The sequence below is a fragment of the Dipodomys merriami genome, unplaced genomic scaffold, assembly GCF_024711535.1.
Source record: "Dipodomys merriami isolate MVZ:Mamm:240054 unplaced genomic scaffold, mDipMer1.0.p SCAF_16, whole genome shotgun sequence".
In the NCBI taxonomy this organism is placed as follows: Eukaryota; Metazoa; Chordata; class Mammalia; order Rodentia; family Heteromyidae; genus Dipodomys; species Dipodomys merriami.
The window spans coordinates 25,760,972-25,833,060 of NW_027202937.1; the positions used below are offsets into that span (position 1 = coordinate 25,760,972).

A 72,089-nucleotide genomic window follows, 5' to 3' on the forward strand; every position below is an offset into this window, starting at 1 on the left:
TCCTTCCCCTCCCCAAATTAGAAAAATGTATATACAAGATGCAGGACACTGAAAAATACAGTGAAAACAGGGGTTATACCATGGGGGAAGAACATACAAAAGAAACAAAAAAATCACATAGTATATTATAACTACATTAAAAACAATAGCAACAAAGATAAAACCTCTTGTGTCCCCATCTTGGCGTTCATTTTGTTTAGCATCATCTTATATAGCCATATGTACATAGCTTTTGACCTTTTCTGCTTGTCCTAGATATATACTAGTTATTGCAGATAAGGGAAACCATGAGACCTATGTTTCTTTGAGCCTGGCTTACTTCACTTAATATAATTTTTTCCAAGTCTTTCCATATCCTAACAAATGGGGTAGTGTCATTCTTTCTGATGGAAGCATAGAATTCCATTATATATATATATATATATATATATATATATATATATATATATATATATATATCACATTTGCTTGATCCATTCATCTACTGAGGGGCATCTGGGTTGGTTCTACATCTTAGCTATGGTGAATAATGCTACGATAAACATAGTTGTGCTGGTAGTGCTAGTATGGCCTTGTTGTGATCATTTGGATAAATGCCTAAAAGTGGGATTGTTGGGTCATAGGGGAGCTCAATGTGGAGTCTTTTAAGGAATCTCCATACTGCTTTCCTGGGTGGTTAAACAAGTTTACCTTCCCACCAAGAATACCGTAGGGTTCCCTTTTGGCCACATCCCCTCCAGCATCTGTTGTTGTTAGAGTTCTTGATTATAGCCATTCTAACTGGGGTGAGGTAGAATCTCAATGTTGTTTTGATTTGCATTTCTTTTATGGCTAGGGAGGTTGAGCATTTCTTCATGTGTCTATTGGCCATCCTCCTTTCCTCTTCAGAGAAGTTTCTCTGTAAGTCTTTAGCCCACTTATTTATCGGGCAGTTGTTTCTTTGAGGATTTGTTGTTGGGGATTTAATTTTTTGAGTTCTAAGTATATTTTAGATATGAGACCCTTGTCCATGTGGCTAGTGAAGATCTTCTCCCAATCCGTGGGCTTTCTTTTGATGTTGTTTGCTATGTTGGGGAAGAAATCTTTAGCATAGGGGCCTTTAGGAGACATTCTGATCACAGTATCACCCAAAGCTTACCTTCTCAGAATCAGTTGTTCTGTCTTCTAGATTCTCATCAGGGCCAATTCCAGCCACTGTTTCAGAACTTAACATGTCATATTTGAACATATATATATATATATATATATATATATATATATATATATATATATATATATATATATTCTAGAGCATTGCAGGAAGAAAACCAAAAGTTCATAGTCAACTAGAAGAGAGAAGGACCATGAACGGGAGATGACTGAGAAAGAAAACATCAGGGTAGGAAATTCTTGCTAAACTGTCTTAGAGGATCTTTTGCTAAGATTGGGCTAGGTAGGTCAAGGATAGGGACAATGTTGAAGACTATTAAAGGAGGGCTTAGAGGAGCCAGAGTAAAGTTGGGTTGAGTTTGGTATGTCAGTACAAGTGTTAATGAATAAGTCATGAAAACAGTCCATACAAAAAGCTAGCAAGACCTCATGTCAAGTGACAGGCCAAATGTGGTAGCATGTATCTGTCATTCCAGGGGCCAAAGAAAGGTAGGAGGATCATGATCCGAGACCAACCATAGCAAAAACAACAGAGCCCTTTTGGAAGAAATGAAACAAAGCAAAAAAGAGCAGAGGGCTTGTCTCCAGTGGTAGCCACCCTCCTAGGAAAAAGGTAAACTCCAGTACTGCCAAAGAAAAAGTATGTCTAGTGACAATCTAAGTGACCTCTGACAGACAAATGCATGCCATGTGGTAGCTGTATGCAAGGAAATACTATGCAGCCTTAAAAAGGAAAGAAACCCTGTTGTGTGCAACAACAGGATTGAACTTGGAGGATGTCCTGTGAAGTAAAATAAACCAGTACAGATGTGAATTCCTCTGTGATCTCATTCCTATGAAGTTTAGGAAATAATGAACAGAAGGAAAGAATGGTGATCACCAACGCCTCAAGGGTTAAAGCTAGGGGAGATTGGGAAGGCACTGGTCAAAATCCATAAAGCCTCAGTCCTACAGAAGGAGTAAGTTAATGCTCTACCATGCCATGTGGTGGCTATGCTTCATATCCATGGCTCATGTACTGGAAGCGTCATTTTTTTTGGGGGGGGGGGTCAGTCCAGTCGTGGGGCCTGAACTCTGGGCCTGGGCGCTGTCCCTCAGCTCTTCAGCTCAAGGCTAGCACTCTACCACTTGAGGCACAGCACCACTTCTGGCTTTTTTTTCTGCTTATGTGATGCTGAGGAATCGAACCCAGGGCCTCATGCATGCAAGGCAAGTGCTCTACCATTGAGCCACCTTCCCAGCCCAAGGGAAGAGTCATTTGTAAGTGTTCTCATCACAATATTGGTTGTCCTGATCCAGTTACAGCAAGTGCATGCACACACCAGCATTAGAGACACAGCCCAGCTGTGGATGTATGGATAAAGTATTCTGACAGAATATATCATCTGCAGGAAAAATGGATGGAACCAAAATCATCATGCTTAGTGAAATAAGCCAGACTCAGAAAGAAAAATATCACAGGCAGCATGTGCTCTTTTTCAAAATGAATGGCAGGAAGGTAAAACAGGTTTTGTGTGAGGGTGGGTACCAGTGGGAGGGTGAAAGGAACTTACATGGCAGGGTGGACACACACGTAGGCAAGTAAAACAAAACTGTTGAAGTTGTTCTGAGAAGGGGGAAAGGGGAAGGGAGGATGGAGGAGATGGAGGAGATGGATGGGCTTGGTCAGGTTCTATTGTGTACAAGCATGGAAACAGCACAATGAGAGCCCTTGTACAACTAATATACATGCTGCTAAAATTGGAAACTATGTTAACAATCATGCTAGACAGTGTTAATATGCAAACATTATTTTCATTTGAAATAAGTGATTGATTCGTTTAAATTAAAATCCCCATGTAGTAAGCCGGCCCTCTACTGAGCATTCTGACTTCCCAGGAGGCTTACCATTTTTGTATAGATACATGGACATCAGATAGATAGACAGATGGACAGAGAGACAGACGGATAAATTATAGACCAACAACAGACACAGATACATAGATTATAGATAAACATAGATAAATGATACATTAGATAGATAGACAGATAGATAGATATACAAATAACAGACACACACAGAGACAGATACCTTGATAGCCAGATGGATTGCAGAAAGATAATAGATGTGGATAGATACCTAGACAAAAATAGATAGATAGATAGATAGATAGATAGATAGATAGATAGATAGATAGATAGTTGGATGGATGATAGAGCTTTTTATCTTCCTAGACTATGGAGAGCAAGTTACATACATGATTCCTTTGTGTGCTGAACCGGGCCTGTGAATAAGGACATCCTCATATACAACTATATTGCCATCTCCAGGAATTTACCCTTGATCCAACCCTATGAACGAATCTACATTACCTAACTGAGGGCTAGCACGTATCCCCTCAAATCTAGTGTAGCTCCCAGCTATTTAATGTTTCTAATCAAACAAAGAATTATATTTTATTTGCTAGAAGTAATTCGTGGAGAACCTTCTCACCAATGTAAACTAAGAACACATTATTTCTCCATTAACCACTCACTGACTTAGAAATTGCTAGGTTATTGTTTAGAGCTTAAAGCCTGTCCAGGCTTTGGCAAATCCAGGAGACATTCTTTTTTTTTTTTTTTTTTTTTTTTTTTTTTTTTTTTTTTGTCGGTCGTGGGGCTTGAACTCTGGGCCTGGGCGTTGTCCCTTAGCTCTTCAGCTCAAGGCGAGCGCTCTACCACTTGAGCTACTGCGCCACTTCCGGTTTTCTGGTGGTTTTATTGGAGATAGGAGTCTCACGGTCTCTCCTGCCCGGGCTGGCTTTGAACCGCGATCCTCAGATCTCAGCCTCCTGAGTAGCTAGGATTACAGGCGTGAGCCACCAGCGCCCGGCATCCAGGAGACATTCTGATGGCCCTGTCTCAGCCACTTGGTGAGGAAGAGCTGAGCCAGGGAAACTGTGGCTCTTCAGGAGGGCAGCACCAGCAGTAACCACGGCCTTCGAAGATGTCCGCAGGGGTTGAGCTTCTGACAGCACAGGAGTGAAAATGTGTCTCTGGATGTATGTGGGAATGCACACTCACCAGGCTTGTGGAAGCCAATAGTTTCTTCAACCAAACATTCACAGCTCTTGTTTGGGCCAGGGCAGGGAAAACGGTACTCTTTGCACAGTCATGTTCTAGGAATGCCATGCCGCTAGGCAGGTAGATGTCACCCGCTTGTCCTGGGCCACCCTGGGCCGGCCTCCTTTTGATCCATGTCATTGGAAGAGATATCCTATCAGAGTGACACCTCCCCTTCTTTTCTCCTTTCCTCTGAGACTTTACCCAACATTCTGTCTCCCCTCCAATGGGTTCTGTCCCCCACCACCTCCCTTCCCTGCCTCAACTTCTCCCAGGTGCAGGCCCCTCTCTTCATCCAGGTGGTGGCAGGAATGTGAGTGTTGACAGTTCAGAGGTCAGAAATCCAAGGTGACACAGGATAAAGGAACAGTCACACGAGAAGGGGCCCCGTGGCACCTGACGTCCATCCAGAGTGAGCAAGACTTTATTCCATAAGGGATGGGATAAGGAAAAAAGCCATAGAACCAGGCACATAAACACATTTTTGACTTGTAATTATTACTTGTGTCTGAGAGTTCCAAGAAACTGTCAGGTTTTATGAATTTACTTTTACTGATTTGTAACACCTATGGCCCCAAGTAATGTCCAAATGAAAGACATGGTAGAGAATTCCCACCAGGGATTCCCTCCCCCCATTAACTAACTTTAAAAAGAAGAAAAAAAAAAAACGGCTACAAAGGGGGATTTTCATGTCAGAGCTCTAGGCCAGAAATAACAGGCAGAAGTCAATTGGTTTCACCTCCTTCTGACCTGCTTTTTTTGTAGAGTTAGTAAATGGGCAGATTGAGTTTCAGTGTCATAAATCCAGGGCCAGCCCAGGTGGCTGCTTCTGCCCAGGGAGGGTTTGGTCTCCACAGCAACCAAAGCAACGGGGCAACAGAAGTTACAATCCTGTAAGAGCATCCCTCTCCACACTCACAGCTCCATTAAGAACAGCAGTGCCGCTGCTGTGTTCCTGTATCCCGGTTCCTTTCCAAGCTTGTGATTGGTTAGCTCACGACAACTGGCTGAGGTAGCTTTTGAGACCATCTCATCCCGAGGAAGTTTGGTGCAAAGAGTGCAAGTACTATGATCAAGAGGTGCTAACTTACACCTGTATCCCAGCTGCTCTAGAGGGAGAGGGCGGAGGAGGCCCATCTCAATGAAAGGCAGCCAGACCCTGCCTCGAACACAAAATGGAAAGAAAAGGCTGGAATTGTAGTTTCACAGGTAGAGTGTGCGTAGCATTCACAAGGCCCTGGGTTTAGTTCCAAGAAACACACACACACACACACACACACACACACACACACACACACACACACACGAGTCATCTATAGTAAGCAGCAAAGGGTAAAGGTGCACTTAGATTAAGGATTCTTAATCTTGCCTGGTGATGCCTACAAAGCAGATATTAAAATAATGTTATAGCCACAGAACACAGACTAAGACAGCCCCCCCCCTCCCTTACCTCCTCTCGTATGTCCAATGGAGATACACTTTTCTTCTAGATGCAAGAGAAAATTCAAATTCATTCTCCTGGCACTCTGGGCTCTTGCTATACAGTGCCTGTTCACCTCTCAGACCCACCCTCCTCCATTTCTCCAGCCATGCCTTCCTCGTCTGCAGCTCAATCCACACATGCACACCCACGCTCGGTGTCTGTGGCTCTCCCACCCACAGCATCTGTCCCCTTGTGTGCTGTTTTCGCCACTGGCTGTCGCTTCTGCCTTAGGAAACTCATCCCTGTCCTACTATGTTGTCACAAATGAAGAAGTGGCATCTTCTCTGCACCTCACATCTGCAGGGGCCACTTTGGGTCTTATGAGGGTGCTTTATTCACAGGCAATCAAGTGCCTGCATGAATAGAGTACCAGCCACAGGATTTGGCTCGGACATGCAAGTGAGCACAGTCTAGCAGAGGTTTGCCGCAAACAACATCCTGAAAGGTCCTGGAGTCTGGGGGCGGGGGGATGATAATGCAGAAACTGAAGGGCCAGAAAACACAGGCTGGGCAGAAGGGGCTAGAAACACAGGCCGCTGTTTAGGACCTCAAAGCCCTGGGTTAGCTTTAGGATTTTGATTTAGGTTTAGGGCTGTGGGCTGGGGACGTCAGCTGAACCTTAAAAACACACTTGCAAGGGCTTAGTGGTAGAGGTTTCGCCTAGCATAGCTGAAGCCCCGTGTTCGACTCCTCAGTACCACATACACAGAAAAAGCCAAAAATGGCACTATGACTCAAGTGGCAGAGTGCTAGCCTTGAGCAGAAGAAGCTCAGAGATAAGAGCTCAAGCCCTGAGTTCAAGCCCCAGGATGGGCAAAAAAAAAAAAAAATACACTTGCAAATGACATTGTGCCATCCATAAGGAAATGGAAAGACCTGGAAAAATTATATTAAGCAAAACAAGCCAGGCCCATAGAAAAGTAGTTTGCATGATTTCCCTCATTTGTAAGAACTAGAATATGTCTATGATATTCTTAACTATAGCCCAAATGCTAGGGGCATAGGACCATATATAATGAAGTGTATCAAAATAAACTCCAAGAATTGGAAACAAGAGGTTCTTATATCCTGTATGCAGTTATTGTTTTCTGTTTTAAGTTTTCTGCAGCCTTTGTCTTGTATGTAAGTTTATCTGATCCATGGTAGGGAAAGGGAATCACAGAAACAGCAGGACAAAGGATGAACTAATGCAATAATGACACTCATTAGACACTATGTTGGGAATGAATTTTACAACTTGCAGGGGAGGGGTAAGCAGGAGAGAATGGAGGGGGTGATAGTGTTTAAAAATAAACGTACTCATTACCTTACTTATGTAACTCTACCCCTGTTCATCACCTTTACAATAAAGATACATATGTATATATGCATATATATATATATATATATATATACATACTTGCAAATGCTTTCCCATATAATTACAGAATGAACTAACGGAAATTCTTATGGCTGTGGAGATTTTTTTTCAGAGATTTCATAGAAATTTAAACAAAACCACATCAGTCCTTAACTCAGAGCTTTCCAAAGCTTTAATATGTATGTTCTTAGTGAGACTAAGACAGGAATATAGAGGCCAGTTTTATCAAAGTGTGGTGGTTGGAGAATACTTTCCTTCAAGAGCCTTTTCCTAGAAAGCCTGCAGAACGCCCTTGGCAAGCGTTATTTACTCTGACCCGTGTCTCCTGCGGCTTACAAACTGGGAGTCTTGGGGAATGGTAGCAAGAAAAAGAAATAGTCCCTTACCTCACCAAATTATAAGTGTTGAAAGCAAGAGTATTTTGGATTAAAATAACCAAAATATTCCTTGAGGTATATATGATAGACCTGCAGTCCCATCAAAATGATTTGATACTTTCCTCAAATTAATATTTGGTACTTTCAGAATTAAAGATATTGAACAAATATATCCTAGGAAGCCAATTCTTACTGGCCTTCAGCTTAGGAAAGAGCCCTGATTTCACAACAGAACTGATTTCAGGTATTTCTTGTGTTCACTTTGGGGACAGTTCCTTTAAAAAAAAAGTTTATCTGCTTTATCATCTTGCTTTTCCATGTACATTACAAATAAAGAAGTCTCTGACCACCTCTGTCCCCTTCTAGAAATGCAGATTGTAGTCAAAGTTTATGGGCACATACTTGAGACAAACATTTCAAAACAGAAGGCAATATAATTAAAGTGCTAGCAATTTCAAAGTCAAGCAAGAATTCTTGGGGATGATGAGTTACCTCAACCTGTTGTATCTTTGCTGTGGGCCTGACATGCTATTCAGCTGGTCTTGACCCATGGACACCATTGTCATCTAAAGTTCAATTCAGCCTTTTAATCATTTTTCAGTAAAGTCTGGACACCACAAAGACATGGCCAACATCATGTGTAGATGTGTTTTCACTTGGTCCTGATTCTGGAGTTGGACAGTGTCATGTTCACTTTTTCTATCACAGCCATCAAACCTGCAGCCCCCATCCCTCAAGCCCCTCATTCTACTTGTGAGGTGCCAGAAAGATGCCTTTACTTTCACACACACACAAAAAAAAGACCCTTTTCTTCCCGCACCCATTTTGGACTCCAAATCTTCAGGAAGACTTTCAGGTCTAGCTTTGATTTCCCACCCAATGTTTGTTAGTGTGCACAGAACAGACGATGAGCCAGGAGACTGAAAATCATACTGTTTTTATTTAGGAAAGAAACAATCTGCTTAGCTCATCTTGACCACTTTAATTCAACATGGAGCATGGTTATCAATAGGAGCAGTTAGCCACTGGCATATCATTCTTATGATGGAGAAGGCAGGTGAGCCCACCCCAACTGTGTCCTGTAGATAAACATTGGGACCCTCTGGCCTGAAGCCAATGCCTTTGTGGCATGTCCCCAATTATTCTGAAAGTGATCTGTGTTCAGAGGGAGGAGCCCACTAGGCTGCCAGGGGTCACCTGAGCTCAGGCAACACCAGGTTGTCGTGGCCACGGAAGATCTGCTCTCAGAATTGACATTGGTTCAAACAACCGACCAGCTCTTGTGAAAGACCTTTGTTTAAACAAGTAAGTGACTTGCAGACAGAAAAAGGGGGGAAGAAACATTTGGGCTGGAGATGAAGCTCAGTGATATACTGCTTTTGCCTAACCGTGTATAACACCCTGGGTTCCCTCCTCACCACCCCCAAAAAGCAAATGTGTTCCTTTCTCCCCAAACAAGAAGATGATAAAATAAGATGGCAGATGTAAAAGTGGCTTCAGAGTAAAAACTGGGTGTGAACATCCAAACAATGGTACTCTACTGATTGAACAGATTTTATATTTCCTACACACACACACACACACACACACACACACACACACACACACACACACACACACACACACACACACACACACACAATTGCTTACATTGGAAATTTTCATCCTTCTTCATTCTCTTTGCCAACTCCCTCTGCCCCTCCCCCCTCCATCCCTGCCAGGTTTAACAAGTTTAACTGAAAAACAGATGGGTCTAAAGTTTAAGGCACGAAGGAGGTGGTGTCAAACTCCTGTTACCAGACTGGTCCCCGCCTTGGGAAGTCCAAGAGTAACAGACCCATTGCAGATACTGGCCCTTGGGAAGTGCCAAAGTGTACTCTGGAGAAGATGTGAGGAAATAATCTACTTCCATGTTTATTAGAGAAGAAATTGGCCGAGATACTAAGTGTAACCTGGGCCTGACCCCTTGGCACACCTCCCCATGCAGGTTGTAGACATTGGGCCTTCAAAATAGGAGTGTCAAAATTATACTTGTCTCCATCCCACAAAGACCCTGCTATCTATCTCTACATCAAAGGTGACCCTAACACTTTTTGTCTTGCATTCTGGGCTCACTCACAGACCCCAACTCGCACCAACAGTAATCAACAGAATCAGGGTAGTTTGATGAAGATGTAGTTGGTCCTCCACTCTCAAGTTCAGTCCCTCTTTTGAAGGCCATGAGAGATTGGCTGCTATGGAGCACACTGTGGAACATCACTGGCGTGTCTGACATCGGCTCTGGACCTGAAAAGACCAGCCCTTCCTCTCTGAGTGGGAGCTGCAGCTTTCTTCTGGGAAACAATAAAGCAAGCAGAGTGTTCAGGTTTAACAGGATGCAAGCAGGCTGAGGACAGTAGGGTGAGTCCTAGCACCTCTCAGGAAGAACTCACTATGGCAGCCGCTTTGACTTCATTGGGATATATTTGGTGGTTTAGAGAATGCAAGGAATTTGCTAGCTGTGCAAGTTTATGCATTGCACTTTCGAACCAGGTTCCTTCCTGCTGATGTAGGCTTCTAAAATAAACCTGAGCAGCCTGTGTTGCACAAGCAGCACCACACACAATGAGATAGTTTCAATTTGAAACAGATCCTCTCCCAGAATGCACCATGTCTACCGGGACCCACAAACTGGCTCTGACTTTGAAACAGATAGTTGTGCTTGCTATTAACACTTGTGGCAAATTCTAGCACCCCATCACCCCCTTCATTTCATGCAGACAATACATGGGACAGGCCGATAAGCCACATAAAATTTCTGATCATTCACTACCTGCAACACAAGGTGCTTTTCCCATTTTACTGAGAGTCCTAGAAAGTAAACAACTTGATCGTGTTGAGTTACACCATGACAGAGCAGAAATTTAAAACTAGTTCTTCTAATACAACAAAGCTAATTGTGTTATGTCTGATATAATCCCCTTTAGCCTGGAAGGTGACCTCTATGTAGCTGTCAAAACAACTGTACAGTATTCAATGAGATAAAACTTCATTTTGCATCATGAGTTGCAATGAAAGGAAAGTACGCAATACCAAAATCATACAATTGTTTCTGACATGCAAACAATCCTTTAGTAAAATAAGTGATGACAAAGAGAAATCTTTGCTTATGTTAAATCGTATATCTTTTGGGGGAAAAATAACTTTAAATGTAATGTATGGGAGGGAATTGAACGTCAAAGTACATACAGTTCTTAATAAGAACTAATGGCCAGAGAAAACCAAGTGGAAAAATGGAACAATTCCACCATCTAGTGGCCAAACTAAGGCACTGCTGGTAGACCACTGCCACAAGTCCCCAGAACTTGATCCTGGAGACTGTAAAATTAACAACTCATGACCTAAACCTGTAATTTTAGCTCCTTAGGAGGCTACGATCTCATGATCAGGATTCATAAACAGCCCAAGCAGGAAATTTCATGAGGTACTTATCTCCAATTAACAGTAAAAGATTGAAGTGGCACTGTGGCTCAAGGGGAAGACTGCCAGCCGAGAGAGAGAGAGAGAGAGAGAGAGAGAGAGAGAGAGAGAGAGAGAGAGAGAGAGAGAGAGAGAGAGAGAGAGAGAGAGAGACAGACAGACAGACAGACAGACAGACAGACAGACAGACAGACAGACAGACAGACAGAGACAGAGACAGAGACAGAGAGACAGAGAGAGACAGAGAGAGACAGAGACAGAGAGACAGAGAAAGAGAGAGACAGAGAGACAGAGAGAGGGAAAGCATAACACCCAGGTTCTGAGTACTAGACCAAGAAATAGCAATAAATAAAATAATAAACAAGCAAATAAGTAAATGTTGGAGACTGACATGATTTCCTGCCTGAACAACATGCTGAGTACTGCTAACATCAGGGTTTGTCTTTTAAACTTAAACTAAGGGCTCCTATTAAGACTCTGATGGAATGAACCGTCAATCTTTAGTGCTTTGAAAGCCAGAAGCTCTGGACCTGAAGATAGCAGCCCCTCTTGTCTGCAAAGTAACTTTCTCTCTACATGCCTGCACAAGTCTAGCCAGGCCTTGTTCATCACCCTAAGGCTTAGTCTTCCTTTCACATTACCTTTCCCTCAGGTCCTTTAAGAGGTAGGAGGCAATGAATCTGAAGATTAATGCCTTGTCATAATTCTCCGCGAGGATGAAAATACCTGGATAGTTTTCCTATTACAAAACTATTACTTCACAAGCCAACTATAACAAATCCAACTAGAACACTCTCTTGCATTTTGTCCAAGAATTTTAAACATTTATGGTTGGGAAGGAAATGCATTTAGTAATTTTATAATTCTTATGTTGAAATAGAGAAGTTATTTAGAGAACAAGAAAATACACTTCAGTTTGGCAATGAACAAAAAATAGGTGGCTGTGAGAACTGCCACTTGCACCGCAGCATGATGCTGCTAGGCGTATTCCCACAGGCAGGGGACACTGGCAGTGCCAGCCAGCTGTTCCTCATCTCCAGAGGCAGGGTGCTGCTGAGCCCGAGAGGGTGCCCAACTCTTCCAGCAGAACTCCCTATCAAAAAAATCTAAGTTATGCTTACATTTGATCATTCAAATCAATACAACCTAGTTGGGGAGGGGAAGATACAAGTAACAGAGCAGGAACCCCCCAACTAAGCAGGTCACTGAGTGACCTGGAGAAGTTTTGTACTTTCTCTGGACCTTCATCATACAGAAGAACGGGGAGGAGGTTGCTTCTCGTGACAGCACACCCCTCTTAAAACAGCAAGTCTCCTAAGTAAACGTGCTGCTTACCTTTTCCACACTACCTCCAAAAGTGGCTAGAAAAAGTGATGAAAAAGTGATGCCATGGTGAACGAGCTGAGAAGTCACTGAGAGTCAAATACTCCAGAAAGCTTTTAAAGACAGGTTTATTTATATCTAAGTGCATGAAATTGAATACAGAAACTTTATTAAAATACTGTATGTTACAAACTTTTAATCCAATAAATTCTGTAATGATACTTCAGTGCTGGATTCACGTGGAGTCGATGTTTTGTGGGGGGAGTAGAGTTCACCCTGTATATTACAAAGAGGAGAGAGCCACGTGTGGACCCAGAAATGGTCCTGTGTGCAGATGCTGTAGAAGTTGTGCATCTTTCCTTAATTTAAAGCAATGAACTGGAATCTAGGTTTTGTCTTTGTAGATGAATTTTCTACAGTCAAAAAAAATAACTTGCATATGTTTATTGCTGCCCTTTGAAGAAAATGAGTGGTGAAAAATAATTTAAGAGAAAGGAACAACATCTCTAAGGCTAACCTGATACTTACTGCAATTAAAATACTTAAAATTCACTGCAAAAATCTGTGATCTCCAGGAAATTATTCTATATACACAATGAGATTTGTACATGAATTGGGAAATAAAAAATTGCTTATATAAAATTAAAAATCAATCATTTACAATATATACAGTTTGTTAGGCATTTTATATAAACATAGTCTTTTTAAATAATCCTTCAAAATTAAGCTGTATTATGTAAACATGCAGTACAGGTAACTCATACAGTGTAATTTATAGTCTTAACAGAAGGGGAAACGTCACATAATGCAGGTTACTTCACAAAATTCGCTTTTGTTTACCCTCCAGTGTTTCCTCTTCCTGTCATTAAGCTTCACAGTACATTTAGTAATTCTAGAGTAAAAATAAATCCCTGATGGTAAACATATTCCTAAGGGTTACATAAAGTGTCTGCCTCTATATTACAATATAAAACACAGTTCACGCCAGAGTCAAGTTCACAAGAAAACTAAATTTTAAAACCCACAGTGAATTTGATTGACTACTTTTCTCCCCTATTTCATACTTACTTTGAAAACAAAACATAGGAGCATGTCACAGCGGGGAAAGGTGTGGAAGTCGTCAACCAGTCAGTCACAGGCAGGGGCAAAGGAAATGATTTCCAGCGTACGTAACAAGTCAGGAGCTAAGACCTGTTTGAAGGACACCTTCCCAGCCTCTGGATTCCTAATCCCAGGGGAGGTACACAGAGCCAGCTGATCAGTACCTGTCTGAATCTCACTAAATCCACTCTGCAAAAGTATCTCAACTTTCAAAGCAGTAAGGCATCATTTAGCTTGGTAAAAGGGTACTGAGAGTTAACAGATTTGAAAGTGAGCCTTTTAATACCTTTCAGGTAAATAATACAAATAGACAGTTTAGCTAGTTGTTTACTAAGATAAAGTTGACCCCTCATCAGAGAAAAACTATATCCAGGGACTAATAGTTAGGGCAGAATCACAGACATGCTTCTGAAATGAAAAATGCCATGGGGATTCCTATCTGCTCATCTAAATGTGTAGAGCCCACGCGTGAAAGCATGTGTGTTCTGGGGAGAGGCCCATCATGTCTTTAAATTCCTCCAGGATAAACCATTCAATAGCACAAACTCCAAGCAAGTATCAACAAGTAAGCCCATCAACTCATCCAGTACTGAAAGTGAATCATCTTCACTACTATTCAAACAAGTGCTTCCAATGTTGCCTCTCAAGGAGAAAAACTTCAAAATATTCTATCCCAAAGATACTTAATGATTAAGTGCAAATACTTTATTTTACAAAGGACTATGGTCGGCACAATGGCTCATGCCTATAATCCCAGCTACTTAGGAAACAGATATCAAGACCATAGTTAGAAGCCAGCCTAGGGGGAACAAATTAGTGAGATGCCATCTCAATTAATAAGCATGCCTGTGATCCACTGCTGTGGAAGGCCACAGGTGGAGGATCATGGAATGAGACTGACCCACGCAAACCCTTGAGATCCTACCTGAAAAATAATGAATGCCAAAAAAGGGAGTAGGGGGCAGGAGGTATGGCTCAAGTGGTAGAGTGACTGCTTAACAAGCGCAAAGCCCTGAGTTCAAACCCCATTACCACATACACACAGAGACAAAAAGAAAGTAGTTCAGGTGGTGTTGCACTATATAATTCCAGCACTCATCAAGCTGAAGCAGGAGGATCACAAATTTGAGGTCAACCTGAGCTACCCAGGCTAAAAAATATAACAATAATAAAAGAACACCAAAAAAAATTTAAGAAGGAAAATGTTCTTCATCAATGGTACACTGAAGCTAGTATTCATTTAAACAGCGTTCTTAAAAAGTGATAATTTCTGACAAATACTAGCAGGTATTTAGGAAAAAGAAGTGCATGGTTATAGATTTAGCTGGTCATGTGTTTTAGTTCCTCTTTTCATGTATATTTACAAACATACTGCTTTCCAGTTTCCATTATAGAGCTAAATGGGACATCTACCAAGGGTAGACATATTACATCCAGGTACAGCAGAGCATGAAGCCAGAGCTTCAAGCCATTCATTCCAACGTGTCTGCACTTATTTTCCAATAATGGCTTCATAGCCAAAGGTACTGGAACCAGAACTTCAGCTTCTACCAACCAATTGTACATACATCTAGGCTATACTGTATTACATCTGTTTGGGAAGATTTTAAAGCAACTGATAAACTAGTTCCCCAAATCAAGGAAGGGATATACAAACTCAATAGATGTGTCATTGAATGAAAAGATGGTGAACCTGGATCCCTAGCCTCCGACGAGATGGGTACAGTTTTAGCTCAGTTCACTTAGAAATCTAAAAGAGAGTGAACCAGTATAACTACACATACCAAATACATTCATAACTGTGTTTCAAGACAATTAAACTCAGCAAACTCTTAATATCTACATGGAACAGAAATTCTCTGGTTAGTAAAGCAAACCCACCATACACACACATGCGCACAGGCATGAGCACATGAGCACATCAAAGAACTCTGATTTCAAATGGGCTGTGGTCAGAAGATCCCACATCTAAAGGAGCAGAGCATTAGGAAATCATGCAGAGCTCAGCCTTCTTCAGAGTAGTGTGCAGGCTTAACAGGAGGACGGAGTTGTGTGCTAAACCAATGGGCTTCGTCAATGCATCCTTTGTATGTTACCCCGCCATTTCTTCCTCTCTGTAAACTGCTGTCTGCTACAAAACGGGACCACACATTTGAAAAAATATTAATATATTAACCGGTGGTATACTTTCTATGCTGTTACTTCCTGAAATATAAAAGTGGACACACGTTTAAAATATTGGTATTTCTTTTTTGGTTTAAACAAAAGCAGTCCATATACAAAACCACCACCATCAGGAGCCAACAAGAACCTCAGTCCACAGAAAGAGGGGCTTGGGGCACAGGGCTGTGCTCCTGTGGAATTGCATCTACATTGCCAGCCTGTACCCTGAGTGACAGATGGATGCAGAGAAATGGAAAGGCTGTATCTTACCTGTAAGACAAGAATAATAGTGTCCACAAAGTAGAATGTCAGAGATATACTTAGTGAAGCATAGAAGCAGGTAAGGTGCAGTCAAGAAGAAAGTGTTGGCCTTCTTGACTGTTTTCCTAGTTTAATCAATGGTAACCAGAGTCTGTAAATAAATCCTCTTTGTCCTGGCCTCTCCCATCACCCACAGCTCTCTACAGTTCTTAAAGGTCTGGTGATTTTTAAAATAAAGGGGTAGAGACAAGGTGATGGAAGTTAGATTGTAAGAGATAAGTTTTTCAGTTTTAAAATTTTAAATTCAGTCTTAAAACTTATGGAGGAAAAGTAATAAGGAAATGGAAGAAAATGGGTGGATCCTACAAAACAAAATATTCCATTGGGATTCTAAAATGTAATTTTAAAATTCTGAGTATTCAATGTCTACATCAGGTATGCATTGCAATTTAAAAGTAGTCTCCTAGAATCCTCACAAAGCCACAGGAGGTATCAGGCAGTGAACTGAAGCTTCAAGAGACTAATTGTTTGCTCGGACCAAGCAGCAAGTGGCCCAGTGAGGCCCAGTGTTCACAAATCACAGCAGTGACATTTCAGCCATTTCAAGTGGATAAACTGGGCAGAGGTGGAGAGCAGAAAGAAGATGTAGATGCCCACCTAGAATGGTTTTGATGTTGTTCTGGCTGGGGGCAGTGGAAGGGCTGAACCCTGTCATGGTCAACTTTGTACTCAGAAGAGACAACACTCTGCACAGAGTGCCTTACAAAACCCGGTTCCGTGCAGGTGGATGCCAGCCGAGGTTACCCTAGCGTGGTGGGCCTACTTACCCCATCTTAATTACAGCTTCCCTGAATCTTTTTATCAACAATAATCTTTGCTTTTACATTATCCCCTCTCCTTCCCTCACAGAGAGAACATATACAAGCTAATCCATGTCTTTATTTCTCTAACTTAAAATACAAACACAATCCTTGAGGGCTGGAAATGTCGCAGTGGAAACGTGTGCTGTAATGCTAGCAAGGTCTACTAGGTGAGGAGCTCTGATGCTGTGTGGTGCCCTGGTAACAAGGAAGACACAAGCTCTGAGTGCAGGACCCCAGCACGCTGGGAACTCCCCTCCCAGGCACCAGGGCACCGACCGCGCCTCCAGCAGAGCTGGTTTGTTGAACTGCCTTCTTCTGAAAGTTTTCCGCTTTCTTTGCAGCTTTTCTGAAGTCTCGGGATATAAATCTATGGACCTTTCTAAGCGGGGTGCTGTATAACTTTGAGTACACAGGCATTCCCTCTCTGGGGAAATGAGTGCACTCTCGGTGATATTTTACAACATTTCTGAAATAAAGAATGGTCAACTGTACAGCATTTTCCCCTTTCCTTCTACCACTTGTCACAGAGGAAATTTACTGCTAGAAATTTTATAGAATCACATAGAAATTTTAAGAACCTGTAATCCAACTATGCCAAATAATGGCTTTTGTCATGGGTCACACAAGGGTCTCCAAGAAAAAAAAAAAAAAACAAGAAAATCAAGAAAAAAATCTCCCAGATTCACAAATCTCAAACAGCCTCAAATCTATTTAAATGATTATTCAATTGAACAAATATTGCAAATTCTCCACTAGACTATGAAAATGATCATTAAGCAAAGGTTTTCCAATTATATTGTATCATATATAGTTCTCTATATATGTTTACAATATGTATGTAGGTGAGTATATATATTTATCATTAAACACGTCTTATCTCTAAGAAACGTCCTTTTTGAAATCTGAATATAAATAAGACAATTTCATAAATGCACACTACTCAACTACACTTAAAAATATCATAGTAACTGTTGCACAAAATCCCAACAGAAATAACTGAGAACAAAAAAGAAACTAAAATATCCTGCCCCTTCATATAGTGGTCACACACATGCATACACACGCACGCACACGCACACACACACACACACACAAACACAATGTAAATCAACTTGACAATAAGCTAATTGCAGGACACTTACAAACTATTAATCACTCAATTATTCTTTCACTCTACAATAAAAGTAGGAATTTAAAATCTCTTTGGTCCATTCATTCATATATTTCATGTATCCAAGTTATTTTCTAGTTAATTTTGGACTATAAAACATGTGCTCCATGTTCTTACATGAAGACTCTCTTAAAATAACCATGTTAAAATAAATACTCATTCTGTAATTATGAAACAATTTCAATATCTTATTGGTCATTCTTCTGAAAGAATGTAATGCTTTAATAGCCAAAAGACAAATAACAATTCAAGTCTAACAGAAAAGATGAAATCAAAATGATGTAGAAAAAGTTCTGCCTAAATTTAATTGGAGAAAACTTCAGAAATATAGAGAATACATGAAATGATAGCATGTATATAAGAATCAACTTTAAGATTTACTTCTAGGATCTCTAAGAATGCATAGTTGGCTTATTGTTCCATTCTTTGTTGTTGTTGTTAAACACTCAATGCTAGTGTTAGTAAGTCCCTAAACTTGACTTCTTATACTGCCTTTACCCTCAATTCCTCAGTAAGTTCATACATGTTTGTTGTTGCTGCTGTTGCTTTGGGTAGGAAAAAAAAGTGTATGTGTGTCACAAGAGACTCAAATTTGAATGAGATCTAACAGAAACTTATTTTTTAAATTCAATTAAGCAAAGAGACTAGTGTGTAAAATTATGTTTTTAGATTGGCCTTACCTTCTTATTCTCTGCAATGGTGCTTCCTTTGAGTTAGCACATTAATCACTGTAGTAGAACCCCAAAACAAATCTCAGTTCAATTGGGGTCTACGTTTTCCCTACTTCTTAAAATGTTTTATACACAGGTCATTTCCATTTTAAATGTAATTCCTGATGCTAGCAAACTTGACATAACATTAAATAAACTTAAATCATACAGCATCAATCAAGAACTAAACAACTGAAATGAATCTCTCAGGGACACGCTCTAAACTGTATCGCTATGCTGAAACTAACTGCCAAATTTCACAATTATTCACTAATTTCCCCAATTTTTACTTAGCACAATGATGACACTGCCACACATCCAAAATAAGACAGTTTATTATTCTTCCTATATAACTTACTTCTTATCTATAAATGAGGCTTTTTATTTCCAGAGCCTAATTTAGGCCACTCTTTAAACAATTGATACTCCAGAATAAAAGATTGTTTGCTTTGTTAAAAAAAATCAAAGTACCTGCAAGAAGTAATTCAATGCCACTGCAGCACTAGCTCTCCAGGTGTTTTCTCCATGAGTTACAAGGTAAAACCTTAGTGTAGGAGGTCACAGAATGCAACATGCATTTCAGACTTTTTTCTTACAAAATATATAAGAATATTTTCAAATTATGTTTTTATGACACACAAATGACAATGTATGTGACCCAAAAAGGTTTCGAGTTCATATAAATAGTATGTTATATATGAGGGAAACTATTAAAAGTGTGTTAAGTTAGTCAAAAGTATGCACCCTACACATCTACTTCAAGTCCTTAAAACAGTTTAGCCAGTCTTCCACTTAAAAGACTGCTATTTTCCATATAAATTAAATAAGAATAACACTAAACATCACAACCCTAAATTCCAGAACTACTCAGCATTAAAACCAGTTTCTCTTATATTCAACACTTGGTTATTTTGCATTCCTATGGGACTTAGCCTTATAAAAGAGAGATCTTGCTAGGTTACCTCAATCACGTCAAGCATGTTCACAGCACTCATCCTTATCTACTCTTACAAACAGTCACATGATCGATGTTAACAGAAAAAAAAAAAGAGTTTGGCACATATGTCGACTTCTCCAAATGTTCCTGTAACTTAACACTGTTGAGAACGATGATTTCCACACCAAGGTTAACCTGAATGGCAGCTGCACAAGGTGCTTTTCTTGTGGCTTCACAAAGTGTCCTGGTGCACCTTGCCTGGGAGGGAGGCACGTAAGGTGCAGTGCAGTAGTGCAATCACTGGAACGCCAGAGGGCAGGCTTTCCACACGGCTCAAGGTCTTCCTTGTGGTCTGACTTGCTGGGCCCACACTTGTACCATTTCATTTCCTCTTATTAATGCCATTTTTCAGGGAATCTGTACATGTTTCCTTATGTGAAATGAGACATTCCTCAGAAACCTCAAAGTGTAGCGAGGATCCTTGAAAAGGAGATGATTAATGTCAACACAGTCTGCCCAACGCCCCACACCAATGCTTCCAGAGGGGCCATGTTCTTCCCTGCGACTCTGTAAATGCCGGCCACTGCAGCACCTGCGTGAGAAACAAGCACTTGTTCATCGTTCCACAACCGCTGCACTGCACCTTATCCCAGAAGAATACCTCCCACTTATTGGCTGAGTGCTCAAAATCATTCCACCACACCACATTTAACCACTGTATTCAACCAAAAGATACATTTATTTATTTTTATTTTTTTTTGGGGGGGGGTCCGGTCATGGGGCCTGAACTCTGGGCCTGGGCGCTGTCCCTCAGCTCTTCAGCTCAAGGCTAGCGCTTTACCACTTGAGCCACAGCGCCATTCCGGCTTTTTTCTTTTTGCTTATGTGGTGCTGAGGAATCGAACCCAGGGCCTCAGGCATGCAAGGCAAGCACTCTACCACTGAGCCACCTTCCCAGCCCCTAAAAAGATACATTTATATAGTCAATGCTGCAAATACAATATCAAATACACTCATAAAGATTAATAATTCACTACTGTAATATTTCCTCTGAGCATTCAATTGGACAGATCTCATCAGCTTATTAAACATACCCATATAATCTACTGATAAATATACTTGATAAAGCAGAAAGACTACATCATTTAATGCAATTCCTAGAGAAATATTAATCTTAAGGTATTTTTACTTGACTCAATGACTTAATTATAGTAAGATGTAGAAATAAATGACTAATCTAACAATGTACCATATAAAATAGTTTATTGGACTTGTTAATGTAAGTTACTTGGAGACTAGTGTTTTGACAACAATGAAAATGAAAGATGAACTTGATCCCTATTCTAGAGGTCAACAGAGATCAATTTAGACAATAACCACTTCCCAGAAGAGTGAATGCCAGAGTTATAAAGGTTCCCGGAGCCTCTTTGCTTCAACACTTCCTCTTAACACAGTATATATAATGGTAGAATATCTCAGTGACTAATTTTAAAAGTACATTCTTAAGAAACACTTAAATTGTGATATGATTCTCACAGATTGAGATGGCCTTAAAACTATTTCTCTAGGGAAAAAAAATTGTTTGCTAGCTATCCTAGAATACTTAAGCAAAAGAACCCAAGAAGAGAAATAAATTATTGAATGACATTGAATTGACAAAAACCTATTCAGCAAAAATTAACAAAATGTGTACTTTTAAATTCTTGATTTCAAAAAAGATAACTAAGGATTTATCCTTTTACCTCATCTAAAATCTCCCAAATAAAAGTTATCTCAGTTCGGTGCTTAGTTTTTCTTCCCTATAGTACTAGCAACTCAGGAGCCTGAGACCCAGAATATTGCCATTCAAAGTTAGCTGGGAAGAAAAGTCTGTGAGACTCTGGTCTCTCAAGTAACCAGCAAAATGTAGGGCTGGAGGCATGGCTCAAGTGGTAGAGCAACAGCTAAGCAAGCTAGCCAAGTGAACAAGCATGAGGTCCTGAGTTCAAACCCTAGTACTTAAAAGAAAAAAAATCACTTCATTGTGTTTTTTTCTAGTATTACTCAGAAAGATATAAATGTGAACAAAGCAAAATGCCAATCTATACCAAGTGTCATAAACATGCTGTGAGATATATGGAAATTAAGATAGTGCTACTTATTATGTATCTTGCTAGGAACTTGACAAATATGATACCATTTGAAATCAGACCCACCCTTAGATATACCCACCTCACTGAAAAAGTTCAATTACTAGCCCATTGAAATAGATCAACTAAAAGAGCTAGGATATCATTACAGATTTGTCTGGCTATAAATCCCAGGTCATAGTATCATTTCATGTTTATACTAAGCGGAAAAAAGAATAACGATTTCATAAGATTATCAAGCCAACAATAATCACCTTAACAACAAATAAAACTCCTGTTGTCAGCATTTACTTAAGTAAGAAAACCATTTACACAACTAGTTATATACTGAATTTTCAAAACAAGATGACATCCTTTAGGCTTTTAAAGAACTTTTTTCCCAGTTAAACTCTGTTAAAATAAACCTGAGAAATGGTACTCTTGTTTTTCCTTGGCTTTACATAACATTGCTATCACTGCATACAATTTGAGAAAAAAACAAATTTGCCTCATCACTCTGACACTAAGCATTTTATTGTGACCCAAGTAAAGGAAAATAAAAGCAATTTTAGCCAGTTACTGGTAGATAGTCAGGAGGCTGAGATCTGAGGACTGCAGTTAAAAGCCAGACCAGGCAAGAAAGTCTGTGAGACTTTTATTTCCCATTAGAGCTCTACCTAGCTCAAGTGATACAGCCCTAGCCTTAAACAAAAACAAAAAACAAACAAACAAAAGAAAGAACAATAGCAACAATTAAGGAACAGCTTCCAGGCCCTGAGTTCAAGCCCTAGCACCAGCACACACACAAAAATCATGTCAGGCTGGGATATAACAAACCATTTGTTGGCTCAAATTCCCCATGTGTACATAAGGCTAGGAGCCTCGGTTTTAAGCTTAGACTATATGGACAAAAATCCAAGTTTTACCACTTAGCAAGTTGTTATACTGAGCCATCATTTTATCTCTAGCTATGATTTTTTTTTTTGGTCGGCCGAGGGGCTTGAACTCTCGGCCTGGGCTCTGTCCCTCAGCTCTTCAGCTCAAGGCGAGTGCTCTACCACTTGAGCTACAGCACCACTTCCGGTTTTCTGGTGGTTTACTGGATATAGGAGTCTCACAGTCTTTCCTGCCCAGACTGGCTTTGAACCGCGATCCTCAGATCTCAGCCTCCTGAGTAGCTAGGATTCCAGGCGTAAGCCACAAGCTTGGATATGATTTTTTTTTTTTTTTGTCAGTATTGAACTGAACTCTGGGCCTGGGCGCTGTCCCTCAGCTCTTCAGCTCAAGGCTAGCGCTCTACCACTTGAGCTACAGCACCACTTCCAGGTTTTTCTGCTTATGTGGTGCTGAGGATTCGAACCCAGGGCCTCATGCATGCAAGGCAAGCACTCTACCACTGAGCCACCTTCCCCAGCCACCTCTAGGTATGATTAAGAGATGATACTTTAAAGCACTGAAAACAGAAGCTAGTCTTAGCATGTCTGATTTCATAAATTTTGCCTAATTGTCCTAATGGTAATCAGTGGTTCACTATTCAACAAGTGATATTGGACAAATTATCATATAGAAGAAATAAATGTAGGTTCCTACTTTACACCATTCCCCAAAATAAATTTCAGATTAATAAATGCTAAAAATAAAACAACAAATGTAAACTTAAAAATGTATGTTTAAGGTGGGTCCTGGTAGCTTATACCTGTAATCCTAGCTACTCAGGAGGCAGAGGTTTGAGGATTGAGGTTCAAAGCCAGCCCAGGTAGGAAAGTCTAGGAGATTCTTTTTTTTTTTTTTTGGCGGTTGTGGGGCTTGAACTCTGGGCCTGGGCGCTGTCCCTCAGCTCTTCAGCTCAAGGCGAGCGCTCTACCACTTGAGCTACAGCGCCACTTAGTCTAGGAGATTCTTATCTCCAGTTAATCACTAGGAAACCGAAGTGAAGCTGTGGCTCCGCTTAACGAGGCAGAGAGCTAGCCTTGATGAAAAGAGCTCAAGGACAATGCCCAGGCTCTGAGTTCAAGCCCCAGGACTGGCAAAACAAAAACAAAGTAAGTATATTTAAGATCCTATGCAAACAGCTGTTAAGACCATAAAAAAGCAGAAACTATAAGCCCTGGACATCGACAGTTACATTCACCTGATTTATATTTCAGTATTTCCACATTCTCAAGTATTTACTTTTTTTTCTTTTATCAATCTGGTGGGTAAGTGTTACACTGGTAGCAAACATGATCAAGCTTTACTTCAAGTACTAGTAGCCATTAAGGTTCCTACTTCTTTGAGATGCTTTACAAACCTATTTTTCAACTGTCTTGTCCTTTTCCTAATTGACTCAGAAATTTTAGCAATATAGTTTGGGTATTAATCTTTCTGAATTTATATGTTAATAAGTATCTTTCTCCAATGTGCATTTCAGTTCTCACATTCTCTAAGACATGCTTTGCTCAGCAGTCGTCAGTGAAAGGGTTAGTTACGGTCTTTACTTTGGTGAGGTGGGCTAACCTGATACATTGAACAAAGCAGACAGAATGAGGCGGTGAACTTGAAATAAACAATACATGTCTAGACCATCACCATAAACAATGGCAAAATGAACAATTAGAAGCCAGAAAAAAATCCAAAAGTACTAAGACTAGTGGCATGACTATAAAGTAGAGAAAGCGATGCTGCTGAGCTGCTGGGGGGTGATGAGAGCGGGTGAGGAGTACTCATTGGGTAAGAAGTGTCACACCAGCCCCACACAGCACCTGCAGGGAAGTCAGCACGGGCCAGTCATATGACTTTTCCTAACCGACACTGAATAATAAAGGCAAGGGCAGAATCCATTTGGATATTGTGTCACTTTGTTTCTGAAGTTAGATCAGAACTGGACAAACCATAATCCACAGGCCAAATCTGGCCTACCTCTTGCTTTTGCACAGCATGCAAGATAGGAATTGGCTCTTACATCTTTAAAACAGTTGAAAGCTCATCTAAAGACAAATATTATGAGAATTACATATGAAATCCCAAATTTAGTGTCCATTTGTAATGCTTTATTAGAATATAACTACGCTCCTATCTCATAGTGAACAATCTTTTGCATTTCAGGGATGTTTACAAGGTACACAAGCCTATACTTTCTTGTTCTGGGGTACTTTTAACTTGTCCAGTAACAGGCTTACCCCAGCCTCAGCAAATAAGTTGTACACAGCTCTTGCTCTATTTTCTGAAATAACAGAAAGAAGGAAAAGGAAGGAAGGGAGGAAGGATGGAAGGAAGGAAGGAAGGAAGGAAGGAAGGAAGGAAGGAAGGAAGGAAGCAAGGGGAAGGAAAGGAGGGAGGGAGGGAGGGAAAGGGAAAGAGGGAGAGGTATAGTTACCTGTCCCTTGGAAAGGTGATGGAACTGACCTGTAAACTCTATTTATTCCTGAAGGTTTGGGAAAAAGGGTCATTTAACACTTCAGCTGTTTTAAAATAACTATTGTTCTATTTATATTTTCCATTTCTCCTTATATAAATTTAGGTGTTTTAAATTTAGTAGCATATAGTTATAAAATTCTAAGTTTTACAATTTTTTTAATTACTGAAAATTAGTTATTTCTTCTAGATCAGATTACAGTGACCTTTTTTCTTAGTTTACCATGAGTCTATTCATCTCATCTTTCCAAAGAATCAGGTTTTTGTTAATGTTTTATAAGCAGGACTCACAGAACTTCACACCAGTAAGACTAAACAATGTTATCAAAAAGGATACCACACACAACAGCTGTAAGATAAAACATGTCACAAAATTTATTTAATCAAAAATATATACTATTAAAAAAATTCAGCCAGGCACTGGTGGCTCACACCTGTAACCCTAGCTTCTCAAGAGGCTGAGATCTGAGGATTGTGGTTTGAAGCAAACCCAGGCAGAAAAGTCCCTGTGAGACACTTACCTCCAATTAACCACTCAAAAACTGGAAGTGGCGTTGTGGCTCAAGTGGTAGAAAGCTAGTCTGAGCACAAAGAGGCTCAGGGACAGAGCCCAGGCCCTGAGTTCAAGCACCACAACCAACATTTTTTTTTAATTTAAAGAAATAAACATTTTAAACTCTAATAAAAGACAAAGAAGATTATTATCTCAGTAACAGATATATTTCATGTTCCTGAGTGGCATAATGTAATATGACAATGCTTCCCTAATGAACATATACATCCAATTAAGATCTAATAAAAACCATATTCATACTTTTTGAAGAATCTAAGAAATACGTTGTAAAATTTACATGAAAAAATAAAGTTCCATGAGTAGTAAGAGTAATTGTGAGAAAGAGTTACAAGGGGGGTTGGGGGGGTGGGATGGGAAGGGATGGGAAGGGGAAACAAAGGAAGAGGCTACAATGCTTGATAAGAAATGTACTCTTTATCTTGCCCATGTAATTGTAACCCCTCTGTACAGTATTTTCACAATAATAAAAAAAAGAGTTACAAGTAAGCAGGACCTGCCTATAACAGATATTATGATATATAACAAAACCAGAGGACCTGCTGAGAACAGATAAAAAGACCAACAAATCAGCAGATCTCAGAGACAGATTCCTGTACCTTGAGACTACAATACACAAAACCTGGCACTGCAAACAGATGCGGAAATGAAGGAGTTTGTAGTTGCTGGTGCAGGAAAAACTGACATGATAAGGGAAAGGAAACCTACCTAAAATCCTATCTCACACCACAAACAAGGCAGATACCTGGGGAGGCCTCAGCAGACCAGGAGGGCAAATTATAATATAAATGCCAGAAGCTTGTTTTCATTGGGACAAATAGAGTCCATTCATCCCATATGTCTGTTCAGCTTTTGTACTACAATAGCAGCATTAAGTTACTGTGACATAGACCACTGGCCTGCAAAATCTAAAATGTCTTCCATCTGGCTCTTTGACAAAGCATATGCTTACTCCTTCCTGCTTTAGATGCACCAAAGACCTTAATATAAAAGTTAGGAAAAAAAGTCAGAACAATAAAACTAACAGAATATATGTACCAGCATATACTTTGATGTAGGAAAGACAGAACTTGAATAAATTTTATCAAACGGTAAAAGGAAATCTGTAAGCTAATTGCATGAAAATTAAGCATTTCTACTTTATAAATGATACCATGAAGATAACTGATAAAAGACAAAGCAAAGGTATTTGCAAAGTCCACAACCAACAAAAGCCCATTATCTCTAACATATGAGAAACCCATGAAATTATATAGAAGAGTATCCAAAGGAAAGCACAGATTTTGAAGCATACAAGAGATGCTGAACCTCATAGAGAAATTAAAACCAACAAAGAGATGTCACTTCATACCATTAGACTAAAATTAAACAGCTAAAACTAAGATGAAAGAAACCCATTTTACACCAATTCTGGCATTTACTATTAATATAAACCAAAAAGAAAAAGAAATTACCTTTTAGAAATAAAATCTAAGAAATAACAGTGGGCCAACCAAACATGAACTTAAACCTTTAAAAGTGTAAGTGAAAATAAATATTTTCTGTTTATAGAGAAAAAAGTTCAGCAGCACATAGTAGAAACTTGGAGACTGTAAGAGTACACTTGAAAGTGGGTAATTGCTAGGAATCCAGAGATTTCCATCATATAATTTGAATAAAAGAAGAAATTCAGACTGGGTATTAGAGGCTCATGCCTGTTATCTTAGTTGTAGTTCAAAGCCAGCCCAGGCAGAAAAGCCCATGAGACTCTTATCCCCAATTAACCACCAGAAGACCAGAAGTAGCACTGTGGCTCAACGTGGTACAGAGCTGGCCTTGAGCAGAAAAAGCTCAGGGCCAGCACCCAGGCCCTGAGTTCAAACCCTGTGACCAACAGGAAAAAAAGAGAGAGAGAAAAAGTGAGAGAGAAAGAAAGAAAGGAAGAAATCAATTGCATTTTGTAGCCATAAGCAGATGACATCAAGAACTAAAGGACTACAATGAGGTCCATTTTAAAATGGAAACCATTATTATCATATTTTCTGCCTATCGTTTTTCTTTTATACTAGAAGTACCTTTGAAACAGACTGTTAAGATATGTTACTACCAGGGCTGGGAAGGTGGCTCAGTGGTAGAGTGCTTGCCTTGCATGCATGAGGCCCTGGGTTCAATTCCTCAGCACCACATAAGCAGAAAAAGCTGGAAGTGGTGCTGTAGCTCAAGTGGTAGAGCGCTAGCCTTGAGCTGAAGAGCTGAGGGACAGGACCCAGGCCCAGAGTTCAAGCCCATGACTGACCGGAAAAAAAAAAAAAAGAAATGTTACCACCAACATGCTTATGCCCCTTGCCAATTTTTACAAATATTTCTATTTCCTCAGAAACCTTGCATTACGAGTCTTCACATGCTGACGTAAAACTATCTGTTCAATGAGTAAAGAAACTCACCTTCACTTTTGAGGGGCAATGAATAGATCACTAGAAAATACTTTTATGAAAGATTACACAAATGTTGAATTAACAACAAGAATGGTTACCGAAATGGTCAGTGCACATAAAATTATGTCCTTACAGAACAAGGTCCACTTACTAGTGATCATTGCTCCAGTTACAGAAGCCAGAAATCCGATGCTGACTGCAACGACAGAGATCACTCTCCCCTGCCTATGCCTCTGCAGCATCACAAACATCAGGACGCCAGCAGCACCGTGGACAAACAGAGAGGAGAAGAGAGCCCAGAGGAAAATCCAGTACCACATCTCTGAAAGGAAAGGCAAAGTGTCATCAGTCTTCTGAAACCCACCTTATAAAATTCAGTCAACAATTGCTCAGGAAGATAATGTGCCTGACATATAGTAGTGCTAAATAAATCGCTCATCACCCATGGCTGATGGGGAAAGAATGCCCTCCACGGCTGCAGAAGGCTAAGGCCTTACTTTAACTTCTTCTAGCTGACCCCGTTATCTAGTTGCAAACCTCTTAGGTTAAATTCAGTTGCTTTGCCTCATATTTTTCTATTTTTACACTAAATAGCATTGCTATGTTTTTTAAACTATGTCTTAATCCCAATCATTCCAAACATCATTCTATAATTTTACCTTTTATAACTTAGCCCTCAACTTTATATACTAAATACTAAATATTAAACCAGAGATTTTTTTAACTTCTTTGTCTCTAGTCTTCCTAATACTTCTAGCTAGAACTTTCTGAACTCCGTTATTCTATTATTTTTTCTTTAACATGTCCTCAATCAGCTGTTTATTGACCTCTCAATTAATAAACAGTAAATGAGTACACCTTCATTTTGTCTTTCCAGCATTCAAGCCCTTTAAGTACACCTCTCAATTAATCCACAGATTTCCCACAGATATCAATGCCATGTTATTGCATAGACTCCATTGCTGACCATAGCTACTAGGTACAATATGCCAGCAGTTGCACACAGTGTGCCAATCATTTCTTTCCACTGAATTCTGTATTGGGAGCAACTAAGTCTCCTTTGTCTTTGGGATCTGAAGCTGAATCCTTTTCCTTATCACACTATGAAAGCTACAATAGAGGAAAATAGAAAATAGAAAAACCAATGACAAAAGACAACTAAGTCACTTATTCAAGTGATTTCAAGCCCTGTTACATTGCTATATAAGAAACACCCCAGTTTGTCTGCAATAAGATTTATTTTTATTTAAACTAATCAGGTAAAGCTTGTTACTTATAATTGAGAGAGCTGAGCCCAAAATATCTAGCAGTGATCTTAAGGATCATCCTTGATATGTATATATTCTATATATAAGACAAAGAATCTCACCTGCTATTTGAATTAAGTATTTACTCACCATCATGTGAAAAAAATCAATAAATAGTCATTAAAGAGCACAAAAACAAAGTTAAAACCTATTATCCAAACACATTGGTAGAAAATTAAAATAGTGCAGACATTATAAAAACTTAAAAACAAAATAACCATATAATCCACTGGATGTATGTATACCAAAAGGATTAAGAGTAGAGTTACCACCAAGAGATATTGGTGTAACATGATCATAATGATGAGTTGAAGCTAGCCTTGAGTGATGGGGAAATGCAAAGGGTATTAAAATAAAGGGCAAGATTACCGGGTCTCTGAGAAAATACTGCAATTAAAGGTAACCTCAGCCCTGTATACTATACATACCTGAGGATAGGAATTTCTCACTGGAATCTCATTAAGTACTCAAACCTCAAAGGCTAAAGCTGCAACTCTCACCCTAGGGACAAACCACTTTCAATCTTTAAGAGGCATTTAACACTGTTTTGCTGCCACAAATTAAAAGTGGGAGAAAAGAAAAGCCTGGCATCTCTGTGTCTGTTTTGTGTTGTTGGTATTTTAGGCCATTTTATCCCTAATCACTTTGTAATCATCTTGAAGCCAGGAAAGACAGATGATTCTGAACATCTCTGACAAAGAACCAAAAGTACCCCAAATTTAGTAGAAAGGCAGGCAGGTAGGGAACTGTGGCCTATACAACTTGCAAAAGACAGGATAAGCTGACAAAAACCACAACTTGTTGCCTAACAACAGAATGGGGACAGGGGATACAAGAATGAGGAAGTAAGAAGGACAGAAGAATGAGGAAATGGGATGCTGCACTGAACCTTTGGCTCCACGACCTTATGCCAATCAGAAGGCCAAGGACTCCGTTTCTCCCTGCTTAACCTTAGGCCAAGCTGGATGAGGACGAGGACACAAAGCAGCTAAGTTGTCTTCCCATGACATGTCTATGCCATGTGCTCTCTTTCTCTGCCATATTTCTTTTCTAATAAACTTTCCTATCACTTTTACTATGTTCATATCTTGCCTGAATTCTTCTTCTGCAAATGCAAGGACCACAGTCAACTTAACTGCCCTAAATTTCTGCTAACATTTGGTGTACTGCTCCAGAAGTTAGGGATTAAATCGTTTTTTTGTTGTTGTTGTGTATGTGTGTGTGTGTTTTCTTTTTTTGTCGGTCGTGAACTCTGGGCCTGAGTGCTTTCCCTCAGCTCTTCAGATCAAGGCAAGTGCTCTACCACTTGAGCTACAGCACTACTCCCAGTTATTGGAGATAAGAGTCTCAAGGACTTTCCTGCCTGGGCTGGCTGTGAACTGCAATCCTCAGATCTCAGACTCCTGAGTAGCTTGGATTACAAGCATGAGGCACCAGCACTTGGCTTAAATAGATCTTTTTCTGACTTGGACTCACTGAAAGGTAACATAAGGAACAGTAGAGCCTCATAGATAGATCATCTCTAAATGAAGACAGTTACCTAGAATGCTCACACTGCACCCTGGAGCAGGAAGAATCACCTCATATGAACCAGACTGCTACCTTCATTGATAGCAGTGGTAACTTCTCGGGAACCCAGGAAAACCAGCACCGAAATAATGTCCAGCCAGACTGTAACCAGCTGTAACCAGGACTCAAACTATACAAGCCTTTGCCCCTGCCCCTCATTTTTCCTGTATTTAAACCTAATGGTCATAACTAGACTTTGAAGATGGCTGAAGCCAATCTGAAATATCATCTTCCTATATCAACATGCCCTGTGAAAATCTTTCTTTGTCATATTTCTTTTCTAATAAGATCAATATATTCTTCTAGAAGTCAACAATTTTCCTTGGATCCCAAGCCCATTTAGAAAAGCTTAACAAATCTAATCCCTGTATCCCCACCCCCAAAAGGCCTTTTCTTTGTTATCCTTCTAATATAATCCAAAGGAATAATTTCTGGACGATATCTAAGCTTATGAATGAGGGAACAGAAAATAAGAAATAGTATCGTTTGTCTACTAAATACATAATTTACCTCAACAAAAAATATAACTGACAATAATGAATATGAATTCTAAGTTTAATACTTTATGAAGACTCACTAGGATCTTTATAAAAAATATTTTAACTTACAATAGGTATCAATAGGACCATACACCTAAAATCAAACCTCAGAGTATTCTCTGATGACCTGCCCAGTTGCTCATCAAGCAAACTGCTCTTAAACAAACTGACCCAAAATCAAGTTGAATTTCATGTTTCTCTTATTTAAAAAAAATATACTACTTATCATGAACAAAAACTGAAGTCTGTTGAGAGTTTTAAAGTTAGGTTGTGAGTTACTTCTATTATTCTGAATTATAGGATAGATGAGTACAACTGAGTGGTAATCTCCTTCAGATGCCTCAGCCACTGCCAGTAAGAAAGAATGCCTTGAGGACGCATGTACCAGGGTATTTACATGGATCCTATGATTGGCTTAGATGAAAAGAAGTTCAGGATCCCAAGGGTAGAGCAAGAACAGGTGACCACGGCCTCACGAGAAAAGAAAGCTACTAAGAGGACAGAAGGGATATCAGACCTTGTCTTCATCTGTTGGACCTACTCAATAATTCATCGCTGAGATATATTTGTCCCGATTTGCACTCTAAAAGTTAAAAGGTCATATTAGTTAACAGAAAATTGTTAAAATACGTGAAAAAGTTTTTTAAAACATTATTTCCAAATTGACTGTACCACAAAAATCTGGACAAATACATCTAACATATCACTCTTTTCACAGTCTTGCTCTTTACTATGTGTTCCAGTAGGACTTGATTTTTTTTGTTTTTTTTTTTTAATTTTATTTTATTTGTGAACATACTGTACAGAGGGATTACAATTACATGGGCAGGATAATGCGTACATTTCTTACCAAGCATTGCAGCCTCCTCCTTTGGTTTACCCTTCACATCCCTTCCCAGCCTCCCCCCCCCCCCCACACCAACGTTGTAAAGCTCGTTTTGGACATGACAACTTGTACTTCTCATTGTTGCAACAGGTCCACCTGTATCCTTAAACAACTGGTTTTTCCCCATCTCCTCCATAAGTTATACTGACATCAAATATAGTGAAAGCAGGGGTTATACTGTGGGGGAGGGACATACAAAGCAACAAAAAGATAATCTTATAAATGCGTTAGAAACACATGCATGAAAGAAAAAAACATTAAAATACATATCTAAGGGTTCATTTTCCTGACATCACATTATCTGACCTTTTCTGCTTGACTCATACATATACTAGATATTGCAAATAAGGGAAACCATGGGACCTATGTTTCTTTGGGCCTGGCTTACTTCACTTAATATAATTTTTTCCAAGTTTTTCCATTTCCTAACAAATGGGGCAATGTCATTCTTTCTGATGGAGGCATAGAATTCCATTGTGTATATATACCACATTTTCTTGATCCATTCATCTACTGAGGGGCATCTGGGTTGGTTCCATATCTTAGCTATGGTAAATAATGCTGCAATAAACATTGTTGTGCTGGTAGCTTTAGTGTGGTCTTGTTTGTAAACATTTGGGTAAATGCCCAAAAGTGGGATTGTTGGGTCATAGGGGAGTTCTATGTGAAGTCTTTTGAGGAACCTCCATACTGCTTTCCAAAGTAGTTGAACAAGTTTACATTCCCACCAACAATGAAGTAAGGTTCCTTTCTGTCCACATCCCCTCCAGCATCTGTTGTTGTTAGAGTTCTTGATTTTTGCCGTTCTAACTGGAGTGAGGTGATATCTCAATGTTGTTTTGATTTGCATTTCTTTTATGGCTAGGGATGTTGAACATTTCTTCATGTGTCTATTGGCCATCCTTCTTTCTTCTTCAGAGAAGTTTCTCTTTAAGTCTTTCGCCCACTTATTTATTGGGCAGTTGTTTCTTTGAGGATTTGTTGTTGGGTGGTTTAATTTTTTGAGTTCCAAGTATATTTTAGATATGAGACCCTTGTCCGTTGTATGGCTAGTAAAGATCTTCTCTCAATCCATGGGCTTTCTATTGATCTTGCTAGCTATGTCATTTGCCCTGCAGAAGCTCTGCAACTTTATGCAATCCCATTTGTCCAACATTTCTTTGATTTGTTGTGTTTCCGGGTCTCTATTCAAAAAATTTCGGCCTGAGCCAAGGAGACCTAGGGTTTCTCCTATTCCATCCTGTAATGTTTTCAGAGTAGGACTTGATGTTTTAAGTGGGCATACCAAGGGCATAGAACAGGTTGAGAGTACCCTGAATGTACTGGAAACAAGAGAGATATTGACTGCTATTATGTTATGCATGAGCTTAGTCAATGATACAAGTAGACAAAACTATGCATTACAAAACCCCAGCAAACTTTCTGTACAGCATCTTTACAATAAAATAATTTTAAAAAAACCAGCAAAGACTAATCAGAATTATCCACAACAATTTCAAAGCCCATATTTTTCTAAGCACAGCCAGATTGGTACTTGATTTTGTGGACAAAACAGGACTCACTAATTTACAAGTAATGACTTGGAACACCAAACCATATTGAATGCAGCTCCAAGTAATGCCTGCTTACTTGAGAGACAAGAAATTGGAGTCAGTCGTGGCTCACGCCTGTAATCCTTGCTATTGAGGAGGCTGAGATCTGAGGACTGTGGTTCAGAACCAGCCAGGGCAGGAAAGTCTGTGAAACTCTTATCTCCAATGAACCACCAGAAAACCGGAAGTGGCACTGTGGCTCAAGTGGTAGAGAACTAGCCTTGAGCTGAAGCGCTGAGGGACAGCACCCAGGCCCAGAGTTCAAGCCCCAAGACCAATGGAAAAATAAATAAATAAATAAATAAATAAAAGAAGAAGAAATTGGAGTCAATGGGAGAATTGGGAGAATTTGACTCAAGTTATAGCACACCTAGTACAAGTTTCCTGAATATAGACAACAATAAAAGGAGGCCAGAAGACGGCATTGCTACCAGTCACAAAATATTAAGCAATTTAAAAAATAGCACAAAAACAGACACTCTGAAGCACAATCACCATAAGACACTAAAATGGAAGATACCTTCTTCCTGGGCATAAAGTCTTCTGGGTCATTTTACCCATGCAAAGTTGTTTATAGTCTTCATCTTTAACTAATTTTGCCAGGATTAGTACAGTATATTTTTTTTACCTTTTGGTAAGATATAAATCAGCAGAGTTATAATTTATTCTAGTCTACAAACAATAGTAGAAATAGTACTGCTGTCAATCTGCAATTCTCATCAGCAATAGTTATGACACCACTCACAAACTATCTTTTGTGTTTTTGTTCTTAATCTCTGAACAAATACACTGATGAGAATGAATTTCACAACTACCTTCTATGCTTTTGTTCTTACTATCTAAATAAATATACTGATAAGAAATGAACTTAGATGATAAGAAAAATACTGAATAAAAAGTAGCCCAAGAAAAAAAAAAGTAGCCCAAGAGTAGTAGGCATGGAATGCTCCTAATTTATAGGAATAGAAGACTTAACAATGGTTATCTGATAGATGAAACTATTTTACATATCCTTCACTATGTATAACAACCATTCTATAATACTTATCCCAATTTCCACTGCAAATATATTATTTTTTAACAATTCAGCAAAGAAGAACAAAAGATGTTTTATTAGGCCAATGGCTACAACTGAGATTACAACTGAGACACTGTCTGAAGTTTTTAAAACCTAAACCACTATTTTTTAAATCAAATCTCTTACACAGTCTTAGCTTACAGTACAGATGAAAATCACTGTTCTGGGCTAAAGTTACATATGAGTTGTGTATTTAAATGTCCCAATCTCATAAACACCAAATCTATCATTAGACAAACATAAATATATTTCTAATCTTTAAAAATAGTTAAAAGAAAAGTGTTACCTAACTTGGTTGTCTAACCTTCTAATAATGTCAATTGTTAGCTGATACTGAAAATTCTATTTATGTTATGCCTCAAGATAAAAATACCACACCTATAAGGCTACAATTATATAGCTATTAATGATTTTCTACCATTTTGTAGCAATAGTTCATATTATACTTTTAAATAATTTGTGTTCAAATTAAGTGATCTCTACTTGACCTCAGGCTTTTTCATCCCAGCAAGTCCAAGGGATAGAACATGCTCCCATTATGTTTCTAAGAGCAGAGAACTCTGAAACTGGGGACATGGCCCACATAATTTACTATGCTCTCTGGGAAGTAATTTGTTTATAATATGAAAACTTCTCCAGTCTAAGACTAAGTAAGTCTGACCCAGGAACCATATCCAGCTCACCACCTGTCTCTGAACAGTCTGTGAACTAAGAATGACTTTAACACTTAGAAATGTCAAACTATCAAAAGAGCAATATGTCATAATGCATAAAGATTATACAAAATTTAAATTTCAGAATCAAAAAAACTTCACTGGCATATAGACATGCTTGTTCATGTTGTCTGTGACTACTTTCATATAGACATGCTTGTTCATGTTGTCTGTGACTACTTTTATGCTACAGTGGCAGAGCTGAGTTGTTGTGACAGGGCCCATATGGCTCACAAAGTCAAGAATTTTAACTGTAATTGCTGTTTAATTTTTTAGTGCTAGTAACTGAACCCAGAACCTCATATATACTAAGCAGACACTGGACATTAGAATTTTTAAATACTTCCCAGGTGATTTTCACATACAGCCAAGATGAGAAACCTCTGTTGCAAGACATAATGTTCAAATCATGCAACTGTGTATGACTGCAAAATCTCTGGCTTGGCCAGAGATTTGGCCAAAGAAATATGGTGTAAATTACCAGTGTGCTAGAGACAAATAACTATAGGAAAGGTGTTATAGGCCCTAAAAAAGGTGGGTATTATTGTAAGGGTGGAACCCAACTAAAGATTTTAAATAAGAAAGCTATACAATCAAATTTGCCTTTTAGAAATACTACTGAAAGAGCTATAGTAAAGTGAGACTTGAAGGGATGAGAGAGAGAGAGTCCTAGGAGCAATGAAGGCCTAAAATTAGGCATGACCCTAGCAACATCTAGGAAAACTGCTTCTACAGCCTGAATGACAGGGGTAAATGGGAAATGACATCGGGCTTCACAGAGTTCTGGCTAGGACATCTGGATGATCTACTATAGCATACTATTTATAAGCACAGAAAAGGAAGTTTGGTCCAACATTATCCAAATATTAGTGAGAAGCAAGTAATAAGGAAATTAAAAACAAGAAATTGTCAAGAATAAAAATGTGGATACATTTACCAGCAAATTCCTTGCATTCCTTTATATATATATATATATATATATATATATATATATGCACATATGTATCTATCTATATATATGCTATTTCCCATGTTTTAAAAATGAGTTAATCTCAAATTTCTAGTGTCTGCAATTTTTGTCCTTAGCACATCATGACTCGAGAAGTATATGACAACAAATTCCAGAGAAAAATACCACTCTTGCTCAGGAGCTGCAGAAGGTACCACAAAATAGGTAAGGGGAAATTAACTCTAATTTTTATAACTGTTCAAAGGTCAACAGTGGGCTAGCATGTCAGCCTTGTAAGTGACACAAGTGAGAGACAAGCAATGTACACACTTCCTCATTAGCTCTTTGCCACTGGTCTCTCTTGGGTAGTGGAAAGAGCCACCTGGCAATGCAGGCTGAGGGGAGGTCACCATAGACTGCTAGAGGAAACACAGGACACCTTGCCTGTTTCTAGGAATCTTTCTTGTATGCAAAATGAACTCCTTCAGCCATTGGAGAGGACAGAAAATCCCTTTAGGGTACAAGAACACATCTCTACTTTAGAGAAAGGAAAAACAAAAATCTCTATGCATAGCGAAGCACAAAATTAACTAAAGCCTGAGATTTTGTTCCAGATGTCAAGTACTGCCAAGGGGAGGACAGGAAACTCAAGAGCAATCACAGACACAGGAAGGAATATGGCCAGTATAGTTCAGAAAGGCAGGAATGCTGAGGAAACTTACTCCCAAAGACCCCAACAAACATCTCACACCTAAGACTAAAACAGAACCAGGACAACTCCCACCAAAAGCATAGCACTATGTAACAAAAAACAATGATCCAACAGTGAGACAGGTGGGCAGAAATGACTAAAAGTGACAGTGGAGCACCAACACTGAGACTGCTTCCATCAGAAGCACAAGACAACAACCATGACCTCCAGAGACTTTGAATTATACTGCACACTGAAAGTAAGCATAATAAAAGCAAAACTCAAAACTAAATCAAGTCTTCACACTACTGGTCTTACAAAAGCAGCCCATTTCCAAAAATAAATGTTATGTACCTCAGCCTCTACAATTCTACACACTATGTTCTATGCACTGTGTTCAACAACAAAAAAATGAGATGCACTCAGGAGATAAGGCATATAAGAGAATCTAACTCAAATAAACCCAATATATAGAGTCGATAGATAGGGACTGTAAAATAACTGTTACACACATATTAAAGGTTCTAGTGGAAAGTGGGGGACACATAACAGATGGGGAATTTTGGCAGAGTTATGGAAACTACCAAAATCACCAAAATCAAAAACATCTTAGAAAATTAAAGAAATGAACTAGGCAGGGATGCCCAAGTCTATAAAGCTACCAACGTATGAGGCAATGATCAGAGGACTTTGGTTCAAGACCACATGCAATAAGAAGTTCTCAAGATTGCACCTCTCTCAATGGCTGAGTGCAGTTGCATGCACCTCTTATGCCTGGCACAGTGGTACAAACCTGTCACCTCTAGGGACACTCAAGTAAGAGAACTGCAGCCCAGGCTAGCCTGGGCATTAAAGTAAGACCCTACCTCAAAAAGTCTACCAAGTCAAAATGGGACTGGAGGCATGGCTCAAATTAAAGAGTACCTACCTTGCGACCACAAGACTCTGAGCTCAATATCCAATAGCAGAAAAACTTTTTAAAGTATCAGACATGAAGAATTTCATTAACAGTTTCAAATACATTTGAGACAGTTAACTGAAGTATCTATACTTAAAGATACACTATAAAGAAATGAATAAAACTGAAACAGAACATGAGAGCTTGGGAACTATTTGAAGTTTTAAATAGTTTTAACAAGTATGTAATTGGAATCCCAGAAGAAAGAGAGAAGGTGGTAGGCAAGATATTTGAAGAGATGGTAACTGAAAATTTTCCAGAAATGAAAAACATTGAGCCACAAATCTAAGATGCTCAGAGAATACAGAGCAAGACCAATAGCTCCTCTCTAAAACAAAAACTTAAAACCAGTAATAGATCAAAACTGGACACCCACGTTAGCATACAACTAGCTACATCACAGTGAAATGACTAAAAAACAAAGATGAAAACACTCGAGGTAATAGGAGAAGACAACACCGTATACAGAGAAATAAAGATTAAGCCTGGAAAGTTTCTCTTCAGAAGGAGTCCAATCAAAAACATCTCTAACCATATCGGAAAAGGAAGTGACTTTAAAAAAGAAATCTATACACAGTACAAATATCTTTGAAAACTGAAGGCAAAAGCGACTTCTGTTTCTCCAGAAAGAAAAAAACTGGCAGAATCAACTGCCAGCATACCTATGCTACAAAGCACTTTAAAGGAAACTCTAGGTAGAAGCCTGACTGTACGTAGAGCCTCACTTTACATAAAGAAGTGAGAAATACAGAAGGCTAACTGAAGGCAAATACTTCCTTTTAAAAACAAAACAAAACATTTTTCTTACCTTTTCATCACTCAAATTCCTGCATTTTCTCACTTAGACCTCACATACCACAAGTTGAAGCTATTATAAATATTTAATAATTGCTTCTTTGAAGAGAGCAAAAGCACTAGTTTTCACAATCAACTGTAGCTCCTTCAAGAACTACTTTAACATCCTGCCTTTTAAAACATATGGCAAGGGTACTGATTACCCACTTAAACAAAATTATCCTCTTGCTTGCTAATTATATAATTTCAAATAGAAAATTACAATACCCATCACTGAACAGTAAAGGGGAATTACTAGAAAAACAGGTTTAGCCTGAAGTCAGTAATCCTAATAACTCAGAGAAGGCTGAGATCTGGGATCATGGTTCAAAGCCAGCCTGGGCTTTCCCTGTGAGACTCCTATCTCCAATTAACTACCCAAAAAGCCAGAAATGGAGCTATGCTTCAGGTGGTAGAGTGCTAGCCTTGAGTAAAAGTGCTTGAGTTCAAGCCCTAGGACTAACGCAAAAAGAAAAAAGGAAAAAAGAAATCCAGGTTTATAATTTACAACAATCACAATAGCCCTTCCTTTAAAGAAATCAGGTTAAAATTGTTTTAAAAAAACCTTAAACATTGCTCTATATTTAAGCCATCACAATCCTCCTCCAAGATGCCATTTAATTTGCTCTCACAACTGATTAATCAATTATAAAAGTATATAGTTTAAATGTAAAATCTGAATCTATTATGAATTAAAGCAGCAATTATACAGCACTTTCAATATTAATACCTGTATGCCTTTGAGCTAAGTTATAAGTGAGACATTTTTAAAAAATAGTAAGCAACAATGTGTTTCTTTAAATCAAACACCATCCTAAAAATAATCCCAGGTAAAATGTTTTACGATCTCATTATGTGTCCTATATGTTCAGTGCTGAAAATGAACTGTTAGGTCAACAAAATTCTTAATAAAACACCATCCTGAACTTGTATCTGAATAAGGGACAGATCAGGAAATAAAAGCATAACCAGGAAAATTTAGTAAGGAATGCAAAGCCAGGTCAGACTGGAACATCACATCTTCAATGCTATTTATTCTGATAGCAATCCTGAGGAAGCAGCTGGGCCACAATGGATTTAAAAAGAGAAGAAAAAAAAATTATTGCTTGAGAACTAGAAGGGACCTTCAGATACTAAATCCAGAGATTTCAAGCCAATTTAAAAGAAATACTAATTAAATTCTAAAAGAACAAAGATTTTGTTGATTCTAAACCTCACCCTACAAATTGGCATACTCAAGGTCTGAAGAAACCCCACTTCAAAAATGGCGTAATTCCAAAGATTACATGAAACAAGTTTATATAAAAACGAGTAAATTATTCCTTTAACTCCTAATGACATCTCTAAACTTTCCTTAACTCATTAAAATTTTTAGACTAGCCTTTCCTCCACATCAACACGAAAACTGTTGACAGTGTATGACGAAAGGGAGGTCACGGAAGTATCTTCCCAAGTATCCTAATCCCATGCAGAGGACTAGGGCCTTGAATCTATATAACAGCCCCAGGTGATTCTCTTATGTGCTAGGCTTAGAACCCACAGCAGACTAAAGTACTTCATGGAATGAATAAGAAAAGAGAGTTTGATAATAAAAATCTAGTTTCATATCACTGATGGAAACGCTAGACAGACATCCAAGAGAGCATACTACCTACCTTTAGACTTGATGAGCCCTAAAAGTGTGGTACTCCTGGACCACCCCCAAGCAGTCCACCTCTCTGCCATTCCATACACAAGTTCTTTCTCATTCTTTAGCTCTTCTTTTGTTGCCTGAATTTCACTGCTTGGGTCTTCCTGAACACAATAAGCCACAGAACGACTTAAAATTGGCTAACTTTTCTAAGACCAGGAGCTCCTAATGGCATTGACTTGAGGTTCACATCTCTTCATCAGTGTGTACAACTAGCACAGAACTCAACCAAAAAATGCCAAGATTAACCTTTGAAAAGAAAGTCATCACTATTTTATATAATGCTACTATATAACAAACAGCATTTCTCCGAAGCACCATTTACAGAAATTTCATCCCCTTCATCCCGTCTTCTGTGTTGTCTCTAGCCTTCCTTTAAAGGCTTTGCTTCATTCTTACCATCTCTAGTGTTAATGACTGTCACAGCCAGCTTCCTGCAGCCCCCAAGGGTCCTCTACAAGCCTTGTATAGTTCCCTCCCACAATGTCTGTTTGACCAACAGAAAAGAGCAAAAGTGTATGGCAACATTTCCAAGATTAGGTTATAAAACATTTTATGGCTTCTATTTTGGTTTCTCCACCCCACTTCCCCATCTTTTACTCTGAGGAAAATTATACTTCAAGCAATCCACAGAAGGGCCCTCTACCTCCTGCCACCTGCCATTTGGGTGTGCTTAGACGCTGGCCTTCTAGTTTCCAGGGCAGTCACCAGAGAATGTAGCCCTGGCTGACAGCTAGACTGGAGCACCCTAAGATCCTGAACCAGATCCAGCAGTCTTCAACATCAGAAATGGAGACATATTTCTCATTCTAAATGGCTAAATTAGAGAAAAATTGTTATTATTAGACCATGAATATAAAAACTTGTAAGTCAATACTCAATAAAATCTATGCTTTTGAGAACAGTAAACCATGTGTTATTTACCTTTGCATCTACAACAGCACCAAGTCCATGGCAGTTATTCAAATGTTTGCTCAATTGGGTTGACAGTGATGAATTTTCAAGTCCTGGCTTGCATGCTCTGTAAGCAGGGGCAAGATATTATATTCTCTGTGCCTGTTTTCTCATTTATGTAAATAGAGTTCAAATGGATTGCATTATTATGAGGATCATATTAAATAATATGTATAATATTCTGGGAACAATGTCCAGGATCTTGAGAAGTATTAAATGTTAACTACTGAAAAGCAGAATTTCTTAAAAGGAAATATATCACACTCCTTCCTTGCAACTAAAAGCCTGCATATAAACTGTTGTATGTCAGATTTACAAGCCCTGGTGAATTAGGAAAAAAATTAGAAAATCAATGTACTTCAAACACATGAACATACACCATGATATCAAGTGAAGGGCAATAATAAGCTAGCACTAATTAATCAGCTGTTGTTAATTGCCTTATCAATCTATACTACCCAAAGCTATTTGCATTTTTTCCAAAACCTACCATAGTAAGTGCCTATGTGCTCCTAGATCTCATTCCAAAATTTATACGCTAGCACCAGCATTTGGCTAAGGTAAAAATTCTGATTCTTCTTTCTTAAACTTTGATAAAAAGCCTATTTTTCCCAAGGCTTAATCTATGTAACTCAAGATCACTAGATGAAATCTGATAGCCTAATGAGACCTCTATTAAGTGTGTTGTACTGCCACTGTGCAGTCTATGATGTTTCTACTGTTAAAATCTGATTAAAATATGCAATTAGCATTCCATACCTTATATAATCTCATATTTAAATAAGATAATAAATTGTGTGATGTTTAATGATAGTGAGATACATGTAAAATGTCAGACATAATACCTGACCCATAATAAATAATGAATAAATATAGCCATAATAAGAATTGTTTCTCCAATATTATGTAAGTTCAATGGTTTCACTGTCATGACAGTCCTCTTACATTTGACCATTTTAATCCCAATTCCTTCTTCTTCTGCTTCTGCTTCTGCTGACCTTTAGTAACTCTGACTCCAAGATTATCTTATTTTCCCTAACCTTCCTTTCAGTCACCAATGAAAGGAAAGATAAATGAGCTTTATTCTAATACTTATCTACAAAAATTCAACCTGAGAAGCCCTAACACTAACCAGTTCAGAAACTGCTATAGGCTTAAGAAAAGTAATGTAGGGCTGGGAAGTTGGCTCAGTGGTAGAGCGCTTGCCTTGCGTGCCTGAGGCCCTGGGTTCGATTCCTCAGCACCACATAAGCAAAAAAGAAAAAAGCCAGAAGTGGCGCTGTGGCTCAAGCGGTAGAGCGGTAGCCTTGAGCTGAAGAGCTGAGGGACAGCACCCAGGCCCAGAGTTCAGGCCCCACGACCGGACCCAAAAAAAAAAAAAAAAAAAAAAGTAATGTAGCCCTTGGATTTCATATTGCAGAGAGTATGGAAATATACTCATCAGATGGGAATTAAATGCTTTCCTTCAGATATACAGGTATGTTTCCTAAAAAGTTAGGAAGTACAAATCCTACCAACATTCACTAGTTAGCTCTATACCACAAAAGAGAATGGAATTTTTCACATATATTTCAGAAAAAAAATAAATGGAGGGGTTCAGCAAAAACATTGAAAAGTAAAATATGTAAGTAAGCCTATATGTACCAATTATATTTACACAATTCTACATGGGTATCTGGAGTCACTTCATCTACATGAACTCACTCCATCTATATAAACTCACCTCTAACAGTGGAGCAAATCCTACCGGCATGGCAATAGTGAGGGAAGCACACCGGCCTGGAACGCTTCTGAAGGAAGGTGCTGGTTGTACCACTAAGTGTGAGCTGATCCAGACAGGGAAATACTAAGATCTAGCTTTTTCTCAATTTCTTTTATTTTAATGACACTGAAAAGTAACACTAACATGGCTTAGCACTTTAAAGTATAAAAGGGAACTAAAATAATATGCTTATGAACATCTTAAGTACATACTTCTATAAACAGTGCCCAAATTACCAATTGTTCAACTTACAATTTTCACCTTTATATTTTGATGGTATAAAAATATATGCATACAACCATTCTAGTCTTTTACTTTATGTATAATAAAGTTACATGAGATATTCAGCACATTCTTTCTGTTAGATGATTTTTGCCCAAGTATGGGCTAATGTCAGTGTTCTGAGTACATTTAAAGTAGGCTAGACTAAGTACTAACTGCACTTTCAACTATAATGGATTTATCAAGATATAAAGCTACAAGGAGCATCTGTATACTCACACATATGTATATAAGTATAATAGAAATACACACACATAACTTTTGCTCGTTGAACTTGAATTCCAAGCCTCTCAATGCTTGCCATGAGTAGAGAAAAGGAGTACCTCTCCCCCACTTGCTGTTGATGAGAGAGGAGATGAATCTAACTCAGCCTCTACTCTTTCTTAGAGCCTACTATCCCTCTTTCTAGCACCAACCTGGTTCTGTGTTTATGCCAAAGTTTAAGGACCATGTCTTTTTCTAAGTAAAAATTCTTTTCTAAATCCTTAGCAACCAAATTTGAGTCAGAACACAAAGGTGGGAAATAAATCATTTGAAGAAAATAAAACTAAATAAAGGATACACTTTATTACAGGTTTTCTTTTATTCAAGTTATCCTAAAAATTGAAAATGTGGACATAATACTGACTATTTTTAGATTGAGATGTGGGAATTTAGAACACATTCAGAAAAAGAAAACGATATTTGAGGAAGAAAGAAAGCCATTTATTTCTCTACTTCAGTAAGCTGAAGAAAGAATATAAACTATTGACAGTCTAAAAGAATTTAGGAATCCTGAAATTACAAGACCTGGGGAAGGTACAGATCTACAGATCACTGGAGATTAATCTACTTTACATGGAATCCTCATACTAGTGTCCCCAAAGGGGAAAGAAAATAAACTGAAGACTAAACTTGTAAGATTTCTACATTGGATATATTTATATGGGTTCCTAACTTTTACAAAGACAATGGCAACAAATTAGTGTATTGCTCCCTTACTTGAGGTTTTATGGTCTAAGTTATCTAAGTTATCTAAGTCATCTGACATTCAAAAATATTAAAACAAAAAATTAAACACAGAATCTCAGAAACAAATAATTCCTAAGATTTTAATTGCTTAAAACTTTGCATAACACAACAGCATCTTGTCTGTTAAGATATGAATTTCCCCTCTGTTCAGAGTATCCACCCTGAGTACCTTACCCACCTGTTAGTTACTAAGGAACCATCTGTTTTCAGCTCAACAATTGCAGAATCATAAGGATTATGTTCAGATACTTGTTCCCTTTTCCTCTCCCTCTCTCCTTAGTGCCAGTTTCCAACTGTGGCTTTTTTTGGCCATTAACTGGAGATAGAATCTCACAGACTTACAGACTTTTTTATCTGGGCCAGCTTTGAACTGCAATCCTTAGATCTCAGCCTCCTGTGTGGCTAGGATTTTAGGTGTGAGTCAATAGCACCAAGCTAATTTTTCTTAATCTTAGCCCCAAAGCACAAGAGTAGTGATGCTGACAATTTTGTCACAGTGTATTGTTATAAGTGTTTGGTTGTAGTTTTTACTGTTAATCTCTTACTGCGCCTAGAGTAAGCTAAATGTGATCCTTAAGATACATGTGTAGGAAAAGAAGTACATAATAGGATTCAGTACGATATTGGTTTCGGGCAACCACTGAGGGAATGTATTCCTCAGGGATACGTGAGGATTACTGCAGTTCCACTCACATTCTCAGCCTCACTGGAGACAGAAAGAAAAGGCAAAGAACCAAGAATCAGGAGACACTGGCTCCAGTCCTGCCTCTGCCATTAAACTGACACTTAACTGGTAACAATGGTAATTCAGGGCTTCCAAAATGTAATTCTAACACTACAGTGTTGTTTCTAAACATCATTATCATTAAAATAGTTATTTCCTGGGCTGGGAAAGTGGCTCAAGTGGTAGGATGCTTGCTTTGCATGCATGAGGCCCTGGGTTGGATTCCTCAGAACCACATAAGCAAAAAAAGCTGGAAGTAGTGCTATGGCTCAAGTGGTAGAGTGCTAGCCTTGAGCTGAAGCCTAGAGTTCAGGATCCACAACTGACGTGTGTGTGTGTGTGTGTGTGTGTGTGTGTGTGTGTGTGTGTGTGTGTGTGTGTGTGTGTGTGTGTGTGTGTGTGTGTGTGTGTGTGTGTGTGTGTGTGTAAGAAATTCCTATACAGACCACTTTTTAATGGTCAGTTTCAGATAAAATAGTCCAATATATTTTCCCACTTTGCCTATGACATAACATATAAAGAGAATAACATTACACTTGTTCAGTTTGTATAAAGAAAAACACAGAAACAAGGGCACATTTTCCCTCTATTATTTAAGTAAGCAGATTCCTGCAATAGTTTCATAGTCATTTCTTAAATCCAAGTCAGTCTGGTTTTACCTTATGTTCCTTTATTGTAAAATAAAATGCCTTCTGACTTAGTTTAGATCTTACAATCTGAACCAAAGAGAATCACTTTTCTACTCATTGGGTATGGGATAGAAGTTACTCTGCCTCAATGTCTGAATTTATAAACTGAAGAAAAAGATCTCTCTGAAGATAGTTAAGATTAAATAAACATGATAGTGTGGTACTTTGCACAGAATATAACTGTGCTAAATAGGTTTGTGTATGTTTTAAAGTTATGTAAGGCAATTATCAAAAAAGTTGTTCAAACATATTATTCCTCATTAATAAGCATATTCATTCCAAGAAGACATAGCTGAAAAATGCAATGTGGAAAACTTTTAAAATTCAATCCAATAAGCATGTATTTCACACTTACTGTGTGCCAAGTACTTAATTCCAGCTACTAAGGAGGTAAAATCAGGAAAGTTAAGATTTATAGCAAGCTAGGGCAAAAAGTTAGTAACACCCATCTCAATCAACAAGCAAAGCCTTTGGGGCAGGTGCTAATAACCCCAGCTACATGGAAAGCATAGGTCAGGCCAGGTTTAAAAAAACAAACAAACAAACCACCAGATCTAATCTACAAACTAATTACATCAAAATATGGCCAGAGTGTGACCCAAGTAGTAGAGTACCTACCTCACAAACATGAGGTCCTGAATTCTAACCTCATTCCTGACATCAGACAAAAAGCATGGTATAGAAGAAAAAGAAGTACTAACCGCAAAGATTTGAGTCTTGCAGTGGTGGGCAACCTTTACTAGGCCGAGGCTCATTTGCATATTTATAACATCGTTGTTAGAGCATACATAATTTTCAACCCAAGCAGCTATAAGGATGGCAGCTAAGAGCCAAAGAGAAGCATCTGAGAAACACGACTGTCCCAAATGATTTCAAAGGCCTTCTGCAGACCAAGGACCACATGTAAGCCTACTAGAAGCCCAGCTGGCTAGTTGCTCTGTATTGGTTTAGGGCAGTTTAATTTTCCTGAGTTTTCTCATAAATATACTTTTTAGAGTTGCTCTGAAGATTAGAAATAACATATAAAGTGTACTCAATAAATGATAGGCTTATGAAACATACCTTTGCCTTCTGGCACTTTTACTCACTTGCATAGAATTCTTCATATAACCTTAGTTATTTCCCAATGGTTTCCACATTCCTCCATCCCTCCTCAGTTCTACCTTTTTTTTTGGGGGGGGGGTCCGGTCATGGGGCCTGAACTCTGGGCCTGGGCACTGTCCCTCAGCTCTTCAGCACAAGGATAGCGCACTACCACTTGAGCCACAGCGCCACTTCCGGCTTTTTTCTTTTTTGCTTATGTGGTGCTGAGGAATCCAACCCAGGGCCTCAGGCATACAAGGCAAGCGCTCTACCACTGAGCCACCTTCCCAGCCCCTCCTCAGTTCTACCTTTGAATGTTCAGTATATTCTTTATGAAACAGCAAGCCTATGTTAAGCCATCCATTGTTAAGATCACATTGAGATGTAACTGAAGCTAACTCTGGGTTGGTAATTGCTATTGTCAATCTAACAATTGGCTTATGAAACTGGAAGCCACAATAACAGTATTTTTAAATATTGTTAACTTTGGCCAAGAAATATTTATATTTTCACTTACTTTCTGACTCCCAAAATGAACTTTCTCTAAAAACTCTTTGATGAACTAAGCTAGTCATTAACACATATAAATACATGTTTTATTACATCCTTACCACTTAACTCTAATAAACATAAATGATAATCTTGAAATATGAAAAACGTAAATACAAAGCAGAATTGAATGAAAACATGGACAAAGTAGGTAAATAGTTAAATACAAAGGATAAGGCAATCAATCTCTAAATCATGAAATGGCCTCTATGTCAATTTAGTTTTTCAGATCTATAAAACTATATAAAGTCAAACCAGGTTCCTCTGGTCCCTGGCCTATAATCTTGACTACTCAGGCAGCTGAGATCTGAGGATCTACATCCTGAAGCTAGTCAAGGTACATAAATTCAAAGGATTCATCTCCAATTAACCATCGAAATGCCAGAAATGGCTCATGGTGGCTGTGTGTCCAAAAGCCAAGCAAGGGCTCACGGCCCTTCCTGAGGTCAAGCATCAGTACCAGAACAACAACAACAAAGTAAAATAAAAATAAGGTGTAAATAATTACATCTAAAAAGTGAGGTTACCATGAATCAATCTGGAATCTACCTTAATTTTCCTACTTCAAGAAAATAGGTGCCATTAAACTTATCCTTGTGGCATATAAATTCTATGAAGAACTTTTCTGTGAACTCTATCATTTTATATATATATATATATATGCATGTGCTATATTTACATATGCATGCACTTGTTATATACACATTATTAGTCAATTAAACATCACAGATTTTGAAATATTAATGTTGAATTAAAATGAATACTTTATTCGAAGAGCTACATCCTGAGCATGATTTTAGGATTGTTTTTCTGAGAAAAAGCCCGGAAACCTCACCAAATTGTAACTGCATCTTCTTCTGGTGAATACTACTCTCAAAGGCTGTATGTAGATTAAAATCCAGAACCTAGAGTGCATTTTCACAATAACACCCCCATAACTCTGTCCACAAAGCAAACCTACAGATTAGACTCCAAGTATCCAGTAAATGCTCACTCTAGCAAGGAGAAAGTGATGTTAGAATATAGTTCCACAAGTCCAACTCCTGACAGCCTCCATGAATGAAGGGAATTACACAAAAATGATTTGATGTCTCAGAAGCAGCCACTTGAGGCTGGAGACAGACTGACCCCAGGAAACGAGAGGGAGAGAGAAGACCGATGCAGCTAACATGCTTCCAATGAACTAGACCTTGGCCCAGCACCTGACCCGTTATAATCTACTTAGTCATCTCGTCGACAAAAACAAATGAACGGTCAAAGCAGAGATCGCGGGCAATGTGGATCCTGTCTTTGGGTTGAGATTTATCAGAAAAGAGAAAATGAGAGTAAAACCAGAAAAGGAGGGGGGGGGAGATCTCAAAAGAAAGGAGCGGTGTGCGTGTGCCTGTGCGTGCCAGGGGGAGGGGACGGTAATGACACCGATGCTAACGGTGCTCAAGTCTCCCGCTCCGGGGTGTGGAAGCAGGGCCACCCTCGGCCCTCCCCGCGCCGGGCGGGACGCAGGGGGGGGGCGGGGGGAGGGTCGTGCACGTTCCCGGGGACCGTCCGCGCCGAGGGATGGCGGATGCCGCCGTGGATCGGATTAACCCCCGCCTCCCCGTGCCCAGACGCGGGGTGCACGGGAGGTGGGGCGGCAGGAGCGCTCCCCACCCTCCGCGAGGGAGGACGGACCGCGGCGAGGGGGCGGTCCGCAGCCCCCCGCCCCAGCCCCAGCCCCCGCCCGGGCGCAGCAAATTACCGGTGAGGTTCCTCAGCACCGTCCCGTGGGCCCAGAGGCTCAGGACCTGCTGCACCGACAGGTTGATCATGGAGTGGTCGCCCCCCTCCGCCTTCATCTTCCCCGGTGGGCGCCCGCCGCCCTCTCCGGGGACGCCGGGCGGCGGCGGCTGCGAGGCGCGGGGAGCAGCGGCGGGTGCGCGGCTCCTCCAGGCCGCCGCCGCCGCCGGGGGTGGCTGCGGGGCGCCGGGCTGGACGCAGCTGCCTCGGCCGACGGGCCTCGAGGGGGGGCCGCTCAGCGTGTCTCCCAGGCAGCCCCCTCCCCGCCGGGGAGACATTGAGGACCGTGGGGCCGGGGAGGGGAGGGGGCCGGGCGCTGTCCCCCGCGCGGCCCCCGAGCGAGGACTCAGTCGGGCGGAGGAGGCCGCGGCTCCCGGTCAGCGGCCGCGCCGCGTCGCGGGGGCCCGACGCGAGCCGAGGCCGAGGTCACGCCGGGAGGCGCGGGGTGATGATGGGCAACCGGCAGGTGCAGCCCCGGACGGGGCCCGGCTCATCGCCGCTGGTAGACGACGAGGAGGAGATGCGGGGCCCGGGGGACGCTGCGGAGCCGGCCGCGGCGGCACCTGCCGCCCGCCTGCCCGCCTTCGGGTCGCCGACACTCGAGGAACCGCCCCCTCCACCCGCGGCCGCCGGCGGGCCTCTCGTGCGCGCGCGTGCGTCGCCTCATCCCAGTCCCTCCTCGCCCGAGCGGCTGCGCGTGCGCACTCCGCCCCGCTCCCTCGACCTGCCCGCCCTCCGACAGCCGGCGGGCCCCTAAGCCCTCCTCCTCCCTCTCCTTTCACGCTAGAGCTTTGCGTGGCTTGACAGCGACAGGCGTCCGCCCGCAGTGGGGCGGAGGGAAGTGCAATCACGTCACTGGCGCCACCGCCGAGCCTCGCTGCTGATTGGCTGCTCCAAGGGAACGGTCTCCACGGTCTCCACGCCCCCTGCCGCCCACCAGCTCGCGGGCACGCGCCCCGGGAAGATCGGGAGCTTTTGCTTGTATCCTGGCGGCGTGCGCCGGAGGGAGGGGCGCTCCTACATGCTTCGTGCGGTGCACGCGGTGACAGTTCTGCTCTGTGCCTGCTGGGGAAACGCGTGCCTTAATGGTGTTTGCGAGCAACTTTTTGGACAGGCGTCAACATCTCTATTTAATTCATTTGCAGTTTGTTTTTAAATTCCAGTGACCTGGATAAGTCAATAACTTGCAGAATATAAGTTAAAGCTAGTGAAGCAGATATATCCTCTTTGTCGTTGAAATCAGTTTTTCTACCTTCAGCAAGAACTTGGCCGGGATCCGAAGTCACCTACTGATGCAAGGTTCTGCAGGTGCTCTAATCTCCAATGCTCTGTCTTTCCTGGTACTATTCTTTTCCATCTAAATGACAAATGTCCATTATTTTCTTTCCTAGTGCTCAAACTACAGCTCATTCTCCAATAGATGATAGATAGATAGATAGATAGATAGATAGATAGATAGATAGATAGATAGATAGATAGATAGATAGATAGATAGATAGATAGATCTAGATATAGATATATCTCCAAAACATAATTATTTATGCATGTATAGAGAAAGAGATGTAGAACCAAAGTATAACAGAAATAATAAACTTGCAAGAAGGATGCAATAGCAGAAATTTTTATAACACATTTATTCATAGGCAATAAAAAACTAAAACCAACACAAACGTCTTCCAGTAGGTGAATGGGTGGGCAGAGTATGGTCCATCCCTAATTTTTTTTTTTTAGATGAGCTATTTGGCGACCTCAGCTTAAAGGCATTATGCTAAGTGAAAGCAGCCAATGACAAAAGGGAACATGTTGTTTGATTCTATTTACATAATTTTCTTCCAAAGATGACAAAACAGAGCTGTGACTAAACACAGAGCTGTTCTCAGGGCCTGAGGTGAAAGGAGAGAGGAAGTAATGAGAACCAGCAGAAGAGCTTTGAAGGATGAAGATATTTCCACTGTGGTGGAATCTGTAGATGCACTGAACTCATGCACAAGTAATTTGGATGTAATTAATGAACCACATTGTCTTTAATGAATTATTGTACATTTTTGAGTTTATAGGAACTCTTTGTGTGTGTATATATATGTATATATAATTTTTTTTGTTCAGGTGTTCATTTTCTTCTATTCGAATTCCAGTGATGTTACCAATATACATCTCAGAGCCACATTCTCTACAGAGTAGATTGTTATAAAGTAAGGCTACCCACAAGCTCCACCCCTTATGTTCCTGGCCAGGTCCCTTTCTGTTTCTGTGTGTATTGTGGTGCAGCTCCGGGTACTCTTACCAATGACTGAAGAGATGTGGATACCCAATCTTAAATTTTCAGCCCCTAGAACTGTAAGCTAAAAATAAATACATAATTACCCAGCTTCAGATACATTAGTAACAGAAAATGTACTACTCAATATAATACATACAAAATACAGACACACATAATATGTGTACTCAGGAAATATATTGCTTATTTTATTTATAATATACAGGTCTGCTATCATATATGTACATTCCTCATCACAGACCTGTATATATTTATATCTACATATCTACATATATATATATACCTGTTTTCCATAAATGCTGAGAGTTCTAAAAATGGAATAAGAGGAGAATCTAGCACATTTAAAGTGTTGAGATTGAAGGCCTCCTTCTTAGCCAAGGCCATGCAAATAGGTCAACAAGAGCAGCCAATCAGCCCCTTCCCTGCGTGTCTCCCCCTTTCTTGATGGGTAAAGGGATGGAAGAGCATATTTTAAAACCAAATTAGCTAATATTGATTGAGCAAGATACTAAGTGAAGAAATGGTTGATGAGGTGTCATCTCAGAATTAGGCCAGAGGTTCTGCAGGGCCCAACACAATTCCTCCCTGCTACAGGGAGCATTTTAGAATTTGGCTGTAAGGGAGACTTCCCTGCTATGTTCAAGTTCTTCATGTTTGTCCTGGATGTTCAGTTTCAAATAAGGCATGGTGTCATCTTCTACTGTAAGGTAGGTACAAAGTAGAGTGCAAGGTTAAATAAGGAACTTGATTTACTCCAGGAGATAAAGTCTGGACCAATTCGTGGTCCATATAGAATAGAAAGCCCATTTTTAAAAATCTCATTGTTTAAAAGATAGAGAGCTCATGTGAAATGTTCTTCAGAAACATTTCTTAATAATGAAAAAAAGTCTCTTTGTGCCCTCCCCCCCTTTATTTTTTGGGTCCGGTTGTGGGGCCTGAACTCTGGGCTTGGGCTCTGTCCCTCAGCTCTTCAGCTCAAGGCTAGGGCTCTACCACTTGAGCCACAGCGCCACTTCCGGCTTTTTTCATTTTGCTTATGTGGTGCTGAGGAATCGAACCCAGGGCCTCAGGCATGCAAGGCAAGCGCTCTACCACTGAGCCACCTTCCCAGCCCCCCTCCCCTTTTTTATGTTGGGAGTCAAACTGAGAGCTGCATGAAGAGCCACTTTATTAAGACCATGAAGAACCCTTTTATTAATGAACCTCACTACCTCCCTGGAGCCTCTGGAGAAGCTATATAAAATGGGGGTCAAATTAAAAAGACCCCTTTACCTTTATCATCCTTTTTCTTTCCTGGAAGTGCGAATGCAATGTGAATAGAGTTTCAAATCTATTTAAAACAGTTTCAAATCACTGTTTATTCTTTCGGTTCTTATTTATTTAGTGCCTATACTAGAGCTTGAACTCAGAACCTGGATGCTGTTCTTTTTAGCCTTTCAATCAAAGTTGGTACCCTTCCATCTGAGCCACAGCTCCACGTCTGGCTCTTTGCTGGTTAATTAGAGGTAAGAATCTCATGGAGCCTGGTGACCATGGCTCAAGTATGTAATCCTAATCAGGGGACTGAGATTACAGTTCAAAGCCAGCCCAGGTAGGAAACTTTGTGAGACTCTTCTCTCCAGAAAAATACTTAAAAAAAAAAAGGAGTCTCAGACTTTCCTGCCTGCCTGTTCTGGCTTCAAACCATGATCCTCAGATCACAGCCTCCTGAGTAGACAGGATTGCAGGTGTAAGCCACCAGTGCCCAGCTCTATTATTGGTAAACCCTTGACAAGCAAGTCAATTTTCTTCTTATGCTTACTGAGGTCTAACATAGGAAAAGAAAATAAAGGAAATATATTTAAATAGATAATTTATTTCAAAATTGCTGAGAAAATCTCAATCAGACAAACCCCTCTGGGAAGAGATAGTATAGAATGATGGAAGGAGTGACATTGATTGAGGTACATTGTACTCATAAATTGAGATGTTGAACCAAATCCCCTTTGTTCAACTAAAGATAATTAAGAAGAAAAATAGCATCCCTGCATTTTTCACCATGGCTTCCATGATAGTAGCTGGTTAGGCTGTTTTATGTATCTGGGGCATAATGATGAATACTTTGTACCTTAAAAAGTTACATTGAAGCCAGGTGCAGGTGGCCATGCCTGTAATCCTAGCTAGTCAGGAGGCTGAGATTTGAGGATTATGGTTCAAAGCTAGCTTGGGTAGGAAAGTCCATGAGACTCTTATCTAAAATTAACTACCAAAAAAGCTGGAAGTGGTACTGTGACTCAAGTGGTAGAACACTAACCTTGAGCAAAAGAAACTCAGGGACAATGCCTAGGCCCCAAGTTCAAGCCCCAGGACGGGGCTGGGGAGGAGGAGAGGGGAGGGGAGTTACATTAAAAATCTTGCCTGACTTAAATTTATTGAGAATTTAAGCCAACAACATTGATTTTTCATTCAAAACTGGAATTTTTTCTTTCATATGTGTGTATTTAGGTTTGATAAATACTAGTCATGCTTCTGAAAAATGCCTTTAATAATGCTAATCTCTACCATTTGAGGGTGAATTGAGTGTTCATAAATTCTAAAGATGTTTGATCAATTTTCAATTAAATGATTAATTTAGTAAATATACTTTGTTGATAAAAAGTGAGGCATGTTGCCAGGCTCCATTTCTCAAACTATGACCAACCCTGTGTCCTTATGTGCCACTCTAAATAAGGTCTTTATTTCCTCCCAGGATTATTGCAGCAATGCCTTAGTTAGCTTGCCTGGCTCTGGTCTCCACCCTTCAATCACTAATCACTACTTCCCCAAAGACAAGGTTCCTCATGCTCTCCCTCTGCCCAGCCATTCCTTACATTCTGCTGCTCATATTTAAACTCTTCTCCCACTCCCCATCCATGATGCTCACCCAGTGCAATGTCCTAGCTTCTAGCATGTATGTGGTACCCGGGGTGGACAGGCTGCCCCACTGCACAGATAAGCTCTCTTATTCCCATGCTTAGCCCTTTGTTGCCCATTCTGCCCTTTATCTGCTCAAATCCTGTCCCTTTCTTCAAGTTGCAGGTCCAAAGTTCTCTCTGACCATTTCAGCTTCATTTCGTGTTAGCAGAGACTCTAAAAGACAATGATAGGAAACCTGTCAGAAAGGCAAAATGGACTCTGTCTCTTTTCCTCTCTCCTTGGCTTCTACATTTATGCCTGCTCCATTTCTCTTTTCCTTAGTTTAGAACTTCTGAATTTCAACATACATTGTTGCTTTATATCTCTTCCTTTCCATTTTTGCAAGGCAAATGATGACTAAAACCACATATATTCTTTTTTGTCCCCTATAATGCCTATGGCCTTAGCACAGTGCTGCATATTTATTGAATATTTTTTTACTTGATTCACTTAAGTCTTTAACAAGTTTTAACATTTCTTACAGAAATGTAGAAACAGTAACTTTCTAAAAATGAATGTGCTCCTTTGCCTCAAGCTAAATTCATGGAGCCAATGGATCATGGACTAAAACCCAAAACACTATAAGCCAAACAAAATCAACCTTTTTTTAAAATAAGTAGTTTATCTCAAGTATTTTGTAATAGTGTCCCAAGTCTAACTAACACATTAGGAGGGAAAACCCACCTTTCTTAAGCAATGTGAATGTCAATATTTTGTCTTAATTACTAAAAATATATATTTATGTTGAACCCAAACTTAATGAAAATACTCATAGGCAATTAAAAGGTAAAATTTCAAGTGTTTCATTTGTCTACATTTGACACACCAAGACAGAAAAAAAACAAATCAAGTTTTATGATTTTTTTGAGAACAACATGATGAGATTAGATTGAAGAAAATAATCTTAAAGAGCCATCTGATGTTAAATGCTAAGCGCTTTTCTGACAATTGACTTCCTCTAGTCAAGAAAATTGCATAAAAATTTAACACTGAAGCTTCACGAGGGCAGAAATGTTCTGTGGAACTCTATATTCTGCACCTCGGTAAGCAAAGCAGGAACACTAAAAATGTCCAGCTTAGACAGATGTTTAGACTGAGGGAGTAGCTAAGGAAAAGGAGTCCCTCCATTTGTGGATGCAGGATATGTGCATAATGAATAGTGTTGGGTGATTGCTTGTTTGTGGGAGAAAATCTCTCACAAGCTATTTTATTTTTTTATTATCTGGGCCTCTTAAACTGAAACTCTACTTGACAAAAATAAGTTGGGAGTCAAGTGTTATAATAATGGACAATTTTCTAAGACTAAAAGGCAGAGATGTAACTGGAGCTCTGGAAGGAAGTGAAAACAGCAACTGACAGTTGACAAAACTCTTGTCCTGTTCACCTTCTCCTTTTTGTGTCTCCACCAAGTCTCTCTCCTTCCCTCTCTCCTTCCCTCCCTGCCTCTGATCTCTCTCTCTTCCTTCCCTCCTCTTCCGCTCTCCCTTTATTCCCTCCCTAATCTTCCCCCTCCCTCCCTCCCTCTCCATCTCCTACTGTATCCATCTCCTCCTCTCCCTCTCTCCCTCCCCCCACCCCTTTTTCTTCTGCGGAAGCATGCTGCATCCGCAGGTCACATGAAAAGATAAACTTCCTCTTGAACCTAATTTTGAAATTGGTGAGTGAGACCATACTTGACTCCTAGTCAGTTGGCAGAAGTTGGACAATCAAATATGGCTGTGGAATAGTATCTGCTGTAGATTTAGCTGCCTGAAAATGTTCCTGTGGCTTTTTGGTAACAGGTTATTTAAGTATAATGTTGAAATGTTCAGATTTGTGACCTTCTCTAAATTTCACTAGGGGCAGATGAAGAACTAAATACATAAAATAGATTTAGAGTGATCATAGACAATAAAAAGTAACTATTCCATAGAAGAATGTTTATGAGTTGAACAGATATTCTAGAAATAGATATGTATTAGAAGTGTGATTTGAACATAGCTTATATTTAAAATTTATGTTATCAGAAAATCAGCCATTAAGGTTATGAAATATTTCAAAATGAATGGTAACATCAATTACATGCAAAAACTTATTGTGGGAAGAATGATGGAAGGTGTGACCTTTGTCAAGATACACTGTATTGATAAATTGAATGTTGAACCAAAACCCCTTTGTACAACTACTTTAAAATGATAAAAAATAAATAAATACATGTTTAAAAGGAAAAAATAATGAAAACCTAGATGCAAACTAAGTTAATAGTAAGTTAAGAAATTTTATAACATAGTATATAGAAGATTAGGAAGACCACCCCCAAAATTTTACATTTGCTACTTTGTGAGTTGTATGTTCATGAGTCTCTTTTGTTATACAAGTTATTTTTAGAGCTATCATTAATAAATAATTATTATTGGTCTTATTATTATATTTTGCTGGTTTGGGGGCTTGAACTTGGGGTATGGGTGCTGTTCTTGAACTTCTTTTGCTCAAGGCTAGTACTCTACCACTTCAACCACAGCTCCATTACCAGCTTTTGGGCAGTTGATTGGAGATAAGAGTCTCACAGACTTTCCTATCCAAGCTGGCTTTGAACCACGAACCTCAGATCCCAACTACCTGTAGCTAGGATTGCAGGTATAAGCAGCGAGGACCCAGCTGAGAATTGTTATTATTTTAAAAGCTTATTTGTATAAATAGGAAAAGAACAACCCTGGAATTGGAATATCACCCTACTGTTGGAAACACTGCCTTAACTAACTGATACCACATTACCAATGTATGGCTAGAAAAGGATAATGTGTCAGATTACCATGAGACAGAAGTGATGCTGAAGAACTTTCCAGCTACTTTCATACAACCTTCTTCCATTTAAATATCCAACTGTTCCAGAATCTTGGGTTGAAAAAGTTTCATTTTTACCCTAATGGGTTTTTTGTTGTTAAAAAATTGTTTAACTCTATGTGTGAGTCTGAAACTTAGCTCTATACTGTTTCATTCGCATCTGCTGGTTCTTATGATTATATCTCCACAGTCATGATTAATGAATGTACCCTTAGTACATGTTAAATTCAAATAGTGTAAACATCCAGCTATTGCTTTCTCTGTCAGTGACTTCACAAGTCAAAGAGCTGTGTTTGGGAGTGTTCAATGCAGTCAGGCTATCCTAAAGGAGGTCAGGTTGCTCCATGACCTTCCCTCAAGTGATCCACAGCACACAGAAGGGTCTAATAACTGTCAATCAGGAAGTCAGACTGCCTGAACATCCAACACTTTAGGAGTGTTTGTAAAAATGGATGCTATAAAACATCAGCTCTAATAGTATCTAACAGTGTGTTAACCATTCTGTCTGACTAAACTGTATCAAAATAAGAAAATTACATTGTATTATTTCCTTCTTTCAAGAAAAGGAAACTTCCAGCTAACTGGAAACTTCCCAGTGAGGATGACTAGAGGTATTATGCCTCACGTAAGGCTTCAGAGCAGATCCAAATCAGAATCCAGATGTTCTCATTTCTACCCAGGGTTTCTTTAGTATAATTTCTCTGTGGTTCTTACATGAACTAGAAGCTGGAAATAGTTCATTACATGCAAAAGATTGTTGCTATCATTATTTAAAGAAAAAAACAAGCAACTCCAGACATGACTTCAAAGCAACTATGCAACCCAATTTCAGTCCATGGAGCTTCTCACTTTGCCAAGATAGTTAGTGCTCTAGAAGTCATATCTATCCATCAACACAGTTGATTACCTTCTGTCTTTACCCAACTGAAAAAGAATTATCAACCATAAATTACAAAATTGTTCTTCATTAACTTTGGACAGGCAACCTATATTACTTTTAAATATCTTGTTAAAACTGGCAGTCTGAATAGATGAATATAGGTGGAAGTACTTGTGCCACCCACCCGTTTCACAGGCTAGTTGACAAATAATGAAAAGAGCTTTATGTCTCTGCAGTGGGATATGGGAACATAATGACTTGTTAGCATTCCAGCTGCTATCCCAATTATTATAACTACCTTAACTGGTGACTTAGTGGATGTAGTAAGCAAATCTTAGCTATAAAATGAATGCATGGTCCTTATTTAAAGCTTCAGACTAATTGTTTTCTCTATAGGAAAATATTTGCAACAGTTTTCAAGTGAATGCGAATGGATGTCAGGGTTACATGTGAATGTTAGCCAAGGCAGTGTTCAGAAAAGAGGTCAAATCTAGTATGACACTAGAAGCACAGACAATTTAAAGGTCATTAAACTGAATGCTTATGGTATATGCATTTTATGATATGTAAAATTTACCTAAAAAGTATAAATAAAGAACAATAGTAAAGTTTGCTTATTGTGGGGTAAGGGTTTGTAACTCCTTTTTATGAATTTTAGATATAACTTAAATATACATTATATATGTACATATATATGCATTACATATATATGTATTATGTGTGTATACACATATATGTATATATGTGTATTTATGTATATATGCATACATATATTTATGTATATATGCATGTATGTATATATGCATTATATACATGTATATACACATTTTATACATAATACATATATATAGTATACATATATAGGTATTATATACATATATGTATTATATATGCATTATATACAATACTTATTATATAATATGTATGTATTATATATACATATGTATGTATTACATACATATATGTATTATATGCATTATATATAATACTATTATATACTATGTGTATTATATATGTATTATATACATATATGTATTATACATATATGTGTTATATACCCATATGTACTATGTGCATATATACATAAATATACATATATACACCAATGTATATTTCATATAATCCATACACAGAATATATGTATATGTAACACAATATACACATATTATATGTTATGTACATCCTATTATAACATATCATTTATATATACATATTGCATATAGAAATGTGAAGTAGCAGTGTATGTACCATGTGTTTGATTGAAATGGGAAATAGTAATGTATGAGTGTATTTTAAAAGGAGAATAGGACTAGGGTCTGGGAAGGTGGCTCAGTAGTAGAGTGCTTGCCTTGAATGCATGAGGCCCTGGGTTCGATTCCTCAGCATCACATCAGCAGAAAAAGCCAGAAGTGGTGCTGTGGCTCAGGTGGTAGAGTGCTAGTTTTGAGCTAAAGAGCTGAGGGACAGCGCCCAGGCCCAGAGTTCAGGCTTCATGACTGGCAAAACAAAGAGAGAGAGAGAGAGAGAGAGAGAGAGAGAGAGAGAGAGAGAGAGAGAGAGAGAGAGAGAGAGAGAATATGACTTAATTTTTAAATATTAATTTTCTGCGTGGTGCTTGTGGCTTATGCCTATAATCCTAGGATTATATACCTATAATCCTGAGGATCATAGTTTGAAGCCACCCAGTCAAACAAAACTGTGAGGCTCTCATCTCCCATTAACCAGTAAGTAACTGGAACTGGAGGGATACCACAATTGGTAGAGTACCAGCCTTCAGTGAGTATGTCAGACAAGAGCATGAGGCTCTGTGCACAAGTCTAATACAGCGGTTTGAAAACTAAACAGCTGTCATATTCATTCTTGAGGGAAAAAAATCCCACTCTTCCAAGAAGCTGATGTATGTGTATGTGTGTGAGGAATTATTTAGCTCACTAATGAGAATATCAACAAGAGAGTATCCACAAGATAGTAATGACAGTTCTAAGGAGAAAATAAATTTCTGCTTATGAACAATGAATAAACTGAGTGATGAAATAAAATCACAAATTACTTTGGAACTGGTCAGTACCCTGTAAAATGATATCAATATAATCTATATGACATTATTTTTTAATGGACAGAAAGAAATTGCAACATACCAATATTTGGCATACAAATATTGAGTGTGCAGAGGCCTACCATAACAGTAGTAAAAGAGTAATCCCACTCCTAAAAGAGTGATCCTCAACTGGAGACATATTTCCCCCTCAGAGGTACTGACAGCTGGCCTTGGATGAGTCCACACACTTAAAGGGTTTGCTGTGCCCCAGAATTTAGCCTCCCCATTCCAACAAGCCATTGATGCCTGGGGACCTTTTATACTCTTACAACTATGTGGACAAAGGTGTGTGCAGTGCTTTGGATTTACAATGTCCCCTGAGGCTCCATGTTATGAAGACTTATCAACATTTGATGGTTCTGATCAGAGTGGTGGTAAGACTTTGAGGAGGTGGGGCCTAGTGGGAGGTCATTGGGGGCATGTCCTAGAAAAGGATATTGGGACCTTGCTCCCCCCACATCCGTCTCCCTCTCCCTCCCTCGTTCCCCTCCCCTCTTTCTTGCTTCCCAATCGCCAGGAGATGAATGTGCTTCCTCCACCACAGCCACATGCTGGTGCCACGATATACTGTGCTGCACAGGCCCAAAGGAGCAGTGCAAAGTGACCATGGACTGAAACCTCTGGAACCATACACCCAAACAAACCTTTCCTGCATATAAACCGATTATTCCTCTGTGATTTGTCACAGTGATGGAAGTTCAGCTGACACAGGGTGCTTTTGGAGTCTGTTATGTAGAAGCCAAGGGTGCTGTTAAATAGCCTATAATGCACAGGGAAGCCCTCCTACAACACAGAATCATACAACCCAGAATGTCTCGATGATAGTTTAAGCAATGTTCTAATATCATAAAGAAATGATACATTTGAATGTAAAATTGGGATAATCATGGTAGCCATGTTGTATAGTTTGGGGGAGAATTAAATCAAGTCATTGTAGCTGATTGTATTTTACAAAGGTAAATACATCAATGACGTATCTCATCCCACACCTTCTTCTTCCCATGTTACACTGACATTTCCTTGTGGAGAGCTGGGTTTATGATCCTTGTCCTTGAACCTAGGTGGCCTCTGTAACTGCTTCTATCAATAGCAACACAGTAGAAGTGATACTTTGACTCGGGTTGCTGGGCCATAAAAAGTCATACAACACACTTGCTCTCCCTCCCTTCTTCCCCCCCCCCACTTCTCTCTCTCTCTCTCTCTCTCTCTCTCTCTCTCTCCCTCTCTCCCTCTCTCCCTCTCTCTCTCTCTCTCTCTCTCTCTCTCTCTCTCTCTCTCTCTCTCTCTCTCTCTCTCTCTCTCTCTCTCTCTCTCTCTCTCCCATTGAGCCAACTGACAATCTTTGAACTCATGCAAGCAAGGCTTTGGGATGATTCGAGGCGCCACCATACTGTAACCAAACTAGAAAGGAACTTCCACCCAGGACCACCTATCTGCCCTTCTCGATCTTCTCTATGTCTATGGCCCACAGACCCAGGGGATTAAAATAAATGATTATTAGTGTTTAAGCCCTGATATTTGGGGAGAACTTATACCACACTAAATCAACACACGAGGTTCTCAGCACAATGATTGGCAAGAGCATTAATTGGTCTCTTAAGGGTAGAAGGAAAGACAATTTCAGTAATTTGTAATTTTAGTATTTTAAAGTAGTGTTTCAAGTTAATATTTAGTAAGCTAAACATTAATTTTGTTAGTATAGTAGTTAGAATTTACTTTTTCTTTAAACGTGTGTGCACTAGAGGGCAGTCTGTTCATCCACAGAGAACAATTCATCCATCTGATCTGGTCCTATATCGAGGTAGTCCAAACACCAGGTGGAGCCTGCCCCTAATTTATCTCTGTCCCTTTCAGAAAGAGAACTTGACAAAACAGCAAAAAAAAAAAAAAAAAAAAAAAAGTCTTCAAATCTGAGGCAACAATGCTCAATAGGAAGTGTACTCAATACCTTGCTCATGTAACTGTATCCCCTCTGTACAGCATTTTTACAATAAAAAACATATTAAAAAAGATGTTTCTGCATATAAAAAGGAAAACAGCTAGATGCTGGTGGCTCATACCTGTAATCCTAGCTACTCAGGAGGCTGAGATCTGACGATCAAGGTTCAAAGCCAGCCTGGGCAGGAAAATAAATCACCAGAAAACTGGAAATGGCGCTGTGGCTCAAGTGGTAGAGTGGTTGCCTTGAGCTGAAGAGCTGAGAGACAGAGCCCAGGCCCAGAGTTCAAGCCCCTTGACTGACAAAAAAAAAAGGAAGACATATTACAGAATGTTTTGTAAGGAGGTTGGGAAGGTGGTTCAGTGGTAGAGTGTTTGCCTTGCATGCATGAGGCCCTGGGTTTGATTCCTCAGCACCACATAAACAGAAAAGGCCAGAAGTGGCACTGTGGCTCAAGTGGTAGAGCACTAGCCTTGAGCTGAAGAGCTAAGGGACAACCAGGCCCCGAGTTCAGGCCCCAAGACCAACCCAAAAAAAAAAAAAATGTTTTGTAAGGGTTGGGCTGTGGCTCAAGAAGTAGAAATTTGGAGACAATCTTGCACAAATTCTAGAAGACAGAAAGCTTCATTTTGATGAATAACTCTACCTCAGGCAGAGTGTGCAAACAGAAAACAAGAAAAATCCTTATTTTTTCCTGTTTTAAATACAGCAGAGTGGGTTTTGTTCTCTTTAATCCCTGAAACAGAGAAGGGTTCTGGGCGTCTATAATTTCTTAACAATGCTGTGCTTGCTTCATCTTTGCTCTCCCTTAGAAGCACAGCAAATGCAGCCTGTGTTGAAGCTACCTTCTGACAGTGACACTATATTTTCCAATATTTATATGTTATGGTTTTATTACCTATTATAATAATATATGTTATACTCTAGCAATATTGATAGGAGCCCAAATAATATTCATGCCATCATTTTAGTTTACAGCTTTTCAAGTTTCCAAGATTTTTTTTTCCTAGTTCTTTGTTTTGTATACACAGGGATTTACTGGTTCAATGACTGTGAAAACAGGCCTGATTCTGATTGCAGGAAATCTGGGAACCAAATTGCGTACAATGAATTAAGTGCTTGAACCAAAAACATTGTAAGTCTTGAGCTCTTCTGACAAATTCAAAGCAGACCTTAGCAGTAATTATGTAGGTAACCTGAGAAGGTTTGCCCTCAAAATGCCAGTCACCCAGCTTCCCTGTGACTCTTCTAGGCTGCTGGATCTAACCAGAGATACCTCAAGGAGAATAGAGGCTTTAAAACATCAGTGAGCTGGAGAATGAGGAACATTTTGTGCTCAGCTTATCTGATCAGAGTCACCCTAGGAGATCAAGAGTCTACAGTCTACTCTTGAAAGTCAGTTGGATGAAGGAGCAGGAGTAGATTGAAGTCTGAAAAGCTGATTGTTTAACTCAACCCTAATGCCAGTCCACCTGCCATCTTGCTCATAATCCACCAATCAAATGGTCTGTCTATCCTAGGCTCACATTAAAACAAGACAAAGCCAAACATGAAGGCCAGGTAAGCCAATGAACTCAAACTCAGGTTCCTACCTCCTGTGTGTCCGTAAGCAATGAAGTCATCATCCACGTTTAACTCATGGCAGTGCCTTGTTGCTTTATGGTCACCAAATGGATACTTTACATCTTCCTCTATGACACACTAGTGTGATGGAGCCAATGCTGTACTCTGTGGCTTAGCCACAAATGTAGAGCATAAGAGCCTCACAACATCTAACTAATCCCTTCTCGTTAGTTGTAGAGACTCCCAGGGAGTATCGTCTATATGCCAGTAAAAAGTTCTCATAGCTTCTGAAACAGCCTCCAGGGTCTAAAGTAGCAATGATGATGAGCCCTTGGACTCTTTAAGATCCCCAGGGTACTGATAATGGCAGCTGGACTACCAGATGACTACTGGTATGCACTTTGACATACCTCACACCTAGCTGTTCCTCCATCTCCTGCTTCCAGCAGCCTATCAGACCAAAGACTGAATTGTGCTGAGGTAGAAAAGCATTCCATTTCCCATTCTCCATTCTTCATTCTTATGCTGTCTTCTACAGGTATCCTGAGATCTTTCTCAGATCTGTGAGGAGCCAATCCAGCATTCAAAGGTATGAAGTATGAGCAGTCAATCATTGCTCCCAGACTCTCCAACAATGATGATAGATGATGCTGTGTAGCCTGTCTGTAAATCCTGGTCTGAGGATGAATTCATCTGCATAAGCCATTCCCTACTCAGGCAAATGAAACTCCACAGTGAGCTCAGACTATTGGCTTCTTTTCCCTCTCCGATGTCTCAACATAACTGGCTTTGTTATGGGCACCTTGGGTTCTGTGAATAAAAGACTAGCCGATGACCCTGTTTGGTAACAATGTGATATGAAGGGAATATGGCTGGATTTAGAGTCCTTAATCAGGCTAGTAATTTTTTAAATGGGTATGTTTCCAAGATAGGGAGCCACTGGATGAAGTTTTTCAATAGGATAGCCCTGTGGATCAGTGAGAAATGACAAAGTAGAAGCACAGCTCAAGGCTCTGCTCCTTTCTAGAACTAGCCCATGGCTCTCTCCTTTCACATGCCAATGTGAGGATGTCTTCAGAGGCAGTCCAAGTCAATCTCCTTCTGCACCTCTGTTCTTCCATTCGACTCTAACCGATGCCCTTTACTTGTTATTTTGTTAAACATGGACTTGCAAAATGAGTCTATCACACAAGGAATACTTTGACATAACAGAACGCTAATGAACTCGAGTAGACATTGGTCACCTGGAAGCAGACAGTTCACTCCAGGACACCACAATCATCTTTTCCTTACTTGGCCCCTGTTTCTCATCTTTAAACCTCACACCAGAACCTTGCTTCACTATGGTTTGATCAAGTGAGGAATGCATCTGTCCCTTCTTCAATAAACCAGCCCAAAGGGCCTGTTCAAACTCTGATGGTATGAGAAGATTGATTCTTGTAGGGGAGTTTACACTTGGAATCTCTTCCCTGTTTCTTGGGAGTTCAAATGCTCTGTCAGCAGTAGCAGAAGGAGGAAAGGCTAAACGAGGTAGTGTTTACTAGAATAGCCTGTTAGTTGTGTCTGTTAATTTGTCTGTTGTATAATTATAAAGTGGTCCTGGGGGAGGTTTGCTACATCATATATGAATGTTGACCGAGTACTAGAGTCACTATATCAAACACAAATGGAACTCAGGTGACTTCTTTTATACCCAAGAAACCTGTCTGTCCCAAGAAGGACCCTCTCCTCTTCCTTATGGAACAACATATCTATAAAAGCAATAGGAGACAGCAAGGTTTATACACACTTCAGCAGCCCTGCTGTCTTGTCTCCTGATAATGGATGCATTTTAATATCACCATCTGTAGAGGGGGCTCCTTTCTTGACTCCTGTCAGGAGGTCTGGCAGTTGAATTCCAGGCAGAAATTCTACAATGTGAGGTGACAGAGGTCTTGATTTCTGATTATTCTGGAGAAGATAATCTTACTCCTCCTATACTTTGTGCTGCTCTAGTCTCAGTTTTACTTCACAAATTTCTTAGAAATATTCATGAAGCTCCATTCTCCATACTCTTTTCCCACACTTGCCTTTCCCTTCCCAATCCTGAGGCCCATTCAACCCCACCCCAGCAGGCTCAGCCCATGTTAGCTCCCAAACCAACTTTGAATTGATTTAAACCTGAAAACCACACATGTAATGTGTCACGCGGGCTTTGACAAGTGATTAATGACTGAGTACTGGCTAACATAGTGTCGAGTCTGCACAGGGATACCTCCTTACCCTTTGGCTAAGTTTCTGCCCAATATCTGTTACCTATGTAACTGGCAGACCTGGAAGCAGTCACCTTCCCCTCCTGCTAGGTCACATCCTGGGCCACCTCTGGTCACATGCCTCCAATCTGACCTTAGGAAGGTCCTAGGCCCTGAATTCACATCTGGATCCACTGTGGCCACATCTTTCCCCAAACCTGGACACACTTCTTCCCGATCTGGCCTAGATAAGTCCTGGCCCAGAGATGGGTCCCCTATTCCTCTCCACCATGCACAGCGGGGGGGAAGCAGTTTGGTAAATAAACTTCTTTTCCTGCCTGAATAGCACATGGTGTTCTCTTCATTGGATATCTAATGAAACCTACCTATTTAATATACCTTACATATAGTACCTCAGGAAACAACTGGAGTGGGACATCCCAGGACTCTCCACTGAGATTCCATAGTACTAGTTGCCATCAACTGAGTACGTATGCTCAGGGAAATTCTTTCATCCTCACAACCAGCACTTTTACCATCTTCAGCATAAAGACAAAGCCAGCAGGGTCTATGAGACACTGCCTAGCTTCCCCAAATGAGTGTCAGCATGGGCTTAGGCTGTGAATACCCTGTAATTACACTCAGGGATTATGCTTGGAGCCACAGTCTGAGCTTTAGCTTTGATGCATCATGTATATGATTCCACTCTTCACTAGGCTCATTTTTGGAAACCAAATTAGCCCCATGGTTGTGACCAGGTTCATCTGCCCGGGGCTTCCATCAGTGCTCACTGGAAATTCTGGTTGCAATTTTTCCATTTGAATGTGGCCTTGACATTATCTCTGAGCCTTTTATCACTGGAATATGCCCTTGGATAAGGAAGAGATTGGGTTTTTAGTGTTCCCTGTTTTTTCCTGAAACTTAAGTCTTGCATCTACATGTTTCCCCTCATCCTCTCAGGCAAATCTAGGGCTAGTTCCCGACCCCACTTCTCATCATCTTTCTAAAGAATCATAGGCATATGTCATGAATTCAAAGATCGAGCCATGGGCTTTGGTTAGTCTGAAAGCTGTTTCCATTACAGTATTGGTAGGAGTTAAACTATAATCTATAAAGAGGGAGCATGAGAACTCATTATTGTTGTTTAAATGTGTGATGAACAGAAATGGCAGCTGATAGCAGGGAGGCCAAGGTTATATAACATGCTCATTTAAGGACAGTATTGTCATGAGCACTGCTGACATTAAAGCTCTATGCTTTACATGTGAGTTAGGAAAATGTATGTCATTGGCGTGAGGGACCTGAAAGGTAGCAGTTCTGCCATGAGGGCTAATAGATGCAGGTGAGCAGTCTGGCGGCCGCCTTGGGTGACTCCCAGTAATACACACACATATGCATGTGTCACATACCATACGTACATCAAGCAAACACCATACACACACGTATTATACGGTCTGCCCTGGGCCATGGAGGCCTTGAGCAGACATCCCCCTACCTCCTGGCTAAGTTTCCACCCAGTTACCTAGGTAACTGACACACCTGAAAGCAGTCACTTCCCCCTCCAAGGTCACATCCTGGGCCATCCCGGTTATACTTCCCATTGGACCAGGGAAGGGTCCCAGGCCCTGAGGTCACATCCGGATCCAGTGTGGCCACACCTTTTCCCCACCTGGCCACACCTCTTCCCATCCCTGGCCTAGATAAGTCCAGCCTGGGGTTGGGTAGCTCCTTTTTCTGACCATGCATCTCCACCATGCATGGTGGGGGCAGCAGTTCAGTAAATAAACTTCTTTTCCTGAATAGCAGGTAGTGTTCTCTTCAACGGCGACATAATGAAATCTACCTATTTAATATATCTTACACATATCACATACATCATGCACACATTCATATATACATATATGAACACAATTGTTCATCTGTGCATATATAGACAACATACACACAACCCTACACACATATATATATATATATATATATATATATATATATATATATATATATACATATACACACCACACAAAGAACTCCACACTACATTCATACACCAAGCCCACATGTACCACACACACGCGCATGCATACACACACACACACACACACACATCCACACACACTTTGTTCTATATTGACAATTCTTACACTGTTCTTTTCTTCTGGTTGATACAGAGAACCAAATTATTGCTAAAATAGAAAATTATGGTTCCTCTGGTGGCTGTGAAAGTGAAAAATGTCACGATAGATTTTCACTGTTCACCCTATGCCCAGCGAGATCAGAAGAAGCTCCAAAGCTCCTTTCCAATCTGGTTAAGCAGATGCTCCGTGTATTATATTTGTCCATATAAGCTGAATATCAAAGCCTACAGAGAACTCTCAGTGTGTATTTTAGTCAGAGATTTTTCTGGGTTGCTGGTGAGTATTTAAATCACTAGGTTTCCTTAGGAATTCTCTAGTATTTGCTATCCATGAGAAAATGTATTCACTAATTGAATAACTATACATGTGTACACATCACACATCCAACATGTCTCACACATATATGCCCACACATACACTTGCAGACCACCCCACATATTACACATACATATCCAAACTACATACCCAACTCCACACCACAATGGGACAATTTGGGATTGGTTGACTATGTTGGGTCAGTGAGCCAATGACAGATGGCCTGAGTTCCTAGGGACTTGCCTTCCAGTTTGAGTACTGGGGAAGTTGCTATAGGTGGCCTTATACCACCTCAGTACCCACAGCTATAGTGTCTGCAACTCTCTAGTGCACCGATTTTCTTTTCTTACCAATGAGCTTGGCCTGAATGTGGCAAAGAAATGGAAATGGCACAGAAATGGAAATGGCTAAGAATTAAACTCTCTGGAAGCAGCCCTCATATAACAGAAAAGGCACTGGTGAATAGAGAGCATCCAAGATCTTGGTTGGAATAACTGTGTTTTTCATTGTTCTCCAATGGGATTGAAGTCTGGTCCTCCATTGCAATAACCGAAGTGATAATGCAACCAGGATTTGATTTTTTCCTTCCTGGTCATACCAACAACCTTCCGATTGGTGATTCCTATGATTGCCACTCAATCAGTAATCTCCTATTTCAAATCTCAGAATTGGAGAAAAATAGAACTGATCTTACTAAAATGAAGAGGTATTAGTGGGCCCTTGCCAAGAAGAAACACCACTGTCTTATCTTTTCACTCAGAAAATCCCTAAGGGATCTTTCTTGAATTTCCAAGATCTGCTCTGAACTCATTCACTAGGAAAAGTCAAAGGAAGTAAGGAATTCTACCAGGGAGCTAGGAATGAAGAAGAAGAATTGATCTGACCTTTCTCATGGAAATAGAACCTGATGTCTTGGTATCTAATCATGCATAGGAGCATGTTTTAAACATCTGCATCTTTATTCTCTCATTTGTCTAAGCCTACCTAAACCCTGGTATCCAGAATCCTTCCCTATTATGCAATTATCTTAACTATAATGGGTCTACAAAAATAGGATGTATTGAAGTGAGCAGGATAAGCATGCACAATGCTGCATAGTGAATCAGGATCCACACTCAGGTCTACAGATGCCAGGCCTGTCCCTGAAGCCTGCTACCTACATCTCCCACTGCTATAATAATATAGACAACTCACAGGGGCCAACTTGGGGACTTTGCAAGCAGGAGTGTTCAATCAGTGATTTTAATAAGTTTAAATGAAAGAAAAGCAAATGGCTATTATAGTTAGAGGTTCATTAGAGTTAGCATTAAGAGGAGGGTAAGTTCAAAAGTCAGAAGGCCAGGATTTCAGGAATTTAGAATAATAAGAAATGAAGATGAAAATATGACAGCAATGAATATAAACTTTTCTTTAGCTCCACTTTACATTTGAAGATTGTTCAATCCCCAGAGTCAGACAGCTTGTATCCACACTAAGTGTAGACCTAAGGGTCCTCGTTCCCAGACCAGGCTGCCTTCCCACCTGCCACAACCCTGCATTTGATTTATTTGGGTTTTCAGAAAGAAGAGTGAGAGAAAGAGAAATGATGCAGTGTTGGAATCTGACTCCTCATGGGAAAGGAATGGATAGGAAAATTATTCTCTGATCCAATGGCTTCTTGTTAACCTCCATGACTCTTGTTCTACCTTAATCTAAATGTCCTTTGGTTGTTTTACATTCTTAGTCTCATTCCTAGCTTTGTTCCTAACTGGGAAAAATGACTGGTTGCAGACATTTCAAAATGACTTCACTATGATATTTAAATATGTGAAACCAAGTTAGAATAATGGACTTAAACTTCTTTTTTCTTCTTTTCTTTTTCTTCTTTTCTTGGGTGTTTATGTCTCTGATCTGTGTATTCTCTTCCAGTATTTCTTTTGATGAGAGAAATCCAAGAGAGTTGGGAAATTTGTGAGGACAAGAGGACATGTTTTAAGCTTTGTAATTAAACTTTAGTTTTAGTTTCAGTGATTTTTTTAGGAGTACCTTTTAGTTTTGTTTTGCTAACACTAAAACCTCAGAATGCCAAACAATTTTTTTCTTAGTCCCCAGTTAGTTTCAGATGACAAGCTTTTCAAAAACACAGCTCTTAGTTTTAGGAGAGCCTTAAGGTTCATTGTCTGTGGCCTTCCTGCCTTCTACTATACTCTTGTCATATCCCAGGGTGTCCTAAATCTCCAATTTCCCTCTTTGAGTGGTTGTCTTCCATTTATTTAATTTGGAGATAAGGCCAGACTTTTGCATCTGGTTAAAGCATGGGTAACTGGGCTGTTTGTGGGAAGTTGTTCTGGATAATCCAGTCACAATGAAGGGGAAATTCCTAGAGACTTTTTCAGCCTGCTTCAGAAAACCCATCCTTGTCTCCCCAATTCTATGGGTGAAATTCAAGCTCTTCCACTTTATTCCTGCTGATTCATGTCATTGACACAAAGCCAGGCATTGTACTGTGAACCTGGTAGCTGGTGATCAAACTCTGCTGTCACAAATGCCAACTTATTCAATGGAGACTACTGAGCCAGCCTACACGCAGTATCTATGACTGCTCTGTTTGTGAATGTTACAACCAGAACTCTCTCTAGCAGCCATGAAATCTGGGCTTTGCACTCACTCTTACTAAAGAAAAAAAATCAACAATAAAAACAGGCCTGACTCATAAGGACCAGTAACCTAAAAGGTAGCACTCATTTAAAAACTGAATCTAAAACAAAATGCTCTAATCAATGCTTTCATATTGGCACAATAGAACAATTTTGTTACCAGAAAGGCTGCATTATTGAACAAAATAATAGGTCTAATCAGTAGGTTATTTTATCCTCCTTCCCTGCCCCCTCTCTCTTTTTAATTTTTTTTTCTGGCAATACTGGAAATCAAACCTAGGGTTTCATTTATGCCAAGTACATGTTCTACATCCCCAGCCCTTGCTTGCTTATTTTTAAATGAAATTTTAGTGCATTTCTAATTTAAATTCTTCTCCTTGAAATGTCTTCTCAGTTGACAGTTACCAGCAAAAGATACACAAATTAAGCATTAATTTTAAGCATTATAAATTAGCTATTGAATAATAATAGGCAATGCTTTCAAATCCATTCAGACTAAGTATAACCACACACAAAAGCCATCTCCTCATTTTGATGCCTTGTAAGGCTATAAACTACTTTAAATGAAGTGAAGTTATATATTAAAGGAAGAAAATGCCTTTCTTGAGTTTTATTAATCGCAAGCCTGCAGAGAAAGACAAAGTTGCTGCTTCTTTTTCTATTTATTTAAATCTCTTTTGGAGAACTTTTTTCA

The 72,089-nt window shown here is 39.7% G+C and overlaps 1 protein-coding gene across 1 annotated transcript; it reads right to left on the bottom strand.

Moving 5' to 3' along the window:
* Positions 1-18,821: 18,821 nt before the first annotated feature.
* Tmem170b (transmembrane protein 170B) lies at positions 18,822-50,217 on the bottom strand. Its single transcript, XM_070024563.1, has 3 exons — positions 49,526-50,217; positions 28,079-28,249; positions 18,822-20,033 (listed from the first exon to the last, which is right to left on the bottom strand). The coding sequence occupies exons 1-3, from the start codon at positions 49,839-49,841 to the stop codon at positions 19,903-19,905; spliced, it is 618 nt and encodes a 205-aa protein (XP_069880664.1). The 5' UTR covers positions 49,842-50,217; the 3' UTR covers positions 18,822-19,902.
* Positions 50,218-72,089: the final 21,872 nt, after the last annotated feature.

What these genes read in the sequence shown, in the direction of transcription:
- Tmem170b (XM_070024563.1), bottom strand. Translation starts at nt 49,841, where the DNA reads ATGTCTCCCCGGCGGGGAGGGGGCTGCCTGGGAGACACGCTGAGCGGC. An exon ending in GGTGCTGAGGAACCTCACCG is followed by an intron (nt 28,250 to 49,525) that starts GTAATTTGCTGC and finishes CTTTCCTTTCAG; the next exon opens with AGATGTGGTACTGGATTTTC. An exon ending in AACTGGAGCAATGATCACTA is followed by an intron (nt 20,034 to 28,078) that starts GTAAGTGGACCT and finishes TTTCTCACGCAG; the next exon opens with GTGCTGCAGTGGCCGGCATT.